Source organism: Hypanus sabinus, unplaced genomic scaffold (genome assembly GCF_030144855.1).
Source record: "Hypanus sabinus isolate sHypSab1 unplaced genomic scaffold, sHypSab1.hap1 scaffold_637, whole genome shotgun sequence".
In the NCBI taxonomy this organism is placed as follows: Eukaryota; Metazoa; Chordata; class Chondrichthyes; order Myliobatiformes; family Dasyatidae; genus Hypanus; species Hypanus sabinus.
The window spans coordinates 62,671-123,618 of NW_026781493.1; the positions used below are offsets into that span (position 1 = coordinate 62,671).

Below are 60,948 nucleotides of genomic sequence, written 5' to 3' on the forward strand. Positions count from 1 at the left end.
GTCCTGTAGAGGAAAAAAAGTTCATACTTAATCCTTAAAAATAAGCTGGCGAAACCCAAACAGGTTTCGGAAAAGTCATTCATCAGTCACATCAAAAATTTTACATCTTCGTTAAATGCTCCATCGATCAAAGGACATCTTAATCAAATCAGAAATCTTCAAAGCTTATTTTCTTTCCGAAATAACAATTATTCAGCAGACCTATAACCATTCAAACCTCAGCTGCAACCGAAATAGAATTAATATAGGCCAATGCCTCCTTGGTGTCCAGAAAAACATGTTCAGTCAAATCGTTGGAAATAATTTTAACCGGGCTGGATAGTGAAGTGATGGAAGTAATCCCTTATCATAGGCTATCTTGCTGGATGGAACGAATTTAAAACGCAGGTCCATAACTTCCCTTGGATAATCTTCATAAAAGCGAATTTCGGAACATTTGAATTTAAAAACTCTGTGTTTCCTTGCATGTTTTATGATTTCGTCTTTAACTTTGAAACGAAGAAAGGAAATCAAAACTGAGCATGACTTATTGGGATCCCAACATTTCGAAGTGAAAAATTTTATCCGCTCTATCGATATCGGCAGGTTGAGGTAAAATACCCAGAAACAGAGATTGAAACAAGTTCGCAAACTAGTCCAATTTATCCCCACTTTCAGATCCTTCCTTCTTTCAGACCAACAATTAGAATATTATTCTGACGAGATCTTGCTTTTAAATCGATAATCTTGAGATTTTTCCATACAGGCTAAAATATCCGCGACCTGACACTTCCTCACTTTAAGTTCAGAATTCAGGGAAATAATATTTTATTGCACAAACGGAAAACTCTCTCGCATTGACTTCATCTCAGAAGAGGTAGCATCAAGGAGATGGAGGGATGAAATATCGTCTATACTTCTAACTAGAGATGTAAAAAGCACCATCCCTCGACCTGCTGTCTTCTCCTAACATTTTGGATCTCCCCCTCCCCCTCCCGCTTTCAAATCTCTTATTACCTCTTCTTTCATTCTCGGCCTGAAACAGCGACTGTACTTCTTCCAATAGATGCTGTCTATTGTGTTGCACCAGCATTTTGTGACTGTTACACATTTGTTAGTTTGAGTTACCGTCGTGCGTCAGAATCCCAGGAGATTATTCGTTTCAGGAATACTCAAACCACCCCGTCAGGCAGCACTAATCATTCCGTGGTCCCGACCTACATCCTTTCCTTTTCTGAAGTTCGCTTTCAAGAAGAACTGAACCTCCTGACCCTGTCTACACTGATTTATGCACTGAGGTGCTGCCACATAATTGGCTGATTCGATATTAGCATTAGCGAGCAGGTGTACAGGCGGAGTCTGCGTGTACTTTAGAGACAGGCAGATTTCTGGGTGATGGGTGAAGGTCACTGTGGTCACTGGCCGGATTTGAGCCAGGTGCGGAGGAATAGCAGACTCTGCCCCGTTGAGCGGAGGGAATGAGTCAACACAGGAGAGCAGGTAGTGGCAGATTCCCACGGAGAGACGTAAAAAATGGTTGGACATGGGAATACCGAGACCATCCAAGGCATGACCGAACGGCAACGCGAGGCAAATCATGCTCCCAAGCACAAGGACTCCAATACAGTAAAGGAGAGTCCTCTCTAAACAATCGTTGTGTCCTTAGGCAATCCCTCCATGTTCTCTCTCTCCCCTTTGCTTTTGCAGACCAGAGCACTCGCTCCCACATCTCTCGCCTCACCCACGTCCATCAATGCCAGTCCCACCTCAACATCTCAGCCTCTCACTCTCCGCTCTCTTCGCTTCCGCACCCCTGCCTCATGTGTATACTCTTCCCTCCTCACCCCCTTCCGTCTTTCCCCGCAGCTGCAGACCCCTATAACCCTAGCAGCAGCCCAACGCCCCTTTACTCAAGTCCCGCCCTCTGTCTTCCTCCACGTCTATATCGCATCCCCCACACACCCTTATTTTCCCCAGCATCACTCCCTCCTTCACTCTCCCCCACACTCCTAACTCTCTCCTGCTCTTCTCTGCCCCCATTTCCTCTGGCTGTTATTCCTCCTCTCCCCTGGTCTTAGTCCCTGTTCCCCAATCTCTCCCTCGCACGTTCCTCCCTCCTCTCTCTATCACATGCCATGCTCTATCACTGGCATTTCGTTCCAATTCTATCACTGCCCATATTCTCCTTCACCTCTTCTTTCCCTCACACTCCCTCCGCTATGTGCCTCGCTCACTCTCGCCCATCTCGTTCACCCTCTCTCGACCCGCTGCTCTCACCCTCCCCTTCTTTCCATCACCTTTCCTCTTACGCGCTCCACCGTCTCTCTTTCGTTTTCTGTCTCTCCCTACATCAATCTGCCCTTTCATTCCCCCTCTACTCTTCCCCCACTCTCCCCAACATACATCCCTCTTTCTTGTTCCCTCCGCACTCGGACTCCGTCCACCTTTCCAATTTTCTTCCTCCGCTGCCCTCTTCTTCCCGCAGCTATCTCACCACTGCTGTTACCCTGCTCCTGCTTGCGTCCCTCTCTTCTTCCCAGCTCTGTCTCACGCTATCTGCCCTCCTCTCTCACTCTCTCTCTTCCTCTCTCTCGTCCTTTCTCTCTCCCTCTGTCTATCTCTCTCTCTCTTTCGCTTTCACACCTTCTCCATCCCTCTCTCTATCTAACACTCTTTGCCTTCTATCTCGTTCACTCCGGACTCCCTTTCGCCCCCACTTCTCACCTCCTACACCTCCACTCTCCCCGACTCAAGACGCGGTTTTGCCAATCTTTCCGCAATTTTGTCTTTGCCTCTGCGCCTGTGCCGAGTGAGAGTGCTTCGGCTGTACTGTATTTGGGGATTGTCCCTGGGCTGTCGGTATCGAGAGGAGAAGTGATATTATTTTGTCCATAGACATGGGGCCCAGGAGACAGCCCAGTGCAGTGGGATGAGTTTGGGGACTGATACAGTGCTCAGGGGAGCGACGGGGAAGGAAGCGGGATACAGGTTAACTGTAGATACCGAGAGCTGTGGAGAAAGAGGGGGCGGTAGGGTTAGTTTAGTGGCTGACACAGTGCTGCGGAGAAAGAGGGGGCAGTGCGATTAGTTAAGGGGTTGATGCGGTGTAGTGGAGAAAGATGGTGCTGTGGATGTACCTTGAGGGGCCGACACGGTGATGTGGATACAGCCGGTGCGGCGGGATTCTGATGCAGTGCTGTGTTGAAGAGGTGGCAGTGGGATTAGCTTAGGGGTTGATACAGTGCTGTGCAGAAAGAGAGGACAGTGGGACTGGTGTAGGTGTTGATACAGTGATGTGGATAAAGAACGACAGTGGGATGAGTTTCGAGGTTGATGTAGTCCTGTGGGCAAAGACCGGCAGTGGGATTAGTTCAGGGGCTGATACAGTGCTGTAGATAAAGAGGGATATGGGTTTTAGTTTAGCGGCTAATACAGTACTGTGAAGAAAGAGGGGCTGTGGGATCAGTTTAGAGACTGTTACACAGTTGTGTGGAAACAAGGGGCAGTGGGGTTAGGTTAGTAGCTCATATAGTACTGTGGGGAAAGAGGGGGCAGTGGGATTAGTTGAGGGTCTGATATAGCTTTGGAGAAAATAGGGGGCAGTAGGATCAGTTTAGGGGCTGATCAGTGCTGTGAAGAAAGTGGGGATAGTGGGATTAGTTTAGGGGTTGATACAGTGCTGCAGATAAAGAGGGATATGGGTATTAGTTTAGCGGCTAATACAGTACTGTGGAGAAAGAGGGTCTGTGGGATTAATTTCGGATCTGATACAGTACTGTGGAGCCAGAGGTGGAAGTAGGATTAGATTAGTATCTGACACAGTGCTGTGCAGACAGGGCATCGTGGGGTCACTTTATGGGCTGATACAGTGCTGTGAGGAGCTGAGGGAAGTGGGAATAGTTTAGAGGCTAATACAGTGCTGTGGAGACTTTCCAATTTAAACTACGTCAGGAGTTTATAATCCTGGTGACAATGGTAGCAACTGGCGATTCAATACAATACTACAAGCTACACGGTTACAAATCATTTTGCTGTGTCTGATAAACGGTTCGTTTGAAGTACAGATTCACAGTGGAAGCATTTTGCAATTGATGAGGAACTTCTGGAGGTTCCAACTAATCCACACAGATGGTCAAAAAGCTTCTGAGAACTGAGATCCCAGAAGCCCAAGATTATTGTTGTGAGGGTTCACACACGGACAGTCAGGGTATGTAGGGGGACTGATCAAGTATTGGTAGGTGTGTTCCGTTTAATACGACGTCATGGTTGGCAGAGTCACTGTGGGCCGAAAGGTTGGTTCCCGTTCTTTACCTTTCTCTGTTCTATTTAGGATAAACAGAAGGCAAACGTTTATTTTCTCAGAACAAATATTCCTCTCAGTGGTGCGGAACGTTGACATGTTTACGATCCAGGACAAAGTTTGGTCCACTTCATTCAAACAAGCTGAGGATGGTTTCTCGTATCGGGAGGAGATACGGTTACAGTGAGATGAGCTGTGATTACAGCAGGTGGAGAATCAGAGTGGAGAGGCCGCTTTCCTCTCAGTCAATCTGCTCAGCCGAAGCACAAGAGTCGCACTGACGCAAGGTGAGGTGGAGAGTTGGCTCTGATGGTGTTTGAAACAATATCCCCTTTGCTGGTGGAATGCCACTCGCAATTTACATCCCTTAGTAACATCACAATTTTGATTGTTGGCAGTCTAACAAGTAATTCACAGAGGTAATCATGGAGTTGCATATGGCTGACGGAATCGGATTGTAACTAAATTAAAAACCGTTTATTTTTAAACCTGTTGAAACTTGTCCCTGTGGAATCGGTAATTGTTATTAAAACCCCAGGTATGTGCAGCCTTGACATTTCATTCCAGAAGATCGCCTGTGGCTCACGGGGACAAAGCGCTGACAGGAGAAAATGCCTGCTTTGTTTGATAGTTACATGCGTGTGGACAAAATACTGAACGTGTTCATTGTCGTCATTGGAGTTCCTGGTGAGTGAGCACAGTTGTTCGAATTTGACACTTCTTTCTGTTAACCGGTGTGAGCCAGTTCGGGGCCATTTTACACGCTTCCTGCTTGATTCCCGTGGCAGTAATACCCGTCGGCAATATTGATCCTCACTATTCAATATTCTGATTTTTCATATTTACTGACAAATTGAACTATACCCCCATCTCTCCTCGAACTTATGGAATCGACTCGAACGTTGTTCTTGCATTTGATGGAATTTTGTTCAGAGTGGTACCAATGCTGGGGACAGGCAGCTCTCCGGGAATGTGAGACTGGGAATGTTATACATTGTGGTGTTGACTGTTTTGAGAAATATTGTCCCGAGTGCATACTTGGTCCTGTAATGACACCCTGTTATTAAACTGTTCCAGTTTTGGGAGCTGTTAATCCTCCGGGAAGGTATGACAGCGAAATTTGAATAACATCTTCTCCATGTTGTCCCTGTGCTGGGGGGGGGGGGGCACTGACATAAATAGTGGTCGTTTTTTTTTTTCCAGAACAAAGGCTTCGGCCGCATACTTTAAGTGTCTGGTCAAAGTGACGATTGGTGCTGAATTCCCCTAGGATTTTCTGTGTGTTACCGCCCTTTGGATACCATAAGACCACAAGACATAGGAGCAGTATTAGTCTATCCGGCCCATAGAGTCTGCACTTCCATTCAATCTTGGCTGATCCTCTTGATTTTCTCCTCCTCAACACTATTTCACATCCTTCTCCCCACAATCCTGATGCCATGCCCAATCAAGATCATATCAATCTCTGTCTTAAAAACACCCAACGACCTTTGCTTCCACAGCTGCATCCGGAAACAAATTCCACAAATTTAACACTCTCTCGCTAAAGAAATCACTCTGTGTCTCTGTTTTGAAATGACGCCCCTCTATCCTCAGGCAGTGCACAGTTGTCCGAGACACTCCCACTCTGGGAAACATCTTTTCTACATTTTCTCTGTCTAGGTCTATCAACATTCGAAAGGTTTCAGTGATACCCACAATACCCCCCCCCTCCGATACCCGGATACCCTTTCGGCCCCGTCAGATGCTGAGTTTCCAGCGGCCTGGACGGTCACGTTACATCAGTGACTGGAAAGGGGATGAGCACCGATCGTTGTTGTTCATGCCGCTCGTGTTTAACCCCAACGATTACCGACACATCGCCTTATCTCTACACTGAAGGTAGGTCGGAGACAGTCTGATCCATGTTTGGTATTGGAGGAGCAGCCGTTCACCGCATCTAGTTCCCTGACCTCTGGCTGAAACCCGAACCTGTGTCCATTCCCGGAGAATGAGTTTAATAATGCCCGGTGTCTGTTCTCTTCTCTCTCCCGGCAGTGAATTTAGCGGCGATTGTGATCTTGTCCCAGGGAAAGTGCAGCCGCTCTACCTACGCCACATGCTAACTGGTGGCCATGTCAGCGGGGGATCTACTGATCGTAGTCATAGAGGTCCTTGTCTTTTAGATTATTACTTTCCGTGGAATTTTCTGAGGATTACCCCTGCGTGCAGGGTTATAGAAGTACTGAGGCACACAGCCACGTACTGTTCTGTCTGGTTCACCGTCGCATTCACTGTTGATCGGTTTGTCGTTATCTGCTGTCAGAAGCTGAAAACAAAATATTGCACCGGGAAAACTGCGGCTGTGGTTCTCACTACAACCGGCGTGCCATCCTTTCTGAGAAGTGTTCTGCGCTACTTCCTCTGGGAACCCAGATGAATAATCGACAATGTAGCGTGGCTCTGTTAACTCACCTGACTGACACCCAGTCCAGATTTGTCCCACGGCTCGGAGAAGCAAATCTCCGGGAAAGTGTGACTGGGAGGTTTCAATGGCACCTTGTCCATGTTGTCCCAGAGTTGGGGACAGGTAAATCTCCGGGACGCTGTGACTGGGAGGTTTCAATGGCACCTTGTCCATGTTGTCCCAGAGTTGGGGACAGGCAAATCTCCGGGAAGGTGTGACTGGGAAGTTTCAATGGCATCTTGTCCATGTTGTCCCAGGGTTGGGGACAGGCAAATCTCCGGGAAGGTGTGACTGTGAAGTTTCAATGGCACCTTGTCCATGTTGTCCCAGAGTTGGGGACAGGCAAATCTCCGGGAAGGTGTGACTGGGAGGTTTCAATGGCACCTTGTCCATGTTGTCCCAGAGTTGGGGACAGGTAAATCTCCGGGAAGGTGTGACTGGGAGGGGTTTGCATTTTCAAGTTCCCAGTCTCTGTGTCACTGATCAGATTGAACCCTGGGCCCTGCGTTTCACTTCTCCTGGTGGAACCTGTCACTGGCGGATTCTATTGCCTGTTTGTCAATAATTGGGTCTGATCTCCTGAACCTGAGGCCGGGTTCTGCCCAGAAGAGAGGCCTCGCCGGATGGTTTGGGTGTCTCCTCAACACGGCGACTGCTGCTGAATTCCCAAACACTTTGTGTGTGTTGTCTCCCTTTCGATACCATAAGACCATCAGACACAGAAGCAGAATAGGGCCTTCTGACCCATCTAGTCTGCTCCGCTGTTCAATCATGGCTGATTTCTTTCTTTTCCTCCTCCTCAAACCATTTCCCGGCCTTGCCCCACCGTTATCTTGGTTCCATGTCCAATCAAGAACCTATCAATCTCTGCCTTAAATACACCCAACTACCCAGACTACACAGCTGCATGTGGCAACAAATTCCACAAATGCACCACGCTCTGGCAAAAGAAATTACTCCGCATCTCTGTATTGAAATGCAGCCCCTCTAACCTGAGACCGTGCCCATTTGTCCGAGACTCTCCCAACATAGGAAACATCTTTTCTCTCTGGAAAGGCATTAATGAGATTCCTCCCCCCCCCCCACCCCTCTGATCCCCGCACACCTTTCCGGTCCCGTCAACAGTTAAATCGGAGACTGGAACCGGGATGAGCACTGATCGTTGTTGTTCGTGCCGCTCGCTTTAACCCCGACGATTACCGACACGTTACCTCATCTGCAGATCAGAGACAGTGTGACCCATGTGTGGTGTTGCATGAGCATCCGTTCACTGCATCTAGCCTCTTGACATCTGGTTAAAACCCGAACCTGTGTCCATTGCCAGAGAATGAGTTTAATAATGCCCCATGTCTGCTCTCTTCTCTTTCCATGCAGTGAATTTATTGGCGATTGTGATCCTGTCCCAGGGAAAGTGCGGCCTCTCTACCTGCACCACTCGGTACCTGGTGGCCATGGCAGCGGGGGATCTGCTGACCGTTGTCATAGAGGTCCTTATGCGTCAAATCTTAGATTATTACTTTCCGTGGAATTTTCTGAGGGTTACCCCTGTGTGCAGGGTTATAGAAGTACTGAGGCACACAGCCACATACTGCTCTGTCTGGTTCACCGTGACCTTCACTTTTGATCGGTTTGTCGCCATCTGCTGTCAGAAGCTGAAAGCAAAATATTGCACCGGGAAAACTGCGGTTGTGGTTCTCACAACAACAGGCGTGCTGTCCTTTCTGAAAAACATCCCCCGCTACTTCCTCTGGCAACCCAGACAGATAATCAACAAAGTGCCGTGGCATTGTATAATCACGGCCAACATTTTCACTGACTTCGGGTGGGTAGTATACAGTTGGGTCGGCATAGTGTTAAATCCGTTCATTCCTTTCGTTGTGATCCTGCTGCTCAACGCACTGACGGTCAGGCACATTGTTGTGTCCAGCCGTGTCCGTAAGGGGCTGAAGGGTCAGACCAAGGGGGAGAACAGCAGGGACCCGGAGACGGAGAGCCGGAGGAGGTCTGTGGTTTTACTTTTCACCATCTCCGGCAGTTTCATCCTCCTGTGGATGACGCTGGTTGTAAATTTCATGTATTATGAGATCAAGGAATTACGATTCAATTTCAATGATTCTGAATGGATCTTTCATTACGTCGGAACCTTACTGAAGAATTTCAGCTGCTGCACGAACACATTTATTTACGCGGTCACTCAGTCGAAATTCAGGGAGCAGGTGATCGGCGCGGTGAAATATCCGTTCACCTCGGTGAGTCAGTTCATTACTCAAGCCGCGCACTGAGCGGAGTCTGGAGGCGGCAGCAGTGTCTCCAGTCCGGGCCCCAGATCCTCACATTCACCGCCGGGTCTCTCATGTGTTATTTCCTGGAGGACTTTGTGTGTGTGTGAATGAGAGAGAGTGAAATATGGTTAAAGTACAAGAGTATCGAAAATATTAACGAGGATGTTGACAGGAGGCGAGGGACTGTGCTCTCGGAGGATTGGCCAGGCTGGTCCTTTCTTGCCCCACTGGAGTGATCTGCCGTGTTTCACAGCGGGGTTGGAGTTGATACGTCTTTTTATAGCTTTGCAATCGGTACATCGTGCATCTTGCGACTGCGGTGGCCATGGTCCGAATTCTGGGATGAGTGCACAGTTAATGTATGCTCGTAGAATATTGTGAATAAAACGAGTCCGAGTTATTTTAAGCGTTTAACTAGAGCAGCCGGCCTTTGCTTCCATTACGAAGAAACCAAATGCAGTCGCCCTAACTCTCTACACTTGATCAGGCCCCAGCTTGGAAAGCGAACACAATTCAATGACGGAATTTGTGCATTATGTCGAACATTTCCTCTGACGAACAGGTTGTGTCATTTGCCCCACTTTACATTGCCCCACAAATGTTTCATGACAGTCGAACTTTTAGCGGCGGAGGCGACAATCACGCTGATATTTGGGATCAGAGCACAGTCACTATCCAGTCTCCTCCTGACTCGAATCCTCCCGTCCCGGTAACAAAAGACCTAAATCCTTACCGCGCCTGTCTGGTTAATTCCGTCCTTTCTGAGGCGGGCGACCAGAGATTCACTCGGTTCTCCAGCTGTGGTCTCACCAAACCGAAAAGGGACAGAACGGGAACAGGCCTTTCCGATCACTGTGTGCCTGAACCAATTGAACTGGTAAGTTCCTCATCCCCACACTCTCCCCATATTCATGACTATATCCTCCATCACCTCTGCCTCTACCATCGCTACGCTATTCATTCCAGACACTCATCACTATGAGAGTGAAAAGAAAGACTTGCAACATACGTCCCATGAAAAATTATGGGTCAGCTTTGGCATTACTGTCTTATACAGGTTGATTTTGTTTTACCGCAGTAGTCTAGGGAAAAGATACAAAATGACACTAAATTAAAAACAAATAAGAAATAAGGAGAGTCTGAAAGGACCGAGAGAAAGCCTTGGCGGACAGGATTAAGAAAAATTCCAAGATATTCCACAAGTATGTAAAGGGCAAGAGGATAAGACGTGAAAAAATAGGACGTATCATGTGTGACAGTGGGAAACTGTTTATTGAGCAAGAGGAAATAGCAGAGGTACTTAATGAATACTTTACTTCGATATTCACTATGGAAAAGGGTCTTGAATGTAGTGATACCTTGCAGCAGACTAAAAAGGTTGAGCATGTCGATGTTAAGAAAGAGGAGGTGCTGGAGCTATTGGAAAACATCAAGTCGGATAAGTCGCCTGGACTGGATGGAATGTACACCAGGCTACCGTGGGAGGTGAAGGAGGAGATTTCTGAGCCCGTGGCGATGATCTTTGACGGGAGAGGCACCGGGAATTAGAGGCTTGAGGACGTTGTTCATTTATTCAAGAAAATGTCACGAGGGGGACGTCACGTGATGACGTAGGATCGAGACGCTGGAATCCAGCTCTCCAGTAAAAAGTAAGTAAATTAATGTTTAAGTGAAGAAAAGTTAGTCAATACTTTCTAAAAGTGACTTATAAACTACTCCGGACTGTTTTAAGTTATGCCTCACAAACAGAAGATGAAGAAAACTACTACCGTGAAGACAACGCAAGCTGGAACAGAATCAAGGCCCACTTCTGCCAGAGAACCGCGGGCTCAGGTACATTTTACCACCGGCGATACAGAACAGGAAACTGCAGCAACATCGACCATTTCTAAAGAAAAAGACCAACAAGAACTGCGTAAACGTGAAGGAAGGAGCATGCGCAAACGAGAGCAACCTGAACTACAAATCCCAGTACCGATTGAAACCGAAAATGAAAGTGAATCTGAGTTAGATTCAAATTCTCTGGAAAAATCAGACGAAGATGGAGGTAAAAGTTCTTCTGGAAATATAGAAAATACTTTGATGCAAATAATGCGTAAATTAGACGCATTAAAAGTAATAAAAAAATAAATAAGATTATGCTTGAGAAAATGACAAAAAGAGAGGAAAAATGGGAAGAGAATTGTAGATTTGGAAACTGCAACAGAAGACATGGTTGAAAGAATGAATAAAGTGGAAGATGATATAACTGCCTGGACATCAGAAAGAAAACAAATGTTGGAAATAATTGATAAGCTTGAAATTTTTAGTAGACGAAACAATATTAATATTGTTAGACTTAAAGAAGATATAGAAGGAGATGATCCAATATTTTTTTTCAAAAATGGATTCCTGAAAAAATTGGAAATGGAAGGAGAAACTCCAATTGAAATTGAAAGGGCTCATGGAGCCTTAAGGTCAAGATCTCAAGCTGACCAAAATCCGCAATCAATTTTGATGCAATGCTTAAGATGCCAAGATAAAGAAAAGATTCTGAAGGCGGCTTCCCAATGTGCCAAAAAGAGAAACGGGCCATTGATGATAGCAGGGAAGGCAGTTCTTTTCTATCCTGATATAAGTTATGACCTTTTGAAGAGAAAGAAGGAATTTAACCCAGCGAAAAAAGTTTTATGGGAAAAGGGTTATAAATTTATAATGCGTCACCCAGCAACATTGATCATTTTTTTTGGAAGAGGGAAAAAATGATCTTTTACCGATTATCGAGAAGTGGAGGAGTTCGCACAAAAACTTCCAACAACTCACTAATTACACATAGAGATTTCCAAGTGTAATGGATTAAAGATGAAGACAGAGACAGTGAATGGAGGTGATGGACATTTAAGGATGACATAGGGGAGAAAAGCAAAATTTCAGAAATACTAATTGAGAATAGTATTTTTTTCTTCTTATATATATACTTTTTTATGTTGCGTGGGGGGGGGGTGGGCTGGGGAGCTTGTGATCGATTACTGCGGGATTCACGTGTGTAATCATGGCGATCGCCATGACCCGTACAACAGAGGGGTGTTCTTTTTTTTTCACAACATTAGTAGGGGGGTATTTTGTTTTTTTTCTTTATACTCCATTTTTCTTCAGTCTTTCTGCCCGGATGATCGGTGGGGACACACATAGCAACATGGAGAATTTTAGAAAGATTTCCCAAGATACCACGAAAGTTGAAAGATTAGGTACTATAATAGATTGTAGTAACAGAATTGAAAATAATGACTAATTTACTGATTTTTTAAAGTTTTAATGTTAATGTGCTTAATGGACCGGTGAAAAGAAAAAGAATCTAAACATATCTTTAAAAAATGAAAATAGATATAGCTTTTTTTACAGGAAACACATTTAACTGAGATAGAACATCAGAAATTAAAAAGAGACTGGGTTGGAAATGTTATTGCAGCTTCATTTAATTCAAAGACGAGAGGAATTGCAATTTTGGTTAATAAAAATTTACCAATTAATATACAAAACGTATTAATTGAATCGGCGGCGAGATATGTAATAATACATTGTTAATTTTTTTCAGAACTATGGACTCTTATGAATATTTATGCACCAAAAGAAAGTGATGTAAAATTTATACAAGAGGTCTTTTTGAATTTGGCTAACGCACATGACAAAATATTAATAGGTGGAGATTTTAACTTTTGTCTAGATCTAGTTTTAGATAGATCAACAAAGGTTGTCACATAATCAAAAGTAGCAGGTTAAGATTAGTGCAATATAATTTTTTTACATCAATTATATATTACACCACAAAAAATAAATAAATTAAATCCAAATTTATCTGATCAGTGTTTCCGATGTAACCAAGAAATCGGTACTTTTTACATTCTACTGGGTCTTGTTCTAAAATTCAACCTTTTTGGACAAATTTAAGAGTTTTATTGGAATAAATTATTGGAACACAACTTCCACATAATACAATATTATTTTTATTAGGCGATATTGAACGGATAAAATCGAAACCCAAATTGAATAAATATCAGAGAGAATTCATAAAAATTGCACTGGCAGGAGCCAAAAAGGCTATTGCAGTTACTTGGAAATCTGAATCATTCTTAAGTATAGATCGATGGAAGAATGAAATTTCCAGCTGTATTCCACTTGAAAAAATTACTTATAATTTAAGAGATAAATATGAAACATTTTTGAAAAATTGGCGCCCTTATTTACAATAGACAGGATTAAATATATAGGTGCTCTGAAGATAAAATAATTGTTTATTTGGGGAAAGAACTAAATATATATACGAAAGTTATTGCGAACTCCGTGGAGCATGTGGGGATCTTCCGATATCCACTCACTCACTCACTCACTCACTCACTCACTCACTCACTCACTCACTCCTTCCTTCCTTCCTTCCTTCCTTCCTTCCTTCCTTCCTTCCTTCCTTCTTTCTTTCTTTCTTTCCTTTTCTATAGGGATGTTAGGGGAGGTGCTAAGGGGAGGGGGAAGGGTATTTTTTTCTTCTTTCTGTAATTATTTGAAAACAATAAAACAAGATTTTTTTAAAAATAATAAAAAAATAAAGTGTCACGATCCGGTCCGTGAAATCTGTGCTCCAGTTCACAGTCCGGTCCGTTTACTCTGTACTCCGGGTCTTCGTCTGTTCCTTGTTTGAGTTGGGCTTAATCCCAGGCACCTGATTCTCGTCTTGGGGCTGGAAAAATAAGAGGCCTTGGGTTCGAGTGTAGGGGCGGGTTCCTCTTATTAGTATCCTGTCCTCGCCTCTGTGGTGTAAGTCAGGCCGTATTTGCCGTTACCCTGAGGCTGAACTGTTCCTTTCCCTTCTCCTTCCTTCTGTATACCTTGGCTGAAGCCTTGCCCTGCAACCTGTGTCTGGAGCCCTGCCCTGCAACCTGTGCCTGGAGCCTGGCCCTGCAACCTGTGTCTGGAGCCTTGCCTGCAATCTGTGTCTGGACCCTGGCCCTGTAACCTGTGTCTGGAGCCTGGCCCTGTAACCTGTGTCTGGAGCCTTGCCCTGCAATCTGTGTCTGGAGCCTGGCCCTGCAATCTGTGTCTGGAGCCTTGCCCTGCAACCTGTGTCTGGAGCCTTGCCTGCAATCTGTGTCTGGAGCCTGGCCCTGTAACCTGTGTCTGGAGCCTTGCCCTGCAACCTGAGTCCAGATAAGAACCGACTTTCGTTGTTTGGAACTTTCTCCTTATGTCCTCGCCTTCGCTTGTTTGATCCGGCTGTTTGCCGCAACCTAGCGTTGGGAACTGTCTCGTCGTGTGCAACTTCCTGTGTATGAGTCCCGGACCTACATCCGGTTCCCAAGGAGGGGTCCCGGCTCTGTGTTCTGCGCTCCTGTTCTCCCTCGACCAAGGTTCTGCGTTCCTGTTCTCCCTCGACCAAGTCTGACCTTCATGTCCTCGTCCAAGTCTGAGATTTGTGTCCTCGACCAGCCCAGGAGTCCCGCGTTCTGTCCCCACGTCCAGTCCTGTTGCCTTGCCACTTCTTGACCTCGCCGGGATCCGGCGTCCGAGCCAGAGTCAAGATATAGGTTCCGGGTCCCGGCACCGTCTCTGAATCGGAGTCCTTGTCCAGGTTCAAAGTTCCTAGTTCCTCGTCCAGGTCCCGCTTTTCTAGTCTAGTCTTAGCCCAGACCCAGCCCGGCCCCTGTATCCTAGGGCCTGCGTCTTGTGCGTCAGTTCTTCCCCACTTTCCTTGCTTTCGAAGCCCCTAGTCCTGTCCCTAATAATTCAGTGTCTGTGTCTTGCATTTGGGTCCGGTCAGAAAGAGAGTCGAGACAGTCCAGGAAATTGTATATCAGTGAGTCTTACCTCAATGGTTGGTAAATTGATGAAGAAGATCCTGAGAGGCAGGATTTATGGAGATTTGGAGAGTTATCATATGATGAGGAGTAGTCAGCATGGCTCTGTCAAGGGCAGGACGTGCCTTACGAGCCTGAATGAATTTTTTGAGGATGTGACTAAACACATTGATGAAGGTAGAGCAGTAGATGTAGTGTATATGGATTTCAGCAAGGTATTTGATAAGGTAACCCATGGAAGGCTTATTGAGAAAGTAATGGACATAGGATCCAAGGGGACATTGCTTTGTGGATCCAGAACTGTCTTGCCCACAGAAGGCAAAGAGTGGTTGTAGACAGGTCATATTCTACATGGAGGCCGGTGACCATGGAGGCCTCAGGGAATTGTTCGCTGACTCCTACTCTTCGTGATTTTTATAAATGACCTGGATGAGGAAGTGGAGGGATGGTTTAGTAAATTTGCTGATGACACAAAGGCCAGGGGTGTCGTGGATAGTGTGGAGGTCTGTCAGAGTTTACGGCGGGATGGGATAGTAAGTTCGTTGATGATACAAAGGTTCAGAAAGAAACATTAACCCACCCACCCACACACGCCGCACTTCACAACTCGGAACGGCATCCCGATCACTGAGCCCCAAGAGCCTCGCCATGCACACACGCGAACAAAAACATCGACCCCAAACCCCGTTTCCCCCGCGATAATCGAGCAATAACATGGATCGCAAACCAGCAGTCTCCTCACAAAACAAGAGGGAAAGCAATGTCTGAAAAACACAGAATATAAAAAAAATTATAAACGCGTGAAAGTCCACAGTGCATGAACGCAATGGTGCAATGCATAACGCAGAAACACGTTAGAAACTTCCTTCGTCAATGAAACGAGAAGCCTTCCCGCCTGCTGCAGAGAGGCTCACAGCGTGACAGACTCGTGTAACTTGACACAATGAAATAGAAGGCAGCAGTACTCACTGACCACAGTTCAAATAACAACTAGCAAATACAAGTGCTAGAGCAACCAAGTAGCCTAGCGCTCTCTGACTCGTGTCAACAAACAGGCCACGGCAAGGTCGGTGGCGCCGTTTCTACGGCCAGATCTGCAGGGATCTTCTTGTATGGCCGAGCAGGCTCAACCGTCCACGTGACCGACTCCTGCTCCTGTTTCTTTTTAACGTTAATATGTAAGAAAGAGAAAAGTCTGGAAAAAGAGAGGAATGGGGAGAGAGGATAGAGATAGAAAGGGAGAGAGAGAGCTTCGGAATAGACGGAAACAGAGAAAAAAGAAAAAAGAATTAGCTCCCTGGACAGCAGAGAGGACTTTGCTCTTTCAGCACCCCTGGCAACGCATTCCACAGACCCTCCAATCTGTGTTTAAAAAAAACCTCTGGAATCCCCTGATAATTTCCTACAATCACCTTTAAATTATGGCCCCTCCTATTAGAATTTCCGCCCTGGGAGAAAGGCTCCGCCTGTCCACTCTATGTTACCTCTTTACCATCTTGTATACCTCTATTAAGGCGTCTCTCATCCTACTTTCATCCAAAGAGAAAAACATTCAACTGCTCACTTTACCCATAACGTATCGTTTCTGATTCACGCAGCATCCAGGTAAATCAACACTGTGTCTTCGCTAAACTTTCCTAATTCATCGTACAAGGGATTGATCAAATGTGAGCACAATACTTCAAGTGTGCTCTAATCAAAACTTTATGCAACATGGGGACAAGGCAGGGACTGGGTATTGATAGTGAATGATCAGCCATGATCTCAGAATAACGGTGCAGACTCCAGGGGCCGAATGGTCTACTTCTGCACCTATTGTCTATTGTCTATTAACTCGCAAGCTCAGAATTCAGTCTCTGACCAATAAAGACAAACACACCAACCTTTGACAAAATGGAAGAATGCTATCCATAGAGGGGTAGAGAGGTTTATGGGGTGGCAGAACAAGGAAAGTAACTACTTAATAAAACTGTCATCAGCAATCGTCACTTCCCTAACACTGCCTCACATCCCTTCTCCCTCGGTAACGGCCATTTCGCCTCTCCTCTCTCGGTCCCCAGCATGGATTAGAGCAGAGCTCAGGTATAGGCCATGCCAGGGCTAAATTCCAACCAGTCCAGTGCTCTAACCAGGGCAACGCAAAGAGCAGGCTATTGAATTCTCTCTGCCATGAATCTTTTGTTTCACATGCAGCAGTGATGGCTACTCAGGCAGTTCTCAGGTAGTGAAACAGACATATGACATGCCGGCCTTCATCGGTCAGGGCCGGGAGTGCACAAGTCAGAAGGAGAGAAGCAGGAAGTATTATTCTCAAAGACAGAACAAGCCAATTCTAGACCATAACTAAAATCTCAGAAAGGATGTGCTAATAATTGGAAAGTGTTCAAAGGAGTTTCAGGAAATGATTCCAGACCATTTGATGGGGAGGCGGCTTCTCATTGAAGCCTATCGAATGTTGAAAAGCTGTGGCAGACTGAGTGTGAAGAGGAGGTTCCCTATACTGGGGACCAGAGGGCAGAACCTCAGAATAGAGGGACATCCATTTAAAACTGAGATGAGGAGGATTTCTTCTGAGATCAAAGTAAACTTTATTATCAAAATACATACATGTCACTATATTTTGTTTTATTACCACAGTACATATATGTCACCACATCATTCTGAAATTCTTTTCCTGCAGGCATGCACAGCAAGACTAAAGAATAATAACTATAAGGATAAGTTAAAGAACCACTAAAGTGCAGGATACTACAAACTGTGCAACTGCAAATGTGAATAACTCTCAATAAGTGACGAGAAAATGAAGTAACAAGATAAGGAGTCCTTAAAGTGAGCATTGGTTGAGAAAACATCTCAGTGGATGGGCAAATGTGTCGTTTTTCGGTTTGTTCAAGAGCCTGATATCTATAGGGTAATAGCTTTTCTTGAGCCTGACGATGCGAGCCCTGAGGCTCTTTAACCTTCTACCTGGCAACAGAGAGAAAAGAACATTGCCTAGGTTGTGACAAACTTTGAGGATCGATACTGCTTTTCTATGCATTTAACATCATCATTCCTACAATCCTGATCAGAACGTTACAGAACCGAGGCTCTGTATCCCGCTTTGTAACTGGATCTTCGACTTGCCCACCAGAAGATCACAATCTGTGTCTAAGAGTAATAATATCTGCTCCCTGTTGACAATCAACATTGATGCACCTCAGGGATGTCTGCTTAGCCCACTGCTCTACTCTTTCTGCATCCACGACTGTATGACTAAGCACAGCTCAAATGCCATCTATAAATTTGCTGATGGTACAATTGTTGGCAGAATTTCAGATGGTGACAGAAGGGCGTACAGGAGTGAGATATTCCAGCACATTGTGTGGAATCACAGCAACAATCTTGCACGAAGCGTCAGCAAACCACAGAGCTGATTGTGGACTTCAGAAAGGGAAACGTGAGGGAACATAGAACTATCCTCGCGGAGGAATCAGAAGTGGAGTGAGTGAGCAATTTCAAGTTTCTGTGTGTCAACATCTCTGAGAATCTAACCAGAATGCACACATTGATGCGGCTATCAAAAAGTGAAGACAGCTGCTATATTTTTTTCAGAGATGAGAAGATTTGGTTTGTCAACAAAAACACTCAAAATACGACTACAAATATAACGTGAGGAGCATTCCAATTGGCTGCATCACCATTTGATATTGGGAGGGGGAGCTACAGTACAAGATCAAAATAAGTTTCAGACAAAAATCTTCAACTCTATTATGAGTACTCGCCTTCTTAGTATCCAAGAACTCTTCAATGAGCGGGGCCTTAGAAAGGTAGTGTTCACGATTTTGCACCACCATCACCCAGGACATGCCCTCATCACACTGTTCCTGTCGGGAATGAGGGACAATAGTCTGAAGGCACACACATCGCAATTCAGGAACAGCTTCTTCGCCTCTGCCATCCTACTTCTAAATGGACAATGAACCCATTAATTGCATCACTTTTTTATTATTTTTTTGCACTATGTATTTTAACTCAATATCTGATATACATGTATTTAGTATAAGTCTGTATTTGTTTATTATCTATTTCATTGTCCTGCTGCGGTACAGTTTATTTTTTTGAAAACTTTTTTTATTGCATTTTTAAGTAGTTACAAAGTGTGAAAAAAAATGTATATAACCCTTACCCCCTCCCCCCTAATAGCCCTATAGAAAAAAAAAGAGAAAGAAAGAAAAAAAAAGAAAGAAAGAATGCCTGGTTGTTGGAAGATCTCCACATGTTCCATGGAATTCGTAATAACTTTAATATGTATATTTATTTCTTTCCCCAAATAACCAATTGTTTCATCTTCAGAGCATTTATATATTTAATCCTGTCTTTTGTAAATAAGGGCTCCAAATTTTCAGAAATGTTTCATATTTATCTCTTAATTTATAAGTAATTTTTTCTAATGGAATACAGCCATAGATTTCTTTCTTCCAAGAGTCTATACTTAAATATGTATCCGATTTCCAAGTAACTGCAATAGCTTTTTTGGCTACTGCCAGTGCAATTTTTATAAACTCTTTCTGATATTTATTTAGTTTGAGTTTCGGTTTTATCCCTTCAATATCACCTAGTAAAAGTAATATTGGATTATGAGGGAATTGTGTTCCTGTAATTTGTTCCAGTAAAAGTCTTAAATTTGTCCAAAAAGGTTGAATTTTAAAGCAAGGCCATGTCGAATGTAAAAAAGTACCAGTTTCCTGGTTACATCGGAAACCTGGTACAGTTAACAAATTTCACGAAATATGCTGATGATATTAGACCTGATTCTGGATTTGATATATTTAAGTTGAGATGGGGCAAATGCAAAGGAGATGACAGGGGCAGTCTTTTTTAAACAGAGTGTGGTGTCTAAGATGGTGGTGGAGGCAGAAACATTACAGAATTTGAAGAGGAGTTAAGCAAGGTACATAATTTTACAGAGTGTGGAGTAAGATTTCAGGAAGATTTTTCATTTTAACAGAGAGTGCTGAATGCCTAGGATGCCCTGCCGAGGGTGGTAACTGAGGAGTTACATTAAGATCACTTAAGAAACTCAGATAGGCAGGTGGATAACAGAACAGTGACGGGATATGTCGGTTTGGAGAGAGTTGGGGAGGCGGCGAATGCAGGTCGTGGGAGGACGGGCTAGGAAAGCGCAAAGGGCAGGTGGTGTGATGAGCGCGGGATTTCAGAATCACGTGGAGAGTGCAGCAGCGATTAGCGGACAGAGTGCGGGGCTGGAAGATGAGTTTCTGGGTGCTGTTGTGCGCCGGCAGCAGTCAACTCAGGTAAATGTTTTTCCTCAAATGAGCCTCGACCCGACACCAAGACAGCAAGTTAGAGCGGTACCCGATTCAATCACAGTCACACAATTAACTAACCGGCGACAGGTTGATAAATCAGTCCCATTTCTCTCTGCACCGGGGCAAAGATGATTCTAAAATCACACTTTGGGCAGTGTCTGAGATCGCTGCAGATCCAAGGTCACTCATAGGATCTTTTGTCAGTTTAACATCACTTTATCTGCCAGACTGTGGAATGCACCTCTGGGAGCAAAATGATTCCCTATCCAGATACTGCCACCCGTAAAACAGTTGTCCTGGTCTGGGCTCCCAGGGTCTCCCTGTCAGGAACGGCGACAGGATTGGACGCATATGCAGGATGCAGGCACTGAACTACTAGGGGTATGACAGAATGGGGATGCCATGGCATGCAAGTGGTAATGCAGGCAAGGCAGGAGGATCCCAGAGTTCAGGCGAGGACAGAAGATTCCAGAGTTCGTGGCCGACCGGAGAGTTCTCAGGGCGAGCTGCAGGGGTCCCAGGCAGGGCCGCCTCCCAGGTGAAAAGACGGAGGCCTGGGCAAGGCGCGGACACCTGCGCAGGTGCGGGGAACAACCCATGGGAAACGAGGGGAGGAAAGAGTATGAATCCTCGGCGGGCAGCATGGATCCCGAGCAGGGCCGCCTCTGAGGCGGAAACACGAAGACCTGGGCAGGTGTGGGGCAAAACCCATCAGAGGTGAGGGATATGAAAGGACAGAACCACCCGTATGGTAATGGTGACGGACTGGCTTACCCAACGGGGGCAAGGGACTACAAGGGGCAGAAGCACCCGAGGGGTAAAGGCGACGGCCTGGCTTACCCAACTGGGGCAAGGGACAAGAAGGGGCAGAACCACTCGAGGGGTAAAGGCGACGGCCTGGCTTAATAGACAGAGGCAAGGGACAGGAAGGGGCAGAATCACCTGAGGAGTAATGGCGACAGCCTGGTTTACCTGATGGAGGCAAGGGAACAGAAGGGAGCTGGGTCCAGGGTGGGCTGTAGGACAACCAGAATACACCAGAGAATAGGGAGAAGCAAGCACAAAGCGCAAAAGCGCGTGCAAGGCGGATACAGCTGAACAGCGGGACCAGCACACACGAGTAAAGCAGGAAAACAAGACGAACCTGGACAAAACAGATACTGAGGAGGCCGGCAACCAGGACAGAACAAGATCCAGAGACGGCGGACCAGGTACCGAGCAGGATTCAGAGCTGGGGACTGGGTATGGAGCAGGATTCAGAGCCGGCGGACCGGGTACGGAGCAGGAATCAGAGCGGGCGGACCGGGTACGGAGGAGGATTCAGAGCCAGCGGACCGGGTATGGAGCAGGATTCAGAGCCGGCGGACCGGGTACAGAGCAGGATTCAGAGCGGGCGGACTAGGTACAGAGCAGGATTCAGAGCCGGCGGACCAGGTACAGAGCAGGATTCAGAGCCGGCGGACGGGGTACAGAGTAGGATTCAGAGCCGGCGGACCAGGTACAGAGCAGGATTCAGAGCCGGCGGACCAGGTACGGAGCAGGATTCAGAGCCGGAGGACCAGGTACGGAGCAGGATTCAGAGCCGGAGGACCAGGTACGGAGCAGGATTCAGAGCCGGAGGACCGGGTACAGAACAGGATTCAGAGCTGGCGGACTGGGTACAGAGCAGGATTCAGAGCCGGCGGACTAGGTACAGAGCAGGATTCAGAGCCGGCGGACCAGGTACAGAGCAGGATTCAGAGCCGGCGGACCGGGTACAGAGCAGGATTCAGAGCCGGAGGACCAGGTACAGAGCAGGATTCAGAGCCGGCGGACCGGGTACAGAACAGGATTCAGAGCCGGCGGACGGGGTACAGAGCAGGATTCGGAGCTGCGGACCGGGTACAGAGCAGGATTCGGAGCCGGCGGACCGGGTACAGAGCAGGATTCAGAGCCGGTGGACCGGGTACAGAGCAGGATTCAGACCGGCGGACTGGGTACAGAGCAGGATTCAGACCCACGGACCGGGTACAGAGCAGGATTCAGAGCCGGCGGACCGGGTTCAGAGCAAGATTCAGAGCCGGCGGACCGTGTACAGTGCAGGATTCAGAGCCGGCGGACCGGGTACAGAGCAGGATTCAGACCCACGGACCGGGTACGGAGCAGGATTCAGAGCCGGCGGACCGGGTACAGAGCAGGATTCAGAGCCGGCGGACCGGGTACAGAGCAGGATTCACAGCCGGCGGACTGGGTACAGAGCAGGATTCAGAGCCGGCGGACCGGGCACAGATCAGGATTCAGAGCCGGCGGACGGGTTACAGAGCAGGATTCAGAGCCGGCGGACCGGGTACGGAGCAGGATTCAGAGCCGGCGGACCGGGTTCAGTGCAGGATTCAGAGCCGGCGGACGGGGTACAGAGCAGGATTCAGAGCCGCGGACCAGGTATAGAGCAGGTTTCAGATCCGGCGGACCGGGTACAGATCAGGATTCAGAGCCGGCGGACTGGGCACAGATCAGGATTCAGGGCCGGCGGACCAGGTACAGAGCAGGTTAAACCGGCTTCAGAGCAGGACAACCCCACAACCGGGCTCAGTCCCTGAGCCCCTTATAAACAACTGCCCCCTAATAGGTGACAGGTGTACCTCCTTAAGCCCAGATGATCCAATAGCACCGGAGCAAGACCCGGAAGGCGGGCTCCGGACCGGACCCTAACAATCCCAGTCATAACTGCATTCAGACATCCTGTGGAAGTGCGATGCTGGACAAGAGACGGAATCACGTCCAGATGAAGAGTCACAGACTACAATATCGATTGAACACTTTTCCAAAGATACAGTATCTAATGTGTATTCCATAGATTCCAGAGATGCTGTGTTCCATGGATTCCATCGTTGCTCCATTATTTTGTGTGCATTGTTACTTGATTGCGGGACAGTCTCTGATGTCTCAGAGTGTTCCACTGACACCTGTGTCCATCAGGACGGTGTGGGATGAACCCCGCATTGTGGCCATTAAAGGGGAGGGTGGCCAGTAAAAGGGACGCCAGGAAATCGGCCAAAGCATCCCCATCACGAGGTCTGGGATGTTCACACATTAGGATGTTCAAAGGTCCACTCTTACTCTGGCTCTGGGCACCTGCAGAGATCTCAGTTCGTTCTTCCCAATCCAACTGAACTGATTGTACCGCAGCCTAAAACAGTTGGGAGAACAAAGATGAAATAAACATAAGTTTCAGTAACAGAACGGGGGTTAACGTTTCAACAATATTCACAGACAAATATCACCAGAAAACCCGCGGATCCGCTGATATTTTATCACATTGAACATTAACACAAACACTCACCAGATCCGCACCAGACTCGGGAGGGTCAGTATGAGGCGGAGGAGAGCGGGGACAGAACGGTCTGTCAGCGAGTTTGATCCCAGGTCTAGTTTCGTCAGTGATGGGTTTGTACTGAGAGCGGAGACAAGATCCTCGGCACCAGAATCTGTGAGACCGACATTGTACATCCTGGAGATGAGAGAGAGCGAGGTTGAAGGACACAAAGAGACAGGACACGGTACAAATGCCCAGTGTTTATCAGTAACACAATTACTGATCACATTAACGTTCAAAGTCAGACACCCAGTGACTTTAAACACAGTCTACCAAAATCTGCTACTTACTCCAGTTTCTGAATTTTACACTCCGGGTTCCTCAGAGCCGCAGAGACCAGTTTCACTCCTGGATCTCCCAGTTCATTACCACTCAAGTCCAGCTCAGTCACTGATGGGTTTGCACGGAGGGAGGAAACAAGATCCTTGGCACCAGAATTTGTGAGATGGACCTTCCTCAGCCTGGAGATGAGAGAGAGTGAGGGTGAAGGACACCGTGAGATACGAGACGGTACAAATCCCCAGTGTTTATCAGTAACACAATTACTGATCACATTTATATTCAGTGTTAGACACCCAGTGACTGTAAACACAATCTCCCACTGTCTGGTACTTACCACAGTGTCTGTATTTTACACTCCGGGTTCCTTAGAGCCGCAGACACCAGTTTCACTCCGGAATCTCCCAGTTCATTAAAACTCAAATCCAGCTCCATCAGTGTTGGGTTTGCACGGAGGGAGGAGATGAGATCTTCGGCACCAGAATCTGTGAGACCGACATCCCACAGCCTGGAGATTAGAGAGATTGAGGGTGAAGGACACAGAGAGACAGGAGATGGTAGAAATCCCCAGTGTTTATCAGTAACACAATTACTGATCACAATTACTAATGTTCAGTGTCAGACACCCAGTGACTGTAAACACAATCTCCCACAGTCTGGTACTTACCACAGTTTCTGTATTTTACACTCCGGGTTCCTCAGAGCCGCAGACACCATTTTCACTCCTGAATCTCCCAGTTTATTCGCCCCAAGTCTAAACACAGACAGACAAATTGATGAACAAAGTTATTCAAACCGTGGGTCTGAGGGAATTTCTCAGATATTTCAGGAAACATTAAACCCTTCAGAACGGAGTTGCCATCACCGGTCACTCAATGACCAGCTCCAGTGTATTCACCAAATGTCGGTAATTTAGTCAGTCGATGTGACCCTGTAAACGCCCCACAATCATTCTCTGATGATTAAACAAAGAATGTTCAGGACATAAGATGATCAGTTGGAGCATCATTGAAGGATGGGCAGAAGTCCCACAGTATGGAGGAGCTGTGGATGAGAAAATATCAATGAGGCGGCGTGAGAGACGCCCACCAGCATAATGGGAGGACAATACGGAAGAGAGATTCCATGAGGAAGAGGGTTGGAAAAGAGAGTTCCCAGTTGAGGAATGGAGTTGGGGAAAGTGAGAATCCACAGGAGGATGGGGAATGGGGAACTGATCTCACAGGACGAAGAGCGACGGGGAAGAGTGGTCAGAGAGGAGCATGCAGGAAGCAGGAAGAGACATCATACAGGAGGAAAAGAGATGGGGAAGAGAGGTCCCACAAGAGGAAGGGGGAGGGTAAGAGAGGATGTGATGCAGATGTAGATTGCACGGATGGGGCAATACTGAATTGAAACACATATTAAAGAGAAGAGTTGCCCACATGGGTCTGGGTGTCATGTTGTGAGCAAAGACAAACAATGGAGTGATGGAGATAGTGACACGTGGACAAGGAAGGGAGAGGATGCTCTCACAAAGGTATTACTCTAGCTCGGAAAGGGTCCTCTCTTGTTCTTCATTGGGAAGAGGGACTGAAGCTCCGAATCACCTGCTGCAGTTAGTGTCGGTCTGGGCGTCGGTAACAGTGAGAAGGAACGTTGTCAATGGACGTGTCACAGGCAGAGAGAAACACGGCCATTCCTGTGATTTATTACCATTAAACCAATGGCCATTGTTCACTGATCTGATGAAGTCTCCAAAATCCCTTCATATGAACCCACAAAACCCTTCCATCCTTGAGGAATTGCTGACCGATTCGCTGGTCATTTAGAACATAGGACATAGAATTCTACAGCACATTACAGGTCCTTCGGCCCACAATATTTTGCTGAGTAGGGAACCTACTCTAGAAGTTGCCGAGAATTCCCAACCGCATAGCCGTCTATTTTTCTAAGCTCCATGTACCTATCTTAGAGTTTGTTAATAGACAGGTCTGGCTCCACCACTGTCGCTCGCACTGCATTCCACTCAATCAACATTTTCTGTGTGATAAAGTTATCCCTAACATCCTCTCTGCATCTATTCCCAAGCATCTCAAAACTATGCACCGCCTCGTGTTAGCCATTTCAGTCCTGTACCTATCTAAGAGACTCTTAAAAGACCATATTGTATCCGCCTCTACCACCCACTACTCTTTGTGTGAGAAATTTCCTCTGACCTCACCTTTAGCTACATTCAATCACCTTAAAACGATGCCCCATATTGTTAACCATTTCAGCCCTGGGAACAATCTCTGGCTATCCACACGATTAATGCTTCCCATTATCTTATACACCTCAATCAGGACACATCTCATCCTCCGTGGCTCCAAGAAGAAAAGGCCAAGTTCACTCAATCTGTTCTCATGAGGCATGCTCCTCAATCCAGGCAGCATCCTGAATGTTCCCTGAAAATTTGCCACAGTTATGCGATGCATTTCCCTGAGAATATCTGCTCTCAATTTATGCTCCCATGTAAGTTCCTGCCTAAAAGCATCATATTCCCCTCTACCCCAATTAAATATTTTCCCAAATTGTCTCTGCTATCCCTCTCCAGCGCTATGGTAAAGAAGATAAGAAATGTGATTATTACCTCCAAAATACTCTGCCACCATGAGATCTGACACCTGAATATGTCCATTTCCCAATACCAGATCAAGTACATGCTCTCCTCTAGTTGTTTTATCTACATTTTGTGCCAGGAAGCCTTCAGTGCAAACTCCAGTCCATCGAAACCTCTTGCTCTAATGGAATGCCAGTCAGTATTAGGAATGTTAAAATCACCCATCACAACAACCCTATTATTATTACACCGTTCAAGAATCTGCCTCCCTATCTGCTCCACGATGTCTCTATTAATACTGGGGCCAATAAAAAGTTGAGTTATTGACCCCTTTCTGTTTCTGACTTCAACCCACAATGAAAGAGTAGATAATCCCTCCATGACCTCCTACTTTCCTGCACATGTGACACTATCTCTAATTAGCAATGTCATGCCCCCACCTCTTTTGACTCTCTCCCTGTCACTTTTGAAACATCTAAAGCCCAGCCCACTCAGCAGCCGTTCCTGCTCCTGAGACATCCAAGTCCCTGTTATGGCCACAACGTCATAGTTCCATGCATTGATCTTCGTTCCAAGTTCATCCGCCTTGTTTATGATACTCCTTGCATTGACAAACACATTACAAACGAGCAGGATGAGGGCAGCTTTGCTTTATATTCTTCCTATCCTTCCTCAGAAACTTTGTACAAGCTGCCTCTGAATGTGCGCAAACCGCCTCATTCTCTGCCTCTTCGCTTCGGTTCACACCGCCATGAACATTGATTATCAAACCTCCCAAATAGCATCAGCAAATCTCCCCGTCAGGATTTAGTTGCCCATCAGATTCATGCGCAACCCTCCCCTGGTTTACAGGTCACACCTGCCCCAAACGAGGTCCCAAAGGTCCAGAAATCTGAATCCCTGTCCCATGCTCCAAACATTCAGCCACACATTTATCGTCCACCTCATTCTATTCCTATCATCACTGTTGCGTGGCACTGGCATCAAACACAAGATTATTAACCTTGAGGTCCTACTTCTCATCTTCCTTCAGAACTCCCTGTATTCTACTTTCAGGGACCTCTTCCATCTTTCTGCTTACATCTTTGTAAACAATGCATACCACGTCCAATTTCAGGATATTTTGGATGTTCAGAATGTCACAAACCCTAGCATCTTGAAGACAAACTGTGTTTCTTTTAGGAGCTCACAGAATTGCCTATATATTCCTTAAGTATAGAATCTCCTATTAATGCTGCCATTCCCTTCCCCCTGGTTGCTTCCCACTGGTTGTCGTTCCGCACAACGGTACTGAGAGTGGAGTACTTATTGTTAAGGGAGATGGCCACAGAGGTGCTCTCTGCTGCCAGAGGCTCTCCTTTCGTTCTTGTCACAAGCTTGACAGTCTGGTTTACTCCAGTGTTTTTTTCCCAAATCCTTTACTATTCAAAAAAACATAAAGGAGAGAAAAATTAAGTTACCTCAACACCTGACACTTGTGTAGCCCGGGTCCCAGCCGCTGGATTCCTTCACACTGAATGTGGCAGTCCCACAGGTCGAGGTGTTTTATTGTGTCACAGAAGGTGATGATATGACCCAGGACTGCGCAGTCTATCGGGGTCAGAGTCATTCCACGAAATGAGAGTGAATCCAAAGATCCTAGTGTGGCCTGAGCCAGCCCGCTGTTTTGAGACTCGAATAGGTAGTGCAATGTGTCCAGGAGGCGCCTTTTACCAGCTTCATTCCATGTGTATCTAAACTGGCGTTTAAACTCCTCCTTCATCCAGTCAATCACTCGGCAGGTTGTTTCATGAGGAAATGGACCCAGAAACTCCTCCAGGCCCCGAACTGTCATTGGGTTGGAGAGACCAGCAACAAAACGGAGAAATAGCTCAAATCGCTCATCTGTCGTGTTGTGGGCTTCTGTGAGGAATTTCAGGATGTCCCTGGGATGTGGATTCAGGAATTGTGCGACTGCCGCTACAAACTCTTGGATGGTGAGGTGTGGGAATCTGTACACCACGCTCTGGGCAGAATCCTCTCTCTCCAAAAGCTCCATCAGGAACCCGGACAGGAACTGGGAAGGCTGCAGATTGAACTTGATCAAATCTCCGTCTGTAAAGATAGTCTTCTTCTCGCACACTCCTCTGAAGGCCATCTGACCAACCCTGAGTATCACATCACGGGGGTTCTCAATCTCACGGCCGTGGTTTTTCAGGACGTTGTAAATATAGTAGGAGTACAGTTGGGTGATGGTCTTGGGAACTCGCTGCGGGTCCCTGACTCTTTGTGTGAAGAAGGGTCCCAGTGCCAGAGCGAGGATCCAGCAGTAGGAGGGGTTGTAGCTCATGGTGTACAGTATCTCGTTCTCTTTCACATGTTTGAAAACAGCTGCTGCAACGGTCTGATCTTCAAAATACTTCATGAAGTATTCCTTCCGTACCTCACCAACAAACCCCAGAATTTCAGCCCAGACACTGATCTCTGCCTTTTCCAAAGACTGTAGTGAAGTGGGGCGGGTGGTCACCAGCACTGAACACCCTGGGAGCAGCTTGCCCTGGATTAAACTGTACACAATGTCAGACACTTCACACCACCACTCGGGATCTGGACACCGGTGCCTGGGTTCTGTATCTCTCCGACTGTCAGCAAAATCAATTTTGTCATTGAATTCATCCAAACCATCGAATATAAACAGCAATCCCTTTGGGTTCTTCCAGACTTCTCTCAGGAAATTCCCAAAGTAAGGATACTGATACAGAATCAGTTCCATCAGGCTTTTTCTGCCGTTAATGGAGTTTAAATCCCGGAATTTGAAACTGAAGACAAACTGGAATTGCTGATATATTTTCCCTGTGGCCCAGTCATAAACAATCTTTTGTACCATTGTTGTTTTCCCGATCCCTGGGCCTCCGGCTACTGCTACCGAACATCTTGAACTTGGTCGGGCGAAGAAACCCTTCGATGGGGCCCGAAAACCTTGTGAGTAACTTTTCAGAAACAGATGATTAATGTGGATTTTCTCCAGCTCTCTGCGGAGAAGTTTCTCTCTCCACTCCTCATGGTGTCTGCCTCTTGCCAGCTGCTCAGTTTCCACCATTGTCTCATCTCGAACAGTAGAAATGACCGTGAGCTCAGCGTATCGATCAACCAAAGGGAAAACCTTCACCTTCTCCCTCATCAGGATCGTGTACACTCTCAGTGTTTCAGTTTGTGCCCGCAGAGTCTCCTTGTGTTTCCTCTGAATGTCTTAGGACACAAAAAAAAGTTTGTAAGTATCTATTCTAATGTTCCTGAGCTTTCCAACACATTTACTCTCGGAAAGGCTTTGAAGAAGTTCAGATAAAATTCTGATATACCGTGCTGAAAATAAATCCTTGAGCAAAATAATTTCCCCACCCCATTGGCTTGACATCTTTCCTGCAAGTTACGTTTGCAACCCCTCCCCCAACCCCAAGAGGTCAACGCACACAGTCCTGAATAGTTAACTGCTGTGTTTGTACATCGAGTGTCATACACATTCCCTTCACTGGTTATCTTCTGACCTTATTAACCAGCTCCACAAACACTCTGCTCCTTCACTCCTGTGTAGCACATGACCATACATTCATCAATGTATCAGCATTTGCAATCACCACAACGTTGCTTTCCAGACACCACTCTCCAGGTTAAAAAATAAAGAAAACTACTTGTGACATCCCCCATTATTGCCCCTTATATACAATAAATGCCAGGTTCCCGCTGGAGTGTTATTAATTTGGAAGCGTCAGTGCATAGTTCGCTGAAAGCGGCATCTCAGGTAATTGGGATAGTGAGGAAGGCATTCGGCGCATTGACTGCGCGTTGCAGTTATAAGATGTTGTTGGGGACTCATGTTTTCAGACTTGGTCACGTTGTAATAGTAAAGAGAATGTATTCCTTATCCAGTCTGAGCCAGACAGGGTATTAAAGTCTTTATAAAATTTCCACAGCCTCCTGTCCTCTGAGGACCCGACATATGGAGAGGTGCTGAGTCACCGCACTGCTGAAGAATCCCAGGAAATATACGTTCTGCCATTGGATGCAGTGATATTAGACTTCCTAAGCTGGGATTCGTGGTTCCAAATGGATCCCTCTGCCTTACTTCAGGAGTTGGCAACTCTCAGGACTCCTCGTCAATGCTGCCGTACACGGAATTAGCAAAATTGCTTCGTTCCCTGCAGCCGATCAATGGACATGTCCCCGACGGTTCAGCTCAAAAACTCCAAACCTGGCCTGGTGCTTGTGGACGATGGCAAATCCAAATGTGTTTCAGTCCTCCAGACACATCAACACAAACCTGACGCCCAGATTCCGGCAAGAGCTAAACAGGGGCATATATTCTCAGGGCGAAATAAAGACTTTGAGATATCCTTTCAATCACTTACCTTGCAGATGCGCGGGCAGTTCAGATAAACTCCACTCCATGTCCATGTAGGCGAACTGGCCGTGACCTGTTCAAACAGATTAACCTGCATGAAGTCTGTTCTGTGTAATACTGTAAATTCATCAGCATTTACATCTGTAACACACAGTGTATTGTTCACCGTACCTCGTTCCCGTATTTCATTCAATATTCTGCTCAGCTTCGGTAGATGGTGATGTAGTTTCACAAAGGATCCCCACAACACCCTCCGGGCCCCGGAGCCCTTCTCCATCACCAGATCCAGGAGGAGTTTGGAAGCGCCCGCTCGATTTCCCTTCTCCGCGAGCTCAGTCACACGCTGTAATGAACAATGGGAAATATATTGAGGAGCGGAGGGATGGGTACAAATATACCCTGAACGTGGACTGATACAGCACATACTGCTCCCAACAGATCACTAACAGCCACTGAAGTGTTCAAAGTGGAGGAAAGGTTTTAAAAGAAGAGAGTGGGGTCGGACATCATCTTCTGAATGTCACTGATTGCGGGGAATCATCCGCTTCGCAAGTTTTAAGCAGAGCACACATAGCGTGAGTGAGTCAGAAATAGAGTGGGGAGTTGAGGCTTTGAGTCAGAGAGGGTTCAGTGAGGAGAGGCAGAGGCTTTAGGTAGATTTTATATAGTATTTCCCTTTCCTTTTTAATGGTTAGAACAGTGAGAATACCAGACAGGATAAGGGACAGCTATTCATACGGCTGTGGCAAGGCAGGGAGACCTCCAGGGTCCCCGATGACTACACCTTCAGGAATTTTATCCAGCTGCAGCTTCTTATAGACTGTGCTCAGGAATTGGACCTGCAGCTGGATGAGCCCAGGATAATTCGAGAGGCTGCGAGGTTGGCTCACAAGCGATACAAGGAGGGAGCTATACCCAAGGCGGAGGACACAGGAGGGGGAAAGGGGATAGACAGCCACTGCAGGAAACCCCTCTATAACAGGTATACAGCTTTAGTTGCGGAGAGTGACCTAGCAGAGGAAAGCCACGGTGATTATATCTGACTCTGAGTTTCGTTTTGTGAATCAGAAGAGTGAACTGCACTAACAGGGGAATTCAATGGTTAGGAAAACAGGCAGGAGATTACTTTTGACGAGAACAATATTCCTGGATGGTATGTTGTCACGGCCAACGATATCTCGCATCAAGTCTGAAGCTTTCTTACGGTTACGGTGAGCAGCCCGCAGTCGTGGTCCACAAAGACAAGAGTAGGGAGTGTGATGAAGTTCTGCAAAGTTAGATGCTAAACTGAAGTGCTGTGTTCTCAGGATTGCTACCCCTACCACGAGCTAGTGAGGTCTAATGTTCGGATGTCTGGACTCTCTTCAAAGGAAGTTGGGCCTGGACAGAAGTGATCACTTTACACCCGAACTGGAGGGGAATTGTTAACTTTGTGGGAAGGGTTGTTACCGCTGCATGGGGAGAGGGGAGGTGTTAAACTTGAGCTGCAGGGGGATGAAGAACCAGAGTGGATTCTGGAGTGGCTGGGTGGAAAAGATGTAGTTAAGCCGACATGCAAGGTCAGGAAACTAAAGGATGAATATCGTGAAAGTTTTTTTTTTCAAAAATGCATATTATTTCAATGCAAGGAGTACTGTAGGAAAGACCAGCCTATCGCGTGGATCAGCACATTGAATTACATCATTGTAACCATGAATGTGATTTGGCTGGAGGAAGTGCAGGACTGGTAGCTCAGCATTCCAGGGTTCTTTTGGGTTAGACACGATTCGACAGAGCGGGAGGGATTACAGATGGAGGGGTGGCATAACTAGTCAGAGAAAATGTCACTGCATTGTTCAGAAAGGACAAATTGGATAGCTGGTCCACTGAGATCACATGGGTGAAACTATGAAACAAGAAAGGGATGACCACGTTAGTGGGATTATGTTATAGCGCACCCAATAGTCAATGGGATTTATAGGAACAAATGTGCAGAAAGATCACAGAAACAAGAAACACATGATTCTGATGGTAGACAATCAACTTTCCATTTATTGACTGGCAAACCGCGTTATAGGGCTGGATGGGATATTGTATGTCAAATGTATCCAGGGAAGTTTCTGTGATCAATATATTCAGGTCGCAACTGGAGAGAGTTCATCCTATTAGGGAACAAGACAGGGCAAGCGACAGAGGTGTGTGCAGAGGAACAGCTCAGTTCTTGTGATCAAAATACCATGAGTTTAAATATCATTATAGAAACTGATAGGTCTGGTCCTCGGGTTAAGATAATAAACTGGAGAACGGCAAATTTTGATGGTACCAGAAAGGATCTGACAAAAGCAGATTGGAACTGGCTGTTTTCTGGTACAGATGTGCTTGGTAAGTGTGAGGCCTCCAAAACTGATATTTTGAGAGTACAGACTTCAAATGCATAAATAGCCATAAGTGAAGAGTTTGAATGTTCCTGAAAGAATAAAAGGCAAGGGTACCTTCGTTTAGGGAACGTTGGTTTTTTAGAGATATCAATCCCCTTGAGCTCATCGCAAATATTAGTTTGAAGGATCAAATGATCAAATTTGGTACTTGATGAGCATAAGAAATGCAAGAGTTACTAAAGGAGGAAATCAAGAGGGTGAAAGTACGTCATGTTTAATAAAACTTCAGTGTTTCTGAAAATGAAATCTCTTTTCTTGATGTTGACCACAACATTGCAGGGTTTTCACTGCCGAGTGGTGCCGTTACACCGGTTCTGTCGGTCTGTGATTGATTCTGTCGAATCTACACTCAGCCTATGTTCCAACCACTTACATGATACTCTGGCCCAGTGAAGTGATCCTCGCCCATTAACATGAAGCTGACTCCCTCCACGCCCTCTTCAATCGCCTGCTCCAGTCGCTCCATGTAGAATCTCGTCAACTGGAACAGTTGGTGATCGTCACATTTTGACAGAAAGGCGGAGATTGCAGAGTTCAGATCTGTAGTCAATCATAGAGCATAAAATAGTAGATGTATCATGCATACGTGGACACAATGCCAACTTAAACCAATTCCATCTTCTGGAACACGGTGAATACCCCTCCATTCCCAGCCTACTCATAATTTCAAACGCCTCTCAGACGCTGCTGAGTATCTGTTTCCAGTCCCTCCCTCGGCAGCTCATTCCAGACATTGATCACTCTCTGTGGAAAACCTGCATCCTAAATCCCCTTTAAACTTTACCCTCTAACCTTAAACCTATTCACCCTAGAGCTTGATATCTGGCAGAGTCACAGACTACCGAACTGTGCTATGCCTCTCACAAATTTATGGATTCTCTGAGATTGAGGCTTCATTCTCTGACACTCCAGAGATAGCAATCCAAGGGTGATAGACTTCTCCCGGAAGCCAATATTCTGTAATCGTGGTGAAACTCGTCCTCGTGATGTGGCTAACAACTTTGTGCACAATACTGAGATTGTATCTTAACCAACGTTCATCCAGTTACAACTTTGAAAAATACATACTCACACATCAGCTAGTTGTTAGCATGCTACCAATTTTGTTGCACTTTCAGGGAGCAATGCACATCCATCACAAGACCCGTCAATACAACAGCCTTCCTAACGGTCCCAGCATTCTCTGCGCACATTGCTCGTGAACCTGACCTCCCAAGGTGCAACTCCTCACATTTACCCGAATTAACTGTACTTGGTGACTATCTGTTCATATTTCTAATTGGATGCTGAACATTTTGACAACAGTCCAAAATTTACACAATGCCGCCGAGTCTGTAAGTCGATGAATCAGTCCACCTATGTGATTCTTTCTGTACAATCATTCACTGTCTGCCGCACCCAGCCCGTTCTCCCACAATATAATGCTCCTTAACTCGGCCACAGAAAACAGACACTGGGAACTCCCCTCACCTCCATTGAGCAATAAGCCGAAAATCCAGGGAGAACTCACGGCTGTCCTTTCAAAAGAGAAAACACCATGTTTCTCTCACTGGCTGTTGGAAGTATTTCCCACATCAGGGTGTACCAAATACTGACAGAGATTCTGTCTTTTCCCTGGACTGTTACATTGCCCGTTGTTGTATTCCTCTCTGAGTTACATCCACACCCACTGTACTCTTAGGAGCTCCCTCTCCTTTCACTCAAGTGAAGATTTGCATGGTGAGTGGGGTGATCCGACCATTCTGATTGTTAGGTCCCTGCACAGGACCTGGTGAATTGTTCCAGTGCTCATGGTCACTTTACCAGTAGGATCAATGACGGCAGTTTTGCTGTGTCCCTTTAGCTCCCAGGTTTATTCCTCTGAACTATTGATGATTTGACTACCCGTGTACCACAATGACAGCGTTTTAATGAGAAAGAGCCCAGTGAACATACCTGTGTCCATTCTGACTCTGACTGACGTTGGTTGATTGTCGTCTGCCTGTCTGCCGTCCAGGTGGAGGAAAGCACCAACTAACGGGCGATGATCTGAATGACACAATAAAAACAGACAGGCTGTTATTCTGACCTTCATAATTTAAAACACTTTTTTAAGGTCGCTGCACAGTCTCCTACATTTCAGGGAGTAAAGACATACAGTGGCCATTCTCTCCCCAGCACTGAGGTCTTCTGGCTCGGACGACAGACTCACAAATCTCTGCACTCTTTCCACGTTAACCGAGCCTTTTCAAACATACAGCGGCGAGAACTATACTTTTTACTGCAAACACAGTCTCACCAACGACTTATACAACGGTTCCATTGTGGTTAACTCAAGTCTTTACAGTTCGAACGGCCGGGTTTTAAGCCCTGCCGCTGACTGTCAGAGTTTTCAGGTTCTCACCATGATCGGTCCCTACTATCCACACCGGCAGCATGTTCCAACGACCCACCACTCTCTGTAAGAAACATTTACCCCTCACACCACTTTTAAAGTTACCCCCCTCTCACCTTAAATGCATGACCTCGGTTGTTAGACATTTCAACCATTGTCTAACTATTTCCTCTCATGATCCTATAAACCTCAATGAAGATTCAAACCAGCCTGAACCTCTCAAGAGAAACTCCAACTTTATCCAACTTTTCGCTACACCCCATGCTCTCTACCCCAGGAAATATCCTGGTAAGCCTCTTCTGCATGCTCTTCAAAGTCTTGATATCCTTCTTAGTATGAGGCAGACCTGATTTAGCTTTGCGCCCGAGAACTGACTGTGGGATCGGTTACTTGCGGTTGCCCAGGCTGGGAGGGGGTTTGGTGGTGAGGCGGATCTGTCTGTGTGTGTGGGTAGAGGTTATGGGTGGACGTGTGGGCGTGGGGTGAGTGTGGGAAGGCTGTGGGTCCACAGAAGGTAGGGGGTGGTGTTGGGCTGTTGTGAGAAAGAGGGATGAATGGTAGTTCATTCACGTGGGGAAGATGGGTCACAGGGCAAATTAAGGTGTAAACTAAAGAGGATATGATCCATTGGATCTCACAGTATATGAGTCCTTTCAGGAAGCAACAATTCTATCTTCATATTAATTACAGTCTAATCTTCTTTTCAAATTTTTTTTTGTTACAGAACGCCAGGGTCTGGGGACAGCTGTCACCATCATGGGCTGCGAGTCCAGATTGTGAAAGGTTTGGGGTATCAGTGACCTCCGCATCAGAGAAGGACACCTGTTTATAGAACCTCTTGTGAGATATAAAGTTCCCTACTGTGGATTCGGACCTGGTAGCAACTCTGAAGTTTGCAAAAGGAAAGGGAGTAGGGGAGTGGATAAGAAGAGAGTGCTTTAACTGGGAGTGCTTTACCAGTGCAGGAGCTGTTTTATAAATTGTTTTGGTTGTATTTTATGATCTCACTGGCTTCAGGAAGAGAGTGCGCCTGGAGGACACCCAGAGCTACCCAAGTCAGACAGAGAGACGGACTGTGCAACGGTGTTAAGCAACTGTCTCAATCGAGGAGCTAGGTGCTAAGTTAAAGGGCAATAACTCCAGGGCTGTGATCTCAGGCTTGCAACCCGTGGCATGTGCTAGTGAGGCCGGAAACAGGATGTCTATGCAGTTTAATATGTGAAAAGGAATCGGTATATGGGGGTGGGCTGAAGATTTCTGGATCATTGGGCTCTCTTCCAGGGAAGGTGGGACCTTTACAGAAGAGACGATTTGCACCTGAATGGGAAGGGGAATAATATCCTAGTGGGAAGGTCTATTAATTCTGCATCATATGAGATTAAACTGGGAGTTGCATGGGAATGGGAACCAAAGTGCCAGAACAGTTAGTGGAAGGGCTGTGGAGAGAGATGTTGTGCAGACAATTAAAAATCAGAAGATTAAGCAAGGTGTAAATAGAGTAAATTACAATGCAAGAGGTATCAGAGGAACGGCGGATAATAGTGCTGAAGATGTGTAGCTGGTTTACAAACAGTGGCAAGGTGAAGTAAGGAGGGGCTGTAGATTGGGCATAATTGCAGTTAACAGGACAAATTGAACGTAAAAGGTGGAAAAAATCGAAAAGAGCGAATACAGGTGTGAAAGTGTTGTACCTGAATGTGCGCAGCATAGGGAATAATGTGGATGAACTTGTAACACAGTTGCAGATTGGCTGGTATGATGTTGTAGGCATTGCTGCTAAATGACTGAATGATTATACAGTAGCTGGGAGCTGAATGCCCAAGAACCGGCAGGAAGGCAGAGTGGGCAGCGTTGCTCTATTGGTACAAAAATTTATATCATTAGAAAGAGGTGACATAGAATTAGAAGGTGTTGAAACATTCTGGATAGATCTAAGAAACTGCAAGGGTAAAAAGATCTGGATGGGAGTTAAATACAGGTCCCCAAACAGTAGTAAGGAAGTGATCCACAAATTACAAAGGGAGTTAGAAATTACATGCCAAAAGAGCAATGTTACAATAGCCATGAGATATATCCATATGCAGATAGATTAGAAAATTAGGTTGGTGCTGGATCCCAAGAAGGGAAATTTCTGGAATGCCTATGCGATGGCTTTTTAGAGCAGTTTGTCGTTTAAGCCCAGTCGGGGGATCAGCTGTTCTGGATTGGGTGTTGTGCAATGAACCAGAATTGATTGGAGAACTTCAGGTAAAAGAACCCTGAGGGGAAAGTGATCATAATATGATTGAATTCATCCTGAGACATGAAATGGAGAGGCTAAAATCTTGATGTATGAGTATTTCGGTGTAGTAAATGGAATTAGAGGCAGAAGAGGTGTGTTGGCCGGAATGGATTGGTACAGAACTCAGCAGGGATAACGACAGACCAGCAAAGGCTGGAATTTCTGGAAGCAATTCAAATAGCACGGGATATATACATACCAAAGATGAAGAAATATTCTAAAATAAAGATAACACAAACGTGTCTAACAAGAGCCGTCAAAGCCAACATAAGAGCCAAAGAGAGAGCATACAACAGAGCGAACAGGAGTGGGAAGTTAGAGGATTGTGTTCTTTTTAGAACCAACATAAGGCAACTGAAAAAAGCCACTAAGAAGATAAAGATGGAATTTGGAAGTTAGCTTGACAATAATATTAAAGAGGATACCAAAAGCTTCTTCAGATATATCAAGTGTAAAGGAGAGGCGAGAGTCGATATTGACCAGCTGGAAAATGATGCTGGAGAGGTAGCAATGGGGGACAACAAAACAGCAGAAGAACGGAATAAGTATTTTGGGTCTGGTGGAAGTTCCAGGTCATGAATTGTGTAACTAGACAGAAAGGTTTTGGGAAACTGACAGGTCTGAAGGTAGATACGATACTCGGACTGGATGGTGTACACATCAGAGTTCTGAAAGTGGAGGCTGAAGAGATTTTGGAGGCATTAAAAGACCTTTCAGAATCACTAGATTCAGGAAAGATTCGGGAAGACTGGAAAATTGCAAATGTCACTCCACTCTTCAAGTAGGGGGAGAGGCGGAAGAAAGACAGCTGTAGGCCAGTCAGCCTGACCTCCGTGATTGGGATGATGTTGGAATCCATTACTGAGGATGAGGTCTCAGGGTACTTGGAAACACATGATAAAATAAGCTATAGTTAGTATGGTTTCCTCAAGGGAAAATCTTGTCTGACGAATCATTAGGAATTCTTTGAAGATTTATCAGGCAGGACAGACAAAGGTGAATCGGTTGATATTGTGTACATGGATTTTTGAAAGGCCTATACTTGAGGCTGCTTAACAAGCTACGAGTCCATGGTACTGCAGCAAAGATTCTAGCATGGATAAATCGGTGTCTGATTGGCAAGAGGTCTTATGGAAATTCAACTTCCCCGGAAGTGGATGAAAGAGGACACACCAACAGGTGGAACTGTCTGTGGGAAGACATGGTTTGTCAGCTCTCAGACCGAATCAGAAAAAGGCTATTTGAAATGCCAGATGCAGGGGAGATGTGATCACATGTGCAGGGATTAAAACACAGTATTTGGGGCCGGATTTAATCACTGATTCTGACACTGTGAGAGGGTTACTTTTGCTGTGAGGCAGCAACATTAAGGGAAGAAGACACAAGACCTTCAGCAATTCCCATTTGTTTAGCAGAAGTGACCAATTTGTATGTAATCTTGGAAGAAACAGATACTTCCAGTGGTGAGAAAGGGGTTCAGTCTGGTTTATTTCAGGTTGGAGAGGGGTGTGGAGTTTTGAAATCAATGCCTTGCGGTGCCACCATCGTTAATTTACCATGTCCGGAGTGGTGGATCACAGAGCACGGGAAGAGGCCTTTGGTCGGCCATACCTGTTCTGACCATCCACTCACTGTCTACACGGGTCCCATTTATCAGCACTTGGTGCACAGCCGACTGTATCTCGGCAGTTTCAATGCTCATCGAGGTTATTCCCTGGAGCATTTCTTGACTGACGGAACAACATGAGGTACTAGCCAGTTCTCCAGGAGTTTGTTGTGGCTAGGAAGGACACAAGTATAATGGTCAAGGCCCCAGCAATCTCTTCACTTGCCTCTCTCTGTAACTTAGGGTGTATCCCATCGGGCTGATACAAGCTGCCGGGAAGGTGACAGGAAGTCTAATAAGCACAGGTTGCAGCAGGGAAAGCGGCCAGTGAGTGAGTGGAGCAGTGAAGGAGTGGAGCTTTCAGGCTTTGACTCGAGAGGCTTCGATGAGAACAGGCGGAGGGCGAGCTTGTTCCCAGTTAGTCTTTACAATGCCTCCTGAGACAGTGATGTGGCTCTCCTGTGAGATGCGGCAGTCTTGGGGGAGCTCCCCTCTCCCGCAAAGTCACTTCTGCCAGAAGTGCTCGCGGCTGGGTGATCTGGAAGACAGTGTGAGGAATCTGGAGCAGTAGCTGGATGACCTTTGACTCATAAGGGAGAACGAGGCAGCCATAGATGAGAGCTACAGGGAGTTAGCCATACCTAGGCTGCCGGAAGCAGGTCATTGGGTGAGTCAGAGGGGGGAAAGCGAAGGTAGGTAGACATGTAGTGCAGAGCACCCCTGTAGCCATTCCCCTGAATAATAAGTTTACCGTCCTGGATTCTGTTGGCAGTGACGACCGACCAGGTGTGAGCCATGGTGGCAGGGCCTCTGGCCCTGACTCTGAACCTGTGGTTCAGAAGGATGGGACAGAGAAGAGGAGAGCTGTCGTCACTGCAGACAATAGTCAGGAGAGCAGACAGGAGATTTTGAGGACGTGAGAACGACACCCACGTGGTTTGTTGCCTCCCGGGTGCCAGGGTTAGTGATGTCTCTGACCGGGTGCATGACATCCTGGTACGAGAGGGAAAGCAACCAGAAGTCGTGACACATGTTGGTACCAATGACATAGGCAGGAAGAGGGATGAGGTCCTGAAGTGTGAGTTTCGGGAACTAGGCAGAAAGCTGAAGAGCAGGACCTCAATGGTGGTGTTCTCAGGATTCCTGCCAGAGCTACGTGATAGAGATGGTAAGATTTGGAGGAGATGGCAGTTGAATGCGTGGCTGAGGTGTTGGTGTGGGGGGCAGGGTTTTAGGTTTTTGGATCATTGGGATCTCTTCTGGGGAAGGTGGGACCTGTACATATTTGATGGGTTGCACCTGAACTAGTGGGGGAGCAATATCCTTGCAGGTAGGTTTGCTAGCATGGTTCAGGAGGGTTTAATCTAATTTACAAGGAAGATGGGATCCGGGGGGATTGAGCAGTGAAAGAAGTGCATGGAATAAAGCCAGATCTAACATATAGAGAGGCTTTGTGGAAAGAGAAGCAGAATAAAGGGTATAAAGGTAGTAAGGTAGAAGGGCTAAAGTGTGTATACTTCAATGCAAGAGACATCAGGAACAAAGGTGATGAACTGAGAGCTTGGATACATACATGGAATTATGATGTAGTGGTCATTACAGAGACTTGGCTGGCACCAGGGCAGGAATGGATTCTCAATATTCCTGGATTTCAGTGCCTTAAAATGGATAGAGAGGGGTTAAAAGGGAGGAGGGGTGTCATTACTGGTTAGTGATACTATTACAGTTATAGAAAGGGCGGGTAATCTAGCAGGATCCTCTTTTGAGTCAGTATGGGTGGAAATCAGGAACAGGAAGGGTGCAGTTACTCTATTTTGGGGTATTCTATGGGCCCACTGGTAGCAGCAGAGATACCGAGAAGCAGATTGGGAGGCGGATTTTGGAAAGGTGCAAAACGAACAGGGTTGTTATCATGGGTGACTTTAACATCCCTAATATTGATTGGCACCTGATTAGATAGTTCAGATGGGGCAGAATTTGTTAAGTTTGTCCAGGACGGATTCCTGTCACAGATATAGTATTAGGCAACGAACCGGGTCAGGTCACAGATCTCTCAGCAGGTGAGCATCTGGGGGACAGTGATCACCGCTCCCTGGCCTTTAGCATTATCATGCAAAAGGGTAGAATCAGGGAGGACAGGAATTGGGTAAGGGCAAATTATGAGGCTATAAGGCTAGAACTTGCGGGTGTGAATTGAGATGATGGTTTTGCAGGGAAATGTACTATGGATGTGGTCGATGTTTAAGGATATCTTGCAGGATGTTAGGGATAAATTTGTCCCAGTGAGGAAGATAAAGAGTTGTAGTTTGTAAGAACCATGGGTGACAAGTGAGGTGGAAAATCTAGTCAGATGGAAGAAGCATGAGGTTTAGGAAGCAAGGATCAGATGGGTGTATTGAGGAAAATAGGGTAGCAAGAAAGGAGCTTAAGAAGGGGCTGAGAAGAGCAAGAAGGGGGCATGAGAAGGCCTTGGTGAGTAGGGTAAGGGGAAACCCCAAGGCATTCTTCAATTATGTGAACAAAAAAAGTTGACAGTTGTGAGGGTAGGACTGATTAGAGATAAATGTGTGAAGATATGCCTGGAGGCTATGGAAGTGAGTGAGGTCCTCAATGAATTCTTCTCTTCGGTATTCAACAATGAGAGGGAACGTGATGATGGGGAGGACAATATGAGTGAGGTTAATGGTCTGGAGCATGTTGATATTAAGAGAGAGGAGGTGTTGGAGTTGTTAAAATACATTAGGACGGATAAGTCCACAGGGCCGGACGGAATATTCCCCAGTCCGCTCCACGAGGCGAGGGAAGAGCATTCTAAGCCTCTGGCTAGGATCTTTATGTCCTCGTTGTCCACAGGAATGGTACCGGAGGATTGGAGGGAGGTGAATGTTGTCCCCTTGTTCAAAATAGTTAGCATGGATAGCTCGCGTAATTATAGATCAGTGAGCCTTACGTCTGTGGTGGGAAAGCTGTTGGAAAAGATTCATATTGATAGGATCTATGGGCATTTAGAGAATCATGGTCTGATCAGGGACAGTCAGCATGGCTTTATGAAGGGCAGATTGTGTGTAACAAGCCTGATAGAGTTATTTGAGGAGCATATTGATGACCTAGCATATAGATGAAGGTAGTGCAGTGGATGTGATCTACATGGATTTTAGTAAGGCATTTGACAAGGTTCCACACGGTAGGCTTATTCAGAAATTCAGAATCCATGTGATCCAGGGAAGTTTGTCCAGGAGGATTCAGAATTGGTTTGCCTGCAGAATGTCATGCTGGAGGGAGTACATTCAGATTGGAGGGTTGTGACCTGTGGTGTCCCACAAGGATCTGTTCTAGGACCTCTACTTTTTCTTGATTTTTATTAATGACCTGGATGTGAGGGTAGAAGGGTGCGTTGGCAAGTTTGCAGACGACACAAAGGTTGGTGGTGTTGTAGATAGTGTAGAGGGTTCTCGAAGATTTCAGACATACGTTGATCGGATGCAGAAGTGGGCTGAGAATTGGCTGTTGGAATTCAGCCCGGAGAAGTATGAGGTGGTACACTTCGGAAGGACAAGCTGCAAGGTAGAGTACAAAGTAAATGGCAGGATACTTGGTAGTGTGGAGGAGCAGAAGGATCTGGGGGTACATGCCACAGTTCCCTGAAAGTTGCCTCACAGGTAGATAGGGTAGTTATGAAAGCTTATGGGGTGTTAACTTTTATAAATCAAGGGATTGAGTTTATCTCTATCAAATCACCCTTCATTATCCTACGCTCCAGGAATAAAGTCCTAACCTATTCAACCTTTCTCTGTAACTCAGTTTCTCAAGTCCTGGCAACATCCTTGTAAACCTTCTCTGCACTCCTTCAACCTTATTAATATCCTTCCTGAAATTAGGTGACCAAAACTGCACACAATACTACAAGTTCGGTCTAACCAATGTCTTATACAACCTCACCATTACATTCCAATTCTCTCATCTCAGATATTTGTAAAGTAAGGTGTTATGATCCCAGCCCCCTCTTTGTGAGAATCGCAAGAGCACTAGTGGGGGGGGGGGGGGGGGTCAGTCGACCAGGAAGTGGGAGAGAGAGAGAGAGGTGCTGAATAGACACAGGAAATGGGAGAGAGAGAGGCGTGCCGAATACCGCGTTCCACCAGGATGCAAAATAAGGCGACATGACTATTGTCTCATGGAGAACACGTGTATAAGCCCTCGGGCAATGTGGGGATGGGGTTTGCATCACCCTACTTTGATGGACATCTACAACACTGCAAGTCAAGATAAAAGGGACTGCAGGAGCGGTACCCCAGCGACGCACCAGAAGGACACACCAACACTCAGTGCTCCCCGGCTAGCGGGAAGCCATTGAAAGCACGCGCGTTCAGTTTCTCCTTTGCTTGGGGAGCAGGTGGCTGATAACACCGAAAAGGACTTCGAACTAACACGGGAACCAATGCGTTGCTTCATAAAGACCCGGGCAAGTTTTTCTTTTCTCACCAATCCCTCTCTCTCTGTCGCAACACGTGAAACCCAGCGATTCCCAAAAGGCTGAAGCCTGCAGACTTCGGAGTGACATTTATATTTCCAATGGACAATATATTATCCCCTAGACAACAGTAGAGCTTATTTCTTAATGATGATTATTACTATATACGCGCTTCAGATTGAGAATTGACGACGTGCATTATTTGAATGTTTGTATTAACCTTACTTTTGTGCTCCTTTATAAATAAAAACGTTTGAAAATAGTGCCATCAGACTTCAACGGACCTCTCTATCGTTGCTGGTAAGTTATCCAGTTACGGGATACGTAATAAAGGAAACACAACAACAGGAGTAACATAAATAGTCCAAGAGAGGGGGGGGGGGAGAAGAGAGAGGAGAGAGGAAGAGAGAGAGAGAGAGGGAGAAAGAGAGAGAGGGAGAGAGAGAGAGAGAGAGAGAGAGAGAGAGGGAGAGGGAGAGAGGGAGAGAGAGGGAGAGAGAGGGAGAGAGAGGGAGAGAGAGGGAGAGAGGGAGAGAGAGGGAGAGAGAGGGAGAGAGAGGGAGAGAGAGGGAGAGAGAGGGAGAGAGAGGGAGAGGGAGAGAGGGAGAGAGGGAGGGGGAGGGGGAGGGGGAGGGGGAGGGGAGGGGGGAGGGAGAGGGAGAGGGAGAGGGAGAGGGAGAGGGAGAGGAGAGGGAGAGGAGAGGGAGAGGGAGAGGGAGAGAGAGAGAGAGAGAGAGAGGGAGCGAGAGAGAGAGAGAGAGAGAGGGAGAGAGAGGGAGAGAGAGGGAGAGAGAGGGAGAGAGAGGGAGAGAGAGGGAGAGAGAGGGAGAGAGAGGGAGAGGGAGAGAGGGAGAGAGGGAGGGGGAGGGGGAGGGGGAGGGGGAGGGGGAGGAGAGTGGGAGAGGGAGAGGGAGAGGGAGAGGGAGAGGGAGAGGGAGAGGAGAGAGAGAGGGAGAGAGAGAGAGAGAAGAGAGAGGGAGCGAGAGAGAGAGAGAGAGAGAGAGAGAGAGAGAGAGAGGGGGAGGGGAGGGGGAGAGGGGGAGAGAAAGGGAGAGAGAGTCTTCAACTGCTTTCACTTCCTTGCAGAACAGGAACTAGTTTGTCGACGTCCCTGTCAAGACGTCGCAGGATACTTTATTTCTCATCAAATATCCCACTGATTTTACCAAACTACTACGGATATAATCAACAACACACCACAAAATGCTGGTGGAACACAGCAGGCCAGGAAACATCTATAGGGAATGCACTGTCGACGTTTTGGACCGAGACCCTTCGTCAGGACTAATCGAAAGGAAAGATAGTAAGACATTTGAAAGTAGTGGGGGGGGAGTGGGAAATGCAAAATGATAGGAATAGACCGGAGGGGGTGGGATGAAGCTAAGAGCTGGAAAGGTGATTGGCGAAAGTGATACAGAGCTGGAGAAGGGAAAGGGTCATGGGACGGGAGGCCTCCGGAGAAAGAAAGGAGGGGGGGAACACCAGAGGGAGATGGAGAACAGGAAGACAACTAAATATGTCAGGGATGGGGTAAGAAGGGGAGGAGGGGCATTAACGGAAGTTAGAGAAGTCAGTGTTCATGCCATCAGGTTGGAGGCTACACAGCCGGTATATAAGGTGTTGTTCCTCCAACCTGAGTTTGGATTCATTTTGACAATAGAGGAGGCCATGGATAGATATATCAAAATGGGAATGAGATGTGGAATTACAATGTCTGGCCACTGGGAGATGCTGCTTTTTCTGGCGGACCGAGCGTAGGTGTTCCACGAAACGGTCTCCCAGTCTGTGTTGGGTCTCACCAATATATAAAAGGCCACACCGGGAGCACCGGACGCAGTATACCACACCAGCCGACTCACAGGTGAAGTGTCGCCTCACCCGGCGGGACTGTCTGGGGCCCTGAATGGTGGTGCGGGAGGAAGTGTAAGGGCAGGTGTAGCACTTGTTCCGTTTACAAGGATAAGTGCCAGGAGGAAGATCGGTGGGAAGGGATGGGGGAACGAATGGACAAGGGAGTCGTATAGGGAGCGATCCCTGTGAAAAGCAGAAAGAGTGGGGGAGGGAAAAATGTGTTTGGTAGTGGGATCCCGTTGGAGGTGGCGGAAGTTACGGAGAATTATATGTTGGACCTGGAGGCTGGTGGGGTGGTAGATAAGGACAAGGGGAACCCTATCCCAAGTGGGGTGGCGGGTGGATGGGCAGATGTGTGGGAAATGGGAGAGATGCGTTTGAGAGCAGAGTTGATGGTGGACGAAGGAAAGCCCCTTTGCTTAAAAAAGGAAGACTTCTCCTTTGTCCTGGAAAGAAAAGCCTCATCCTGACAGCAGATGCAGCGGAGATGGAGGAATTGTGAGAAGGGGATAGCCTTTTTGCAAGAGACAGAGGGAAAGAGGAATAGTCCAGGTAGCTGTGAGAGACTGCAGGTTTATAGTAGATATCAGTAGATAGGCCGTCTCCAGAGATGGAGACAGAAAGATCAAGAAAGGGGAGGGAGGTATCGGAAATGGACCAGGTAAATTTGAGGGCAGGGTGAAAGACGGAATATAATCAAGTACGTTGTTATTTAAGAATAACTGCAATGTATATACCACCCTGTAAACTTAGGACATGTCGAATTCTTCTCAATTACTGAAAAAAGCCAAGATCACAGACGTTTCCTCACAGGACAACTCAGGCTGTGCAGATGTCTCTCTGTTAAACCTTCTTTTGATTTCCCACCTGCCCACACACTTTTAACAGAAGGGAACCAAGACTGCAGGCAGTGATCCACAACAGATCTCACCAACCGACTCTATAATTGAACCATCACATCTTTATACCCCTCCCCGACGCCCCCTCCCCGCTATAAACTGCAGTGGGAGTAATTCTCATAATTTTGCCCTCTCCCAGCAGCTACCTACCGAAATGTCGTAAAGGGTAGACAAATACTGTCGATCCCACCTGCGAAGGAATAAGCAAAGCGAATCCTCAGTTCCTCGGTTGGGGATCGGTAAAGCCCCGAGTGTGGACGGATCGGCTTCCCGTTACTGCAAGCAGTAGCCAGGGAACAGTTCCCAGATGCGGGAAGCTCGCACCTCCCGAGCCTTTGCTGATGATTCGGAGCTGGGTTGAAAGTGCGACGTTTCCGATAACACCTCCAACTACACGGTTTCCCCCGGGACATGCACAGGAAGTCGATGCAGGCAATTAGCTGAAGGGAATTATTAATTCTTTCAAAAGCGATTCACTACAGTTATAATATCAATCAACACAATACATTATCAATCCCATTCGTGTTCATAAAAATGTCTAAATATCTTTGCAATGTTTATATTTCAGTATACAGAGCTTCTTACCTTGTATCGCGGCTCCAGGTTCTGTTACCACCCCGTCCCAGTGAGGCTGTGTTAAGGGTTCTGTAAGTAATGAACACACCCTGGTTAATGTTCAGTCAGCTCCTGGTGATAATCATTAACTAAACCCACAGCTTTACCAGCGGTTCTCTCCGTGTCCTGTTCTTTGGTACAATGTACGTTCTGTCTCCAAACAAACATCACCATGGAGATGAAAAGTGATCTCAGTGATTTTGAGAGTGGAATGTTCGTCGGTGCCAGACGGTGCAGTTTTATAGACAATAGGCAATAGGTTCAGGAGTAGGCCATTTGGCCCTTCGAGCCAGCACCACCATTCAATGTGATCGTGGTTGATCTTCCACAGTCCTTGCCCTCTTGCCCTCGTTCTTGCCCTCTCCCCATATCCCTTGACTCCGCTATCTTTAAGAGCTCTATCTAACTCTTTCTTGAAAGCATCCAGAGAATTGGCCTCCCCTGCTTTCTGAGGCAGAGCATTCCATTGATCCACAACTCTCTGTGTGAAAAAGTTTTTCCTCAACTCTGTTCAAAATGTCCTACCCCTTATTCTTAAACTGTGGCCTCTGGTTCTGCACTCCCCCAACATTGGGAACATTTTTCCTGTGTCTAGCATGTCCAATCCCTTAATAATCTTATATGTTTCAATCAAATCCCCCTCATCCTTCTAAATTCCAGTGTTCCGGTGAAAACACTGTCATTTAAGTGTGAAGAAAGTTTAACTATTTGTGGTGCAGAGAAGAGTGATAGAACCAATGACGCGATGTAAAATACATTAGCTGGGATCTCGAAGGCCGACTGTTCTTTTCTCCATCGATGCTGCCTGGCCTGTAGAGTCCCTCCAGCATTTTGTGTGTGTTGCCTGGAGTTCCAGCATCTGCTGATTTATCTTTTTTCAGAGAGATCGGTGACGGGTCACTGCCCCGTTGGATATTTCACATGTCACTACCGGGGTGAAAGATGCTTTCTGCTCACACTCAGTAGAAATCAGCCAGGAGAGTATTTCTGGTTGACGGCAAAGACCTCGTTTCTCTTAATCCATTTGGACAGTAATTGACCCGTTAACATGAACATGTCAGAACTCCCTTCTCCCACTAAATTCACTCCCGATCCCGACCAAAGCTGAGTCTCACTGTAAACGCTGAATAGTTGTACAGAATCACAGACAACACTTACCTCTGATGTTGTAACCGGCCGGCGTTCAGTGTGGTCCCAGCAAATCACAGTCTGACTTCCCGGTGACCAACAATGGTCCTGCACCGATGTTCTCACTCTGTACAGAGAGTTGAGTCTGAGCTGCTGCTCCCGAGGCCGCTGGGCTGTGATGTGTCCGCCGCTCATTACAGATGGACAGGGCCGGGTGAGCTGGGGTAGAGCGGGATTACAGCAGTCCGGCTCACACTAACTCTCACCGGCTCAGGACGGGTCTGACAGCGTGAAGAGGCGGGAGTGGGGTCAATGTAGCAACCCTAAAGAGGAAAACAAACAGGCTGCATTAACCTTACTGACCAGATTTCCGTGTGGATCTCTCCTTTTTCTTTCATCGCAACCAGGGGGCGGAGTTTCTCTGTTGAACTCAGCGAGTCCCAGGCTGCGGATTTGATCCAGCCCGGGTTCTGGGAGGGTATGAACTCTACCCTCTGTGTAAGAAAGACTGCCTGACATGGATAGAGTTTCAGCTCAAACGTTCCTCACCTATTCAGGTCCAGGGAGCTGTATTTCTGCTGAATTTAAACCAAACACGTTTGACTATATATTTCCACTAACTGGAAAAAAACTGGGAGAGATGATTGCATTTCCATCTGGACAACTATCGTCACAAGAACCCTCCTCGCCCATGGTTTCATTCCACAGCCCGCTGGAAATACTTGTTGAATTTACTTCTCTTAAAAGTCATTTATTCCAAATGGCCAGAGGTTTTACCGAGGGAGGGAGTGACGCACTCACTGAAATCGTTACATACGTTAAAATGGTCGACAGGGAGGGAAGGACGCACTGATTGAAATGAGCATGGGGGAGGGGGGGAGCTGTTTGTCGATCAAAAATGGGAGCCTCTCTCCCTTCTATCCCCTGACCGAACCCTCACTATCCTCATCCCTCAACCCCATCAATACCCCTCATGATTTTGTAGACCTCCATCAAATCTCCCCCAAATCTTCTGCATTCCAAGGAACAAAGTCGTAATCCTTTATAACTTAGGTCCTGCAATCGCAGCAAAATCCTTGGAAATTTTCGTTGCAATCTATCAACCTTATTTACATCTTTCCTGTGGGTAGGTTACGTAAACTGCAAACATACTCCAAATTAGGCCTCATAACTGTCTTATATCATGCAATCTCCTGTACTGAATACTTTAATTTATGAAGGCCAATGTGCCAAAGATTTCTTCACTACCTTATCTAGGTGTGCTGCCACTTTCAATGAATTGTGGACTCGAATTCCCTGATGCCCTTGTCCTACTGCATTCCTCAGTGCCGAACTCTTCACTGTGTTCTGGTTGATCCTACTGAAGTGTAACAGCTCACAAGCCTGCATTAAACTCCTTCTGCCATTGTCAGACATTTTTACACCTGATGTAGATCCCGCTGCAAGCTCCGATAGTCTTCCTCGCTGTCAAATACACCCCAAACCTTGGTGTCATCCACAAATTTGCTGACCCGGATAATCTAATTATCATCGAGATCATTGAGAAAGTTGACAAACAACAACGGATATCAGCACCGATCCCTGTGGAAATCCACAAGTCACGGGTCTCCAGTCAGAGAGGCAACCATCTTCTACCACTATCTGCCTTCGTCCTCTATGCTAATGTCTACTCCCATTTACTAACCCAACTTAAGTGCTAAGAGAATGAAATTTATTGGTCAACACCCTATGGGGGACCTTGTCAAATGCCTTGCTAAAGTCCATGTAGACAATATCTAGTGCCTTGCCTTCATCAGCTTTCCTGGTAACATTCCTTGTAACCTCTTCGAAAAACTCAATAGATTGTCTAGAACACCCAAAGTCATGTTGGATGTCCCTAATCAGTCCTATTTATTTAAATTCTCCTATATCTGGTCCTTCCAAATGTCTTCACACGACTGATGTCAAGTGCACCGGCCGATAATTTCCTGGTTTAATTTTGGAGCATTTTTTCAGCAGTGGATCAAAATTAGCTATCCTCCAATCCTCTGTTAGCTCTCGTCTTTGAGCATAATTTAAACATAACAGTTACATCCTTGCAATGTCTGCACCCGCCTGCATCGGGGTCCAAAGACTGAACTTCTCAGTCACTGGGGATTTATACACTCAAAGTTGCCCAACTTGCCCAAAACACTGACTCATCCATAATTTGTATAACATCCATGGCCTCACTTCTCCAGATTATTTTCATGAGTGAACACAGAAGCAAAAATCCACTGAAGAACTCCTCTATCTGTTTTGGCTCCATGTGCACATTGGCATTCTGATAATCCGGACAATCAATTGTGTCCCCTGAAATCCTCTTGCTTTTAAAATATCTGTATAATCCCTCACCTTGTCTGTTAGGACAACCTTATGCCACCCTATAGCCTTCCCGTTTTCTTTCCTCAATCTTATCTTGCAATTTCTCAACTCCATAAGTACCTCAATTTTTTCCTACCTGCCTGCACCGGTTATGCATCTATTTTTTTCTCTAAGCACAAAGTACACTGCTGATGCTGTGGTCATATCAAGACATTCAAAAAAGCTGGATGAACTCAGCAGGTCAAGCAGCATCCGTTGAAAGGAGCAGTCAACGTTTGGGGTCAAGACCCTTCATCAGGACTAATGAAGGAGGGGGCAGGGGCCCTATTAAGAAGGTGGGGGAACGAAGGCAGGGAGGGGTTAGGCAAGAGAGGTGAAGAAGTAATCTAATGGGAAAGCACTATGGGTAGTAGAAGAAGGCAGGGTCATGAGAGATGATAGGCAGCTAGAAGAGGAGACAGAGTGAAGGCGGGATGCGGGAAGGGAGAGGGAGGGGGGAATTACAGGAAGTTGGAGAATTTGATCTTTCCTCTGATTGGTTTTCCACCCTCCCCCCACCTTCTTTATAGGGCCCCTGCCCCCTCCTTCTTCAGTCCTGATGGAGGGACTTGGCCCGAAATATTGACTGTTCCTTTCAACCAATGCTGCCCGACCTGCTGAGTTCATCCAGCTTTTTTGTACGTATTTCTTTTTCTTTAACAGGGCCTCAATACCACCTCGTAGAGCGATTGTTCTCCATACTTCCTTTGAATCTGATGGCATTGTGATCACCAGATGCAAACAGTTTCCCTACACAGACTTCTGTTACGTCTGTCCTGTCTCAGTCCCTAATGGGAGATCAAATATTACACTTGAGTCTTTGGGACTTCAATGTACTGATTAATGAAACTTCTGTGAGACATTTGTCAACTACATGAGTACATCTACAGTATGAGAGTTCCAGTCTGTATGTGGAAGGTTAAAATCAAATTATAACAAATTATGTTTCTTGCAATATTCTCGGACGTCTACTAATTTGTTCCTCTAAATCCCGCAGACTCTTGGACTGTCTATAAGACAGACCCAATAACATGTTCAAACAAATTTTATTTCTCCGATCTACCCATAAAGCCTCACTAGATGAGTTCTCCCATCTGCCCTTACTGCACAGTGCCGTGAGTTTCCCTGAGTAATAAAACCACCCCTACCCCTTTAATCCCTCATGCTCTGTCCTGTCTAAAGCAACAGAACCCCAGAATATTGAGCTGCCAGTTCTCTGCAAGCCCGTCTCAATAATGGTGACAATATCATAATGCCATGTGTTGATCCATGACTGAAGCTCATCTGTCTTTCCTTCAATACATCGTGGGAATTTTTTTTGTGTTTCCATCGATTTACAGAGAGTGAGGAAGTGGTGGGTGCTGTCGTCACACAGATTTACAAGGGATTTCAGCCACCCTAGGAAAACAGAAGTTGTATTCTGTGAATGCTTCAGAAATGGGGTCATTTTGGCTGCAGTTGAAAGTTTTCACATCCCTTAAAAGGCTAACAATTATACCAGTGCCCAAGAAGAGCAGTGTGAGTTGCATTAATGACTATCGTCCATAGCAATAACAGTTACTGTGATGAAATGATTGAGGGGTTTGCGATGGCTAGAATTAGCTCTTCTCTCAGCAAGGACCTGGGCCCACTGTAATTTCCCTGTATCCACAATAGGTCACAATGCAATCTCCTCGGCTCCTCATGCGGCTTTGGATTACCTTGACAATACAAATACTTACATCAGATTGCTGTTTCTCAACCAGAGCTCAGTATGTAAAGCATACTGTTATTCCTACAGTTCTGATCAAAAGTCTCGAACCGCTGGGCCTTTCTACCTCCCTCTGCAACCGGATCCTCAATTTCCTCAACAGAAAACCACAATCTGTGGGGTTTGGATATAACGCCTGCACATAGCCATCGATACCGGTGCACCTCAAGGATATGTGCTTTGCCCACTGCTGTACTTTCTCTGCACCCATGGCTGTGCGGTATGGCACAGCTCAACTGCCAGTGACAAATTTGCTGTTGTTGGATTGAAATACTCTCAGCAATGTTGTCAGTTCAGTCAGCTCCATCATGGGTAGCAGCCTCCGTAGCATCCAAGATATCGTCATGGAGCGATGCCTCAAAATGGCGGCATCAATCATTAGGGATCTGCTTCACCAAGGAGATGCCCTCTTCTCATTTGTATCACCAGGAAGGTGGTACAGGATATTGAGGGCACACACTCAACTAGTCAGGAACCGCTTCTTTCCCTCTGCCATCCTATTTCTGAATTGACATGGAACCGATGAACCTACTTCACTGAATTCATTTTTGCAATACTTATTTAATTTACCTTTTAGTAACAGATACTTGTTGTAATACAGTTCTGTTTTCTATTATTAGAAGCTGTGTTGGCTAAACAGCTTTTCTCAAGCTTGCTTTGGAATCATAACCCCTGATACTATCCCCTGACCTAACCCTTACTATCCTCATCCCTCTACCCCATCTACCCTATCCATACCTCTCATGATTTTGTGGACCTCCATTAAATCTCCCCAAAATCTTCTGCGTTCCAAGGAACAAAGACGTAACATATCTAATCTTCCCTTATAACTCAGGTCCCCCAATCGCAGCAACATCCTTGTAAATTTTCCTTGTACTCTGTCAACCTTATTTACATCTTCCCTGTGGGTAGGTGACGTAAACTGCAAACATACTACAAATTAGGTCTCATAACTGTCTTATATCATGCAGTCTCCTGTACTGAATACTTTAATTTATGAAGGCCAATGTGCCAAAGATTTCTTTTCTACCTTATCTAGGAGTGCTGCCACTTTCAATGAATTGTGGACTCGTATTCCCGGAGGCCTTTGTCCTACCGCACCCCTCAGTGCCGAACCCTTCATTGTGTAACACCCATCCTGGTTGATCCTACTGAAGCGTAACAGCTCACAAGCCTGCATGAAACTCCATCTGCCATTATCAGACATTTTTACACCTGGCGCAGATCCCGCTGCAAGCTCCGATAGACTTCTTCGCTGTCAAATACACCCCAAACCTTGGTGTCATCTGCAAATTTGCTGATCCGGATAATCTAACTGTCATCAAAATCATTGATATAGATTATAAACAACAACGGTTATCAGCACCGATCCCTGTGGAAATCCACAAGTCACGGGTCTCCAGTCAGAGAGGCAACCATCTGCTACCACTATCTGCCTTCCTCCTCTATGCTAATGTCTACTCCCATTTACTAAATCAACTTGAATGCCAAGAGAATGAAATTTATTGTTCAACACCCTATGCGGGACTTTGCCAAATGCCTTGCTAAAGTCCATGTAGACAATATCTAGAGCCTTGCCTTCATCAACTTTCCTGGTAACATTCATTGTAACCTCTTTGAAAAACTCAATAGATTGTCTAGAACACACAAAGTCATGTTGGATGTCCTTAATCTGTCCTGTTTATTTAAATACTCCTATATCCAGTCCTTCCAATGTCTTCACACGACTGATGTCAAGTGCACCGGCCGATAATTTCCTGGTTTAATTTCAGAGCCTTTTTAAAACAGTGGATCAAAATTAGCTATCCTCCAATCCTCCAGTAGCTCTGTCTTTGAGCGTAATTTAAACATATCAACTACATCCTTGCAATTTCTGCATTCACCTCCATTGGGGTCCAAGGGCTGAACTTCTCAGTCGCTGGGGGCTTATATACTCAAATTTGCACAAAACTCTTACTCATCCATAATTTGTATAACATCCATGGCCTCACTTCTCCTTTGCCTCACTTCAATAGATTCCTTTCCTGAGTGAACAGAGAAGCAAAAATCCACTCTGTCTGTTTTGGCTCCATGCATACATTGGCATTCTGATAATCCAGACAATCAATTGTGTCCCCTGAAATCCTTTTGCTTTTAACATATCGGTACAATCCCTCACCTTGTCTGCTGGGACAACCTTATGCCACCCTATAGCCTTCCTGGTTTTTTTCCTCAATCTTATCTTGCATTTCCTCGACTCCATAAGTACCTCATTTTTTTCCTACTTGCCTACAACTGTTATGCGTCTGTTTTTTTTCTATACCACGGCCTCAATACCACGGAGCAGAGCCATCGTTCTCCACACTTCCTTTGAATCTGATGGCATTGTGATCACCAGATGCAAACAGTTTCCCTACACAGACTTCTGTTACGTCTGTCCTGTCTCAGTCCCTAATGGGAGATCAAATATCACACTTGAGTCTTTGGGACATCAATGTACTGATTAATGAAACTTCTGTGAGACATTTGTCAACTACATGAGTACATCTACAGTATGAGAGTTCCAGTCTGTATGTGGAAGGTTAAAATCAAATTATAACAAATTATGTTTCTTGCAATATTCTCGGACGTCTACTAATTTGTTCCTCTAAATCCCGCAGACTCTTGGACTGTCTATAAGACAGACCCAATAACATGTTCAAACAAATTTTATTTCTCCGATCTACCCATAAAGCCTCACTAGATGAGTTCTCCCATCTGCCCTTACTGCACACTGCCGTGACAGTTTCCCTGAGTAGTGAAAACACCCCTACCCCATTAATCCCTCACGCTCTGTCCTGTCTAAAACAACAGAACTCCAGAATATTCAGCTGCCAGTCCTCTGCAAGCCCGTCGCAATAATGGTGACAATATCATAATGCCATGTGTTGATCCATGACCTAAGCTCATCTGCCTTTCCTTCAATACTTGTTGTATTGAAATATACACAACTCAGAACATTAGTCCTAACATGGTTAACCTTTGATTCCTGACTTTGTCTGAGGTCTTAACAACATCTGTTTGAGAAACGTGGATAGGTGCATGGATGGGAGGTGTGGAGGGCAGGTCAAAAGGTCACGTCGGATTAACAGTTCGACAGGGAGACCAGGACCCGTGCACAGTAAAACTCCCGGTGTGGGAAAGGGAGAAGAGGAATCATTCGCAGTAAAGCAGTCACTGTGGGGTATGGGGATTGGGACTGGAGGGCGATACGATCCAAAGACTGGGAATTGTTTGCAGTGAAATTCTCGTGTGGAATCGGAGATCGGGAAATGTGCGTGGTAAACACCCCTGCTGTGGAATATCAAGACCGGGAACAACAACCTCATGGTGGAGTTGTTCAGTGACTTGTGATCAGCCATGACGAACGTCCTTGCCATTGTGGATGAATAAATATTTTGTCCAATAATTCTGGCCTCCCTCAATCATCCTTGCCTCCTCACCAACGCCCTAAACCCTGCTCCCTTCTCTATCCCTCTCCCTCACTCTTCCCAACTAGCACCACAATATTCGCTATCCATCAACCTCACACTCCTTTCTCATCATCACCCCAGTCCTCACCCTCCTACCCCTCACCTTCATTCCTTCTGCCTCAATCCCATTTCCCTCACTGCTCTGCCACTGATGTCATTCTCACTCGCCCATCATTCTTCACCACCCAACTCAGTCTCTCTTCCTCCACTGTACATCCCACCCCTCCCTCCTCACCACCCTCTCTCCTTGCTAACCTACTTGCCCCTCTTGCTTACCCATTCCTCACTGCCTCCTGCACACCCCTCCTTCGACATCCCACTCACTCATCTCCTCCTCGACACTATTTATACTACCTTCCCCTCCTATTCTCCCTAACCCTATCTCCTACTCCCTGTCACTCCCTCACTCTCCCCACCATTTATCCTTCAGCGTTCTTGCTCCTCTCTTTCTCTGCCTCTTTTCCTTCACCCTCTCTCCTATTCCACTCCTCACTCTCTCTGCCTCCCATTAGCCTCTCACAATCCATCCATCCCTCTCACTCCCTTTCTCTGAGCCTCTCAGTCACTCTCCCCACACTTTCCCCCTCTTTATTCCTCCCTCTCTCTGCCCCTTCTTTCTCTCTCTGACCCTCTCCCCATCTGTCCCCCTCTCCTCTTTCTAGAACTCTCACCCTGCTTTTCCTCTCCCCACCTCACTCCCTTTGTCCCTCTCCCCCTTTCCTTCCCCATGTATCACTTTTACCCCTTTCTCTGACTCTCCCTCTCCCTCTCCTCACTCTTGCCCTCTCCCCTCATTCCCCATCTCTCACTCCCACTCTCTCTACTCCCTCTACTTCCCCCTCTCCACCTTCCACACACTCACCCTGCCCTTCCCCTGACCCTGCTCACCCCAACACTCCCCCCCTTACCCTCAGTCACTCACCCTGATATCAACAGCGATTAAAAGTTTGGTGGGTCCATACCCGAGGGTAATATACTTTAATTTAAATATTGTCACATTTGGGAATGGCATGAACTGGTTTATTTGAAGAAATCATGGAAAAAACACAAATGCAGATGATGAGAGTTGAGGTAAAAATAAAATTTTGTAAACTCACAGCAAACAGGGCAGCAAATGAAACTGGTAACGTTACGGGTTCGAGACCCTAAGTCATGTTCTTTATGTCATGTTAAAGGCTTTATCACTACATTGCTGCAGAAATGGTTAAATACAATACGAAAGTGACTTTGTTCACACCCGAATAATTTTGGGTGAATTGTTGAACCGGTTCCATTTGATTGCAGCAGTTCTGAGGAAAGTTGCTGTGGCAGTTTACAATGACATCAAAACGCTGTGGGACTATTCTTGGGGAATTACTGTGTGAATCATTCAACCTTTGATATTTACCAAAAGTTCCTTAAAAGAAAGGACGGATGAAAAGACACGAGGACGTTAGACGGCCAGGAAGGTGATAGATTTGGTCAAGAAGGAAATGGAAACGTATGTAAAGCTTCAGAAGGTAGAATCAAACGAAACTCATGAGGAGGACAGAGAGACCAGAAAATAACTAAAAAAGGGAGTTACGGAAGGCAAGAGGGGTCATGAAAGATTCTTGGCAATTCGGATTAAGGTGAATCCAAAGGCATTCAATACAATCATCAAGAGCAGGAGGATGACTGGGAAGAGAACCCTAATGCGTTCTCTTCAGTAATCAGCTAGAATCACATCAGGCAGGCACCATCCCCAGCATTCACAAAACTGCATGTAATATTATATCGAAGAACACCTCACAGATAACTTCTTTGGAAAGGATCTCTAGTTTAGCAAATGACCTGAAACAGCACTGTGTCTATTTTCAAACACAAAAAGCAAAGCAACTTTGTCTCACAAAATGGAGGATGTAAATCAGTTCCACAAAATGGCAGTTTCCATCTCCAAGCACATGGCAGGAGCAAAGACAATTGATCTGGGTGACCCCACTGTCCTTGACCCATTCGACATTACCTTCCAGACTTTAAATCCACCGTCATTAACAGATTAACAACAATGAGTTAAACTGTCCACAATTACCACTGTCATTCTGTATTGATATAAAACTACAGTGCAGAGCGTGTCCAAGCATGTCTAGAAATCCAGAGTCAACTGCTGAGATATTTATCAAATGAACATTCTACAGGCAGGCAGCAACAGGGGCAGGAGTAAACAGTCCAGCTGCACCGACCTCATAACACAGCCAAATGGGTTTTCCCCCCACATAACCTCACCCCTGAGATAATGAATCTGATTACTGGGGTCCCATTCTGCGCCCTATACTGGGATACTGATGGCATTACTGGTGTCTGAGACCAAGCCCCACTTGGGTCTTTGCATAGCATGACGGTGCACCATTCTGCACCCCACCTTAGGACACTGATGGCATCAATAGAGATCCTTACTGAGACTAACCCTGGGGCATTGTGGGAAAATGTTTATGTTTCCATCAATTTTGGGAGAGTGAGGAAGTGGTGGGTGCTGTCATCACACAGATTTACAAGGGATTTCAGCCACCCCAGAAAAACAGGAGTTGTATTCTGTGAATGCTTCAGAGATGGGGTCATTTTGCTGCAGTTGAAAGTTTCCACATCCCTTAAAAGGCTAACAATTATACCAGTGCCCAAGCTCTTCTCTCAGCAAGGACCTGGGCCCACTGTAATTTGCCTGTATCCAAAATAGGTCACAATACAATCTCATTGGCTCCTCACACGGCTTTGGATTACCTTGACAATTCGAATACTTACATCAGAATGCTGTTTCCCAACCAGAGCTCAGCATCTAATGCAATTATCCCTACAGTTCTGATCAAAAGGTTCGAACCGCTGGGCCTTTCTACATCCCTTTGCAACTGGATCCTTGATTTCCTCACCGGAAAACCACAATTGGTGCTTATTGGATATAACGCCTGCACATCACCATCGACACGGCTATTGTTGGCAGATTTTCAGATGGCGAGGACAAGGCAAACAGGAGCGAGATACATCATCTGAATGAGTGGTGTTGCAGCAACAAACTTGCACTCAACATGGGTAAGATCAACAAACTAACTGCAGACTTCTGAACGGGTAAGACGAGGGCACAGACACACACCAATCGTCATTGATCAGTCAGCAGTAGAAAGAGTGAGCAACTTCATGTTCCTGTGTGTCAGCATCTCTGAGGATCTCCACGGCCCAGCATACCGATGCAGTTACAAAGAATGCTTGGCAGCCATTATATTTCATTAGGAGTTTGACGAGATTTGGGACGTGACCGAAGACTTGCAGATTTCTACAGATGTACCGTAATAATAGTTCTAACTGGCTGCATATCGCTTGATATGATGGGGTTTGGGAAGTGGTGAAGCCACTGCACAGGATTGAAATACTCTCAGCAATGTTGTCAATTCAGTCAGCTCCATCATGGGCAGTAGCCTCCGTAGCATCCAGGACATCGTCTTGGAGCGATGCCTCAAAACGGTGGCATCAGTCATTAGGGATCTGCTTCACCAAGGAGATGCCCTCTTCTCATTGGTATCACCAGAAAGGTGGTACAGGAGATTGAGGGCACACACTCAACTAGTCAGGAACCGCTTCCTTCCCTCTGCCTTCTGATTTCTGAATTGACATGGAACCCACGAACCTACTTCACTGAATTCATTGTTACAATACTTATTGAACTTTCAGTAACAGATACTTCTTGTAATACAGTTTTTTCTCTACTATTATATTTTGCATTGTACTGCTGCCACAAAGCCAACAACGTTCACGATGTATGCCTGTGATATGAGACATCCTCCTGATGACTCTACGGGGATTAATCCCGATTGGGCCTATCAGGCTGAAGATCCGCTTCACGTGTACTTCTCTGTTTCCCAATAACAAACTGTGCAGACAGACGGACAAGGATCACATCCTCATCCCTGGGACTCAATCACAGCCGTTGTGGGGCAGTAATGCCGCTGCTCCACTTGTCAGTGATGGGAAACCATCTTTCTCATTTCACTTTCCAAAGAGCCAGACTCTGAGCATTGCCGGTTTGGGGCTGTGTTCACAGGGATACTCGAGGCTTTTTGAGGCAGACTCACTCCACTGCCCTGAGAGGACACTTGCAGTGTGGACGGTCCTGCAGCAGCCCCGGGGTCATCAGCTCCTGGACTCAGACTCTGGTCATTGGGCAACAGCAGAGCTCTGCAAAGTCTCCCCCATAACTTTCATGGTTAGTTTCTCCCCAGAGCAGTGAAAGTATGCTGTGCAAGAATTTTGTTGGTCAGTTATCAAACTGGAACAATGTGACACTTACTGCTCTGGGAGAGAGAACAGTTAATTCACTGAATTAAAAATATATAGTTCAGTACAATGTAGCAAGACATTTGGCAGAGTCCCACCTGGGAGATTAGTCAAGAAGGTTTGGCATTCAGAATGAGGTGGTAAATTGATTTGGACATTGGTTTTGCGGCAGAAGCCAGTAAGTGGTGGAAGATGGTTTGACTCTCTGACTGGAGACCAGTGACTCGTGGGGTGCAGTGGGGGTCGGTGCTAGGTTCATTGTTGCTTATCATCTCGCTCAACGTTCTGGATGATTTAATTACTGCAATCGTTGCTTTTTGTTCAACAGTAGGTTATTTGCCGTGGTCCGCACTTGTTAACTTAGTTTACAGTAACTCTGTAGTCGGAGCTTTTCTTGTGCACAGACCAGGCAGAAATTGGCCACTCAGCCCATCGAGCCTGCTGCCCCACACAGTGAAATAATGGTGGTCGCTTTGCAATGCTGCCTGTCGCTTTCTGTAACTGGTCACCACCCCACCCACAATGTTTGTTATGTATCGAGACCTTGAACAGAATCAACGTCTTTTCTTTTAAAGGACGTTGAGGAAATCAGCTCGAAACACCAACAATAAACACAGTCATGAGAAAAACGACATGCATTCATCTGAAGTCACAAGGTTTGGAAA

At 46.2% G+C, this 60,948-nt stretch overlaps 1 protein-coding gene across 3 annotated transcripts; it reads right to left on the reverse strand.

Moving 5' to 3' along the window:
- Window positions 1-17,375: 17,375 nt before the first annotated feature.
- LOC132389720 (NACHT, LRR and PYD domains-containing protein 3-like) lies at window positions 17,376-47,064 on the reverse strand. Of its 3 annotated transcripts, XM_059962282.1 has the most exons (12): window positions 46,827-47,064; window positions 35,090-35,182; window positions 33,528-33,694; window positions 30,909-31,080; window positions 30,745-30,810; window positions 27,820-29,587; window positions 24,446-24,532; window positions 24,116-24,286; window positions 23,790-23,960; window positions 23,467-23,634; window positions 22,766-23,313; window positions 17,376-18,779 (listed from the first exon to the last, which is right to left on the reverse strand). In XM_059962282.1, the coding sequence occupies exons 1-11, from the start codon at window positions 47,047-47,049 to the stop codon at window positions 23,226-23,228; spliced, it is 3,174 nt and encodes a 1,057-aa protein (XP_059818265.1). In that variant the 5' UTR covers window positions 47,050-47,064; the 3' UTR covers window positions 17,376-18,779; window positions 22,766-23,225. The 3 variants fall into 3 exon arrangements, with proteins under 3 accessions (XP_059818265.1, XP_059818266.1, XP_059818267.1); XM_059962283.1 differs by lacking the exon at window positions 17,376-18,779 and having other exon boundaries at window positions 23,173-23,313; window positions 46,787-46,945; XM_059962284.1 differs by lacking the exons at window positions 17,376-18,779; window positions 46,827-47,064 and adding an exon at window positions 37,220-37,393 and having other exon boundaries at window positions 23,173-23,313.
- Between the last annotated feature and the right edge of the window lie 13,884 nt (window positions 47,065-60,948).

Excerpts from the sequence above, each read along its gene's own strand:
- LOC132389720 (XM_059962282.1), bottom strand. The coding sequence starts at position 47,049 with ATGTCCCGGGGGAAACCGTGTAGTTGGAGGTGTTATCGGAAACGTCGC. Across the intron at positions 33,695-35,089 it reads CAGAGTCAGAATGGACACAG|ATCTGAACTCTGCAATCTCC; the intron begins GTATGTTCACTG and ends GATTGACTACAG. Across the intron at positions 24,533-27,819 it reads CACAAGTGTCAGGTGTTGAG|ACTTGGGGCGAATAAACTGG; the intron begins GTAACTTAATTT and ends GTCTGTGTTTAG.